Here is a 72,089-nt window from a genome sequence, read left to right on the forward strand (position 1 = left end):
GTCTTTGCAACAGCTGATGAAATAAAAAAGAAAAAAAATAAGATCCACACATTTTTATAAAGTCTCCTACTGGAAATAAACATATAACAAACACCTTATTTTAGCACTCATACCTCAAATATATATGAAAGGTTAAAAGGTTATAGGGTCATAGGTTAAAAGCTTTGCTTTTAGCTTTTCTATAATCCTATCCTCCATCTTCCAATTTTGTCTTTTTACCTAATGACTTACAGTCCTGTCAGTCATTTCAACTAATGCCTAGGCATATTTTCTCTTCTTTTACTTGTAGAGCTGTCATTGCTGGAAGAATGATGCTTTGGTGAATACAGGTGGTTTGGGGTTATCTTTCTGTTCCAGGGCTCCTTTTTGATCTGTGGTATCTCACTTAACCAACCTCTGGCTTGTAAAGACAACCATCTGCCCATCCCTTCATCTCTCAGCATTTGGTTGCCTTTACTATTTACACTATAAGGTCTTATAAGGTCTGCGTGGCAGGACAGGTTTCTTACAATTGCCTGTAGTGTCTAACAGAGCAAGGCCAGTCTGGGTCAGAACATTTAGATTCGACCCTACCTAAGTATAGCAATTGCACATTATTTGCTAGCGGTAAGAGGAAGCATGTTTAATATTTTAACCAAATTAGCATCTGAAAGAAGAACATTACTAGGTTTCTGTTTCAGTACATTCCTATTCGTTAACTACGTTATAAAGGGTAAGAATATTGTACATGTAAATATGTGTGTGCGGTTTTTTGTATAGAAAATGTTGTGGGGTTTTTTTACTTTTCATATTTTTTCATATTTTGAATCAGATATTCCCCCAGTAAATTGCCCTTTCATTAAGTAACTCCAGTGGTGTCCCAGCCGCAGCTGGGATAGAGTTAATTTTCTACTAGCAGCTGGCATAGTGGTGTGTTTTGGATTGAGGATGAGAATAATGTTGATGACACACTGACGTTTTAGTTGTTGTTAAGTAGTGCTTACACTAAGTCAAAGACTTCTCAGCTTCTCATGCCCTGCCAGCGAGAAGCTGGGAGGGGGCACAGCCGGGACAGCTGACCCAAACCGGCCAAAGGGATATTCCATACCATATGATGTCATGCTCAGTATATAAACTGGGGGGAGTTGGCCAGAGGGGTGGCAACCCCTGCTCAGGAACTGGCTGGGCATCAGTCAGCAGGTGGTGAGCGGCTGCGTTGTGCATCACTTTTGTGTATTATTTTATCATTATTATTACTATTATCATTATTCCCATTACGATTTTCCCTTCATTTTTTGTCCTATTAAACTGTCTTTATCTCAACCCATGAATTTTACCATTTTTTTTTCCCATTTCTCTCCCCCATCCCCCAGCTCCAGAGGGAGCGAGCAAATGGCTGCATGGTGTTTAGCTGCCTGCTGGGTTAAACCACAACAAGCACCTGGAGACTAAAGTGGAAAAAACATCAAGTATCATGAGATACAATAAGACTGCAAAATCTAGCACTTTCTTCATATTTTTACGTGCCATTTCATAATCAGGAACATATAACATCAAATCAAATCATTAAGGAGGAAAGTTTTGCCATGTGATTTTTTCTCTTCAGTTACATAGACTAAGTTAACATTAACTAAGTCAATAAGATAAATCAGGATTAGAAACTGAGAGCAGAGGAGTACAGAGATAAAAGGACAGAAATATTTTCAGATTTCAGGGAGTTTTTAATTCATGGCTATGACACTTTGCCATATCTAGTGAATAACAGGCTGCTGCTCCCCACTTGAGGTTCTGGGTGATATACAGCAACAATACTAACAGTCATTTAAAAAACATTGACATTACTAATTAGCTTGAGGCTAATTTTATGAAGCCTGTCAGATTTCTTAGATGGCTGTATGACATATCCAGCAGAACTGAATATTGGCAAGAGGCTATTAACCACATTTCTCTCCTCTGTGTCTGCCAAAATACATTGAAAAGTCAATGGATATTCCCTGCAGTAACTTCCAAAGAGCAGCAGTATTCAAATGCTTATAACCAGATGCAAACCAGCCTCCCATTGCAAGCTTTGCTGCTTCTGTAGTGAAACGGACGCTTTTGTAATGCACTCAGGTTAGATCTCAGAATTTGATCAACACAGATTTCCAGAAGCAACTATATAGTACATCCTTTGTATTGCTTTTAATGAAGCTGCAGTTTTCATTCTTAGCTGCATCTTGTTGCCTGAGCAACAATGGTTTGGATTTTACTTTCTCTGTTTTCCAATTCTACTCAATCAATTTAGATGGAAGAAAAAAAAAAAAACATCATGCAGCTCAGCAAAAAGTGCCGTGCTTTTCCAGCCCCACCTCCCTTTGATTCAATGCCGACCCTGTCCACAAGCTGTGCCCCAACTGAGATAAAAGAGAAATTAAACAGGTACTTGCTGCACAAGTTCACAAGCACAGAGCTTCATTAGCAGCATCCATAACTTATGACATACGTTGACTCCAATGATGAAAGTTCCTTGGCACGGAATATTAAAAAAAAAGGAGAGAGACAGGAAGGTAAAGAGGGGAAAGGGAAAGCGGCCACCAGGGAGGGCAGCCACAGTCTCCAGGAGGCTTAGGAGACTCTCTCCCATGCAGCAGTTGGCAATGACGATGATGCTTTTTCACCATTTTTTTCCTTTGGTACTATAGGCCAGTTCTTACTGGCCCAACACTCGTGACCAACAGTCACGTTGAGGGATCTGCAGTGGCTGGAAGAAGGGGCCTCTCTGGTGAGGTTACCTGGCCAGTGGGAACCGAAGTGGGAGGCATGAACAAGCTTCATGTAGGTTTCCAAGCAGTCTTCCAGTGGCACGAGTGCTAGCCTTTCATCTGCTTGGAAAGAAGTCAAACTGACAAGCTAAAGACAACCACAGTCTTATTTGTGGTTTTGCTTTGTAAATGTTATTTTTCAGGGCTTGTATACCAGAACCATGTTGTCATACCTGGGTTGCTCACAACGAAGAGAAGAGCTGAAATCTGAGCATAATACCTGTTTCTAGCTTTATGTTCGTGTATTGCCATTTTTTTAACTTTTTGTTTTTTATTTTTCCAGAGGAGAAAGTTCAAATGCAGATTTTCTGAAAGCCTCTGTTTTAAGATGAACATAACATGCTATTTGGAAATTAGGCACTTATATCCAAATGAAAATCTTTCAGAGAAGGCTTTCCACTGAGAAACATGTTAAGCTTGACGTTTCCTTTCCCTTCAGAATAAATTAATTGTACAGAACGAAAATCAGCCATACTCAAATGCACAGCTTGTTATATCCTATGAATTTCCACTGTGCCTTAAAAACAAGAAACAAACATAAAATGCATTTCCTACAGTGCTCATTGCTGGATAGAATTCTTGCCAATTACAGGGTTATGTTAACATCTCTGGGAAAGCATGCATAATATCAAAGCTGGGAAACGCTTTTTTTTTTTTGTTAAATATTATCTCATATGTTAGACATTTTTAGATAAAGGAAATAACAGTTTGACATCTAGTTGCTGTTATATTAACTTTAAATATCCAGCCCTATTCTAGTATTATGTAAGTGTTGACATTGTACTAAAGCAAAAATCACATAATAAAATTGGAAAACCACCTCAGGGAGTGCATATTATAAAAATATATACACACACATATAAAATTAAATATCTAACATAAATATACATAAATGTGTGTATATTACCTAAAATGAAAAAATAAACTGTATATCTAAAAAACATATTTTAAAAAAAGAATGAAGAATAGCAACTTTAGCAGAAACGGTCAGATAAGCAATCTTACTGCTTAACATTTCGATTTTAGTTTAAATTACTTTTACTAAATACATTTTTCCCTGTTGGTTTATTATTGATTCTTACCACAAGCCTCTGTCCAGTGATGTGCTCTTGAAATCTCACTCTTCTGAACATGCACATTCCCCATACATGAATCATCTCACAGCAGGACAAACCTAATCCTTATTCTTCTGCATGAAAGCGCAATGCCAAGCCAGTACATTCAGGGGACACAACGGAGAAGAAACCACCACCAATATCAGTGTACAATATATCGTTTATCTTCTTCCATACATTTTCTTGCTTCAGGCAACCCACTGACATACCGAAGTAGGGCTTTTTAGTGTAATATAACAGGACAACAATTTACATGTGTACAATGCATTTTATGAATAGCAATAGTGTTGTTTTAGGTCAAATAACAGTTGGGCTTACTCTAACTAAAGGGATCAGTGGGGCTAGTCCTAAGAGTCAGGGCAAGTGGCTCTGAAAGCCCACATGTTCCCCTTGGTCCCCTAGAGCTCCATGCCATGCGAGCCACTTTCCAGCCGCTAAAAGACAAAAAAGCAAAACATGAGTTTTCCATCCACCACAGCAGCAGCCAGAGAGTCTGGGAAAGGTAAATAAGCACACTTTTACAGGAGACTCTGCCACCAGAGGGCATTCAAAACCCCTTGGCCCATGCCAGCATGTTCCCCGACACCTCCCCCACCCTGGCCTATGCCACTGGTGTCCCCTCCTGCCCGCGGCTGTGGGTGCACAGGAGCCCAACTCACCTGCCTGATGCCTTCCTGCCACTCCTGGCACCCCCAAAAACCTCATGATCAACAAGCCAGAAAGAACATGAGATTGCCAGGTACCAACCTATACACATACTGCTAAGAAAGAGAAGGCAAGGGTCCAGTCCCTGGACTACCGCTTGTCCACCTTGATTCCTTTTTATAGCAGAGTTCTCCTGGAGACACCAACTGGAGAATCCAAAATAGCCCTAGGGAGTAAGCTTCCTCCCCACCCCAGGCAATCAGAGATCCAATGCTCAAGCTCATTCCTCTTTTTCTTAGAAGTACACATGTACCCCAGGCTGCATGGGGGAAGCCATCATCCTTCCTTCCGGTCCCACACTGATTCCTTGTGGATGACCACTTTGCTTCTTTCCACAAATAATAATAATAATGTGCTACAGGAGGCAAGAAGGCAGCTTTGCTTGGATAGTGCTCTCGGTAGCGCGGATTTAAGAGTATGCGCAGCCAGGGGCATAGGCTGTCTGGACTGCCATAGGCTGGCCACACTGCACCAGAAGTATAGAGAGGGTGTTAGTTGCTTACATGCTCCCTTCGTCCTCTGTGTGCAGTAAGTATACCTCCTGCATCCTTGAACAAGGTGTTCCGCTGACCTCTGAGCCCAGGTGTCCACTATGACAGACCACAGAACATCTAAGTATCTGCCAGCAGTACAGTCAAGCCACTCACTTGTGATGAAGGCCTAGACTATGAGCTTCTTGGCATACAAGAGTCAATAGGATTCAGAAATTAGGGGATTGCCACTGCAAGCATATGGTAAAAAAAAATCATATTCATTACCAAATAAACTGTTAAAATCTTACTGAGATAATTAAAAATTTCTTTCTTACATGCCTCAAAACTTTTAGAAGTACAGAATAAATTATTACAAGTTTCTCCTCTTCTCTTCAGCTGTGTAGAAAAGTACGTGTGGCTCTTTGTACTATAAATACAAATTTTTATATGTTAGCATTTCCGTTGTTTATTACCGTATAAACTAGGCCAACAGCAGCTCTGCAGAGATTCTGCACAACAGGCATTAGGATTTCTACTGTGACATCAAGTCAGACCCATTGCTTACCACACCTTTACTTTACAAAGGTGCTTCCCAACAGAACCTTCCCTTCTGGATCTAGGTGGAGCAGCTGAAGATATTGCCTACCCACCAGCTCCTTTTTGCTGCCAGATAGTTCTGCTGGCACTGTAGAAATGGCACACACACACCCCCCAAATTTACTCCAGCAAAAGCCTACCCAAGCTAATTTAATCCATCCTCATTAGCTTATTGCACTAAAGCCAAAGCAGAGGCCCTAGAATGAAAAACAACCATCAGACCATCAACACTGCTCATTGAAACACAACACTGCGAGATGACAGAAGACTCCTCTTGCTTTAAGAAAAGAAAAAAAAAAGCCAAGGAAGAAATAAAAAAAAGCCTTGAGCAAAGTGTAAGACACCTGCTATGTCCTAGGAAAATAACCGCCCAACCTCCCTGGCTTTCTGCAGCACCTAGTCTGGGGCAAGCGACCCAGGGCTAGGAACTGCCCAGAAACTCAAACTTCTTATAAAAGGCTAAGATTTTTATTTGAAGGAGAAGCAGAAGGGCAGAGAAAAAAGCCCCCCACCTCCGCTCCAGTTTCTCTGCCCAAGAGCTCTCAAGCCACTGCGTGCTCACCTCCGGGACTAAAACTGCCCAGGATGGCAGGCAGCACTGCTAACTACAGGGCATCGGGTCTGTGGTTTGGAATTACATGCTCACAGCTAATCCAGGGTAGGATTGCTATGGACCAACGCTGTGCATACATAGTGATGATGACTGGCAATGCTTATTGTTAAAGACAGTCAGCGTAGAAACTTTTGCTCTAAGGTTTGAAACTAGCCCGGCTTCTTCTAAGCACTCCCATCATGAAACTGTCTAGTCCCCAATTTGAATTATAAAAAAATACATCAAAATTTGGATTTGAAAGTATAAGACTTCTCTGTCTGTCATAGGACAGGCTTTGGTGCGTTAGTACTCTCCTTCCCAGTTTCAGCAACTCATGTATAGCTTTCTTTGAGAGAGTCCTGCAAGGCTTACCCGCACTTTGTTTCCAAGTTAGTGTATGATGTGAGTCTTATTAGCATTACCACCCTCTTTTCTGTTAACCTCAGGAGCAGGACTACCAGAGCCTTTGGAAAAGTTTGTTTTCTGATAAGAGGACCGCATGGAAAAAAGTTCAAAGCCGAGAAGAACATACGTGAAGGGAACATGATTTTTCCAAGGACAGCAAATTCTGTCTGAGAACAGAGACAACAGACGTTGGGAAGCGAGACACTCAGAGATGGTAAAATGCAGCATGAGCCAGTGTTAATGTGGAAGGCAATAATTCGTTTGTTTGGGTTTTTTTTGTCAGCCAAAACTTTCATGGCTTGTGTTGTGATAATTGTAATTAATGCCACCTACTTTGTAACTGGGGAATTACTTATAAAAAACACAGTACCTACAGCGCACTGTAAACATTTTTGCATATTCAGTATCAGCTCAGGCTACTGCTCACATCTAGCTGCTTCCTGAATGTTAATGCAGCCGGCATTATATTATATAAGCAAGCAATTCAAAATAAATTACTTGAAATTCTTCACATCTCACATTTTCCTGTAAACAATGAAAATCACATGAGGAATACAAATTAACTGGAATGAACCACACTAAAGTCGTAGCTACGTCATGTAACAGTCATGTTAAAATGTAGCGAGCCGGGCCTCGGGTATGTGGATTTCAGCAAGCTTCGAACATGGCATCAAATTGCAGTGGAAGATGCTGGGGTTTCCTTTAAGTAACGGCTTTCCTCTTTACCTTCTGTATGTTACTGCAGTTGAGATTGAAGCAAGCTATTCCTCTTCATTTATATTTGATCCACTTACATTTTGAAAGTAACACAGAAGACCTGGAGCCTGCAAAGAGAATTGCAATACCAGTGACACATCTACAGATGGCCATTGAAGCCAAAGGTGATTTGCCCACATGAAATGTTTCACAAGATGCCTTAGGGAGAGACCTGGAACTACTTCAGTGTCACATAAAATAACTGCATACGTTTTTGCAAGCTCATAGTTGAGGACATCATCAGCATTATCAACTACCGTCTCCATTAAGTATTAAAAACAGCAACTGCTGCCGGTGTGCTTTGCCCCAACACTGACTGGAGCAGAACGCCCTGAGAGCACACTCTGGATACCTATGGACACTCACGGAGTGTGGCAGCCATTGGCATGCACGTGCAATACAACACAAGCTGTGCATCCTATTCAGGCAAAAGGGTTTCTGAGCAGGATAGGAGGCTAGAGGTGCCTGTAACCTCCAGCACCTTCAACTTTCCATGGCAGCTGAGGATCACCATTTTTTGATGCAGAGAGAATTTGGGTATGTGCATCTTTTTCAAAGGCCTCACAGAAAGGCTGAAGTTGGAAAGCACCTCTGGAGTTTACCTGGTCCAACCCCCTACTCAGAGCAGGGCACTCAAGGGCCTTGAGCCCTTTTAGCACTGCTGCTGAAAGCAGTTGTCCACCTTTTTCTTGTCTTTTGGACCTTGTTTCCACTTTCACACTGCCTCTTTCCCCTGCTGTCAGCACAAATATTGGTGTGGCCGCCTGCTGAACTGCAACAATGAACGTACCTGAGTTAAAACTTGTTGACAGTTTCTGGTGATAACTCCAGGTGGAAAATTTGTTGGTGACATTTGTGGAGACAGCTGACATTGTTTCCCACAGCATCCTTCTAAAGAAGCAGGCGGCTCATGGCTTGGACGGCTGTACTCTTCGCTAGGTAAAAAACTGGCTGGATAGATGAGCCCAAAGTGTCGCGGTGAATGGAGCTAAATGCAGTCGGTGGCTGGTCATGAGCGGGGTTCCCCAGGGCTCAGTTTTGGGGCCAGTCTTGTTTAATATCTTTATCAATGGACCTGGGTGAGGGGATCGAGTGCACCCTGAGTAAGTCTGCAGGAGACACCATATTGGGTGGGAGTGTTGATCTGCTCAAGAGTAGGAAGGCTCTGCAGAGGGACCTGGACAGGCTGGATCCATGGGCTGAGATCAATTTTATGAAGGCCAACAAGCCCAAGTGCTGGGTCTTGCTGGGTCACAACCACCCCATGCAATGCTACAGGCTTGGGGAGGAGTGGCTGGAGAGCTGCCTGGAGGAAAAGGACCTGGGGGTGTTGGTTGGCAGCTGGCTGAACATGAGCTGGCAGTTTGCCCAGGTGGCCAAGGTGGCCAATGGCATCCTGGCTTGTATCAGGAATAGCACGACCAGCAGGAGCAGAGAGGTGATCGTGCCCCTGTACTTGGCACTGGTGAGGCCACACCTGGAGTACTGTGTGCAGGTTTGGTCCCCTCACTACAAGAAGGACACTGAGTTGCTGAAGCATGTCTGGAGAAGTGCAGCGAAGCTGGTGAAGGGTCCGGAGAGCAAGTCTAATGAGGAGCGGCTGAGGGAGCTGGGGTGGTTTAGCCTGGAGAAGAGGAGGCTGAGGGGAGACCTTATCACTCTCTACAACTACCTGAAAGGAGGTTGTAGCGAGGTGGGTGTTCGTCTCTTCTCCCCAGTTACTAGTGACAGAACAAGAGGAAATGGCCTCAAGCTGCATCAGGGGAGGTTTAGATTGAATATTAGAAAACAATTCTTTACCGAAAGAGTGGTCAGGCATTGGAACAGGCTGCCCAGAGAGGTGGTGGAGTCACCATCCCTAGAGGTGTTCAAAAAATGTGTAGAAGTGGCACTTCAGGACATGGTTTAGGAGGCATGGTGGTGTTGGGCTGACGGTTAGATTTGATGATCTTAGAGGTCTTTTCCAACCTTAATGATTCTATGGTTCTAAAACTACACTACACCATATGTAAGCAATTTTAAACTGTATCATGTCTCTGATGTGGCTCATGTCAGATGCACTAGTGCTTACGCTTGCAAGACAGGAGGTAGCCTAAGGCCAGGAAAGAAAAGCCAAGAGCCAGACAGGCTGGGACAATTCTTTCTGTAGCATGAACTACCTCATTCAAAACACTTATGCTAGAGTCACAGTTTGAGGTTTCTCAATTACTTACAATGATATAAGCTCAGGCATGGATATGGCTGTAGCAATGTGAAATTGCCTTTTACTGGCATAGATTTTCCCATTTCTGAGCCTGTTGCAGCCATATTGCCTGTAGGGCAAAGTTCAAATCCAAATCAGCCCCTAGACCATGGGAAAGTTCACCTGGTGAAATACCCGTCTCGCCCTAAACCCTAGACAGTGTGCGAGACACCACCAAGGTAGTCTGAACCCACATAACCAACCTTAGTAACAGCTAGCAACATACATTTTCCAAATCGTATATCAAATTTAAAGGTCTACATGACTGCAAGGCTTGGTGACCACGAAGAAGATGCCAGCAAGCGTGAGAATTGATGAACAGTGTTAGTCTTCAGACATCTGTAATTATACTGGCTTCTGGAGAAATGAAACTGAAGCAGTCTGAATTAAATGGAGCCAAGGATCAGCTCGATCTAACAATTCCCATTTGATAGAACGTAGTATGCAGAGATGGTGGGAAAGCACTGCAAGTTAGTTTATCTGCTTTGCAGCAAAGATGCAGGCTACCAAGTATATGCAACATTTAGGCTTCGTCTGGCTCTCCAGGTCCAGGCCAGTTAGCTTGCATATAAAACACCAGATGAGATATTTTTGGGTGTGGACAAGCGCACAATAACCAAAGTAGCACCTGACTGAAGTTTCCTGTGAAAAGCAAGTCCTGGCAAGAAGCTGAGGTATGTGAAATGCACCATTTCTTCTCATTTAATAGTGCTGGGACGAGAGCCAGGGTGTTTTCCACCCATTGACCATGCAAGACCAAGCTACTCTGCCTATTAGATACAAAGGATAAACAGTTGAAAAGTTCATTTATAACCAAGTAAAAATGCCTCCTGACATCTACAATCAGTCCTAAACAGCCACCTGGTCACAATAATCTATACAGGCATGACCTCCAGGCTTCATTATTAGATCATCCATTTCTGAGAAAGGTGGCAGAAAGCAGACAGAGTCAGATTCAATCTTCAGAGTTTGTGTGTGGTATCACACAAGCTTGCGAACTCGTACCCTGCTTACACCACAGCAACATAAAGTTAACAACACTGAATTGGTGACCTCATGGGGTCTGGACTAAATACCCAACACACAGTACCTTTCAAAAGACTCAATATCTGGCTATTTGGTAAGAACATGTGGATTAGCCAAGCAACTCATTTGACAGATGACAAAGCAGTTGTGCAGCTATTAGCTCCCTGAAGAAAAACTAAATGGAAATTTCTTGCGAAATGGACACACATTTAGCTTCAATGACAGTATTTGTTACACACTACTTCTTTCCCTAAAATGTATACATATTAAAAGTTAATTTATGTAGGAATTTGAGTACAAAACATAGTTTATTTCACTTATTCCTTTAAGAACATTCTTTACAAAACTCAGTTTTTAAACAACACTATACCCTTGCACGGTAATCCCTACCTTTCTCCTCCTTCCCTAGAACACCAGCAACGAAGCACTTAGATAATGATGATCATTGAGGGGAGGGGGAAAGAGGACACTTATTCGCCTTTTATGAAGCACACCGTAGCAAAAAAAATAAGTTATATCTATAAATCACTACCTTATGGAACATACACTAAAGAGGCAGTTGCTGCTTCTTGACCAGGCAACTTTCACACCGATCCCAACAGAATTTTACCCTGATTATTTGCCAGATTCACTCACAGGCAAGTTTAGGCAGCATGGAGTCAAAGGAGAGAATGAGGAATGTAATGTTTTGGCATAAAAACAAGTGCTTCTTAAAGGCAAAGTATCTTTTTTTTTTTTCCTGTAATTATAATACTGACCTTAAATTTGGATTTTTTTTTAAATTGGCTACTTAAACCTGTGAAATTTAAAAACCCTCCTGTCATTTTTCTCATGAAGTTATTACTGTTTTCTTAGATGGTTTTACTTGGTTTTCCATGTGCAGTGATAAAACCAATTATATGGATCTTTTGGTTAAAAGCATCTGAGTTTGAGTTTATTTTAGAATTAGCTGTGCTCCTCTCAACAACAGAAGCAGAAATGATTTAATAAATTATATTTTTTCAGCATTAAAACCACCAGCTTCACCAATGGATTATAGGGTTGCCTTCAGACCACAGCATAACAGATACCACTGGATTAAGGTTTAAATTAGTATCCACGTATTTACAGTAGTAAAAAACCAGCACATGCACATACACCCAGTATTTCTCAAGAGCACAGGAAGATGTAGCTGATCAAAGACAGGTTTAAGTATGTACATGCTCACTGTTACTTCTTAAATGCTGGGGTGTCCTTCAGTGTGCTCTGATTTATGTGGACTGTGACAGACAACACGTTATCAAAAATGCCTGAGTACCAGCAGGGTACCAGGCTCCGAAAATTAATTACTACGCTCCCATCCACGGGATCATTCTACAGTGGTTTCATCCTTACACGGTTAGGTAGATTAATATTTTCATTATGAAGTTGATACCCAAAGTCTCCACATCGCAGGAGGCAACAAGGACCCCATAATTAGCCTGGTTTAAAGAGCACGTTCTTCTTCCCTCTGGTCTTCTGCAGGGTAAATTGGGGAGCAGAAGGAACGAGGCAGTGCACAGACATGAATTACCACACCACCTGCATTAACAGATTATGCTGAAGCATGTGTTAACTGTGTTGTTCAAGTACCTTTTATTAAGTGTTATAAAATATATACAATCTTAACATACAGCGCTTTTCACACACAGGTTGTAAGACCTCGTTGGTATCAACTGCAGCATTGAATAGATGATACACTTCCTATCAAATCAGCAGACCAGAAAGCTGGGGAAAACCAAAACTACTCTATTTCAGATTACAATCTCTCTCAACGCCCCACTGATTAAGGCTATATTTTCTACTACCTGAGCTGATTTTTTTTTTTAACCTCACAAGCTTTTGAATCTCTGTGGTGGTGGAGCAGAGGAGGCATTGTGCACGCTTTTCAAAATACAGAACTAGCAAGAAAAATGTTGGTAGTCACTTTGTAAACTTTGCATTAAAAACACATAAAAGAAAAAATTTGGTACTTACAAAACTGAGTACAGCCTACTTAACAATCTTGAATCTAAAGTCAGATCAAGTAAAAAAACAGCACTTCATCTCATAATGTACTTCAGTTTCACCACACTTGAAAGTCATGCAAAAAATGATGCCTGTTTCTTCATGTTTATACCACTGTTATGTCACCAATCTTGTGTGCGATGTCATGCTATAAAAAGAAAGAATATCATTAATCTATATTAACAAGAGGCTAGATACTGTAATATACAGTAAATAAATGCACGATTCCAATCACCACCCAAGTTATGGTCATTCAGAGTAGGGTTTATACCAGTGTCTTGGGGAAAGACAGCACAGTGGTGTAGCAAGTTGACTCCATTTGTCAGCGGCATACCTACTGCCATCAATTTTTAAAGTATCTGTCCAAGTCTGCTTAGATGTCTCTCTCCTCAGTTTCATACCAGTAACTTGAATTTCAAAGAACCACAAATTTTTGTTGTTTACTGCTATAACACTCAGTTTTCTCAAAGAATCCAGTGACTCATCCCAGCCTGCATACTCAGTTGTTTCACCATTTCCTTAGAAGTCAGTTCTAGTTCCTTAAATAATTTCATTGATTTTTTTCTGGGGATACTTTTTTGCACAAAGATGGTAAAATGTAATTCTTTGTTCCAGTTAGAGTTCTTTATCAGCTGTGTATTCTTTGACTTGATTTTCCAAGACTGATATTGTAAGAAAAGTGATAACTAAGCATTTTTGCTATCGCTCCATGCTGCAAAACTGCCTTTTCTATATGCTGCCTGTACTCAGACTCTGCTGACAGTCACCAATTAATCTTCCAAACATGATATTCTAACAGAAAACTCCTCTTCTTAATTAATAATGCACAAATATATATGGATATATTGCGTTTACTGTAAACACCTCATTTTCTTACTCCACCATTTCAGCTTATTACAGGCTTTTGTATTATTATACCAGTCCTCGCAGATTTTTAAAACATGCCTCAATGCCACAACAGTTTCTCCGTAAGACCAGTAATTTAAAAAAACTGACTCAGGTTACCTTGTAACATCTCACTTTCTTCCTTGCACGCTGTCACATTGCAATTACAATCACACATCACACAAAATCTTCCAGTTGCACATGGCAGTAAAAATAATCGAGTACCTTCACAAAACTTTGCTTGGAAGCGTAACTCAAATCAGTACCAAGTACTGCTTGGCATTATATCACTACATTTGCCTTCTTTCTATTTAAGGCTGTTATCTAGCATGAGAACCTGTTTTACATCTTCATTCTGGCTATTGTTTATATACTTATTCTTTTAAGGAATGTAACAGTGTAAAAGTGTATTTTCAGGATCATTTACCTAACATTTTCTCCTTTTTGAAAGATTTGGGCAGCATTTTTTTTCTTCTTGGAACTTGTTTTCCACCCTAAGCTAATACATTTATCCTCAGGTCTATTATGACAGGAACAAGAACCCTACTATCAGCCTGAAATTGTATTTGATCAAATTAGCTGATACTCTGTAAGAGGCATATTAATTGGGACTGAACACTGAGGCAAGAAGCGTCCTTTCTGTCTGTATTCCTGTCTTTGCACCACAGCTAACACAACATGCCTATATCTGACCTCTTGCGTTAATAGCTCTCGAACAGATAACTAGTTAAGAGTTCGTAAACATATGCCTTCTAAACAGAGATTAAGCTGCCCCCCCCACAGTTCATCCTAGGCCACTCTATTGGAAAAGCCTGAAGAAACAGAGCTCTTACATGCCTGCCTTGTCTACGAGAATAGCTAGATTTATAAACATTTTTGGCATGTGAGTAGGGGCTCATGTAACAATGTCTCTCCATCAAGCACATCCTGTTTGCTCCCTTTCACAAACCAGTCATGAGACAACTAACACAGCCTGCTTATGAAGAAAACAATTTGCTCTATGGCACACACAGAAGAGCTGGGCTGGAGTGAGAGCTTTTGATCCCCCAGTTGTTTGGAAAAGCGAAAGTTTTTAAAAACCTGATGCTTAACTGAGCTACAAGGGCAAAAGGGAACAAATACAACGTAATCTGTTCTCCTTTGCCTGCACTGTCCTGATACTTTCAGTCTTGATTTTCTTTCCTTCTTATCTAAGCAAATCCCTACCAAAAAAAAGAACTAAAAAAAAAAAAGGTAAAGAAAAACGCAGCCTGGCAAGTGAACCCTAGCATGCAGCTAGAAGCTATTCACCCAGCTGCGATAAAGCAAACAAGGAAAAAAAAAAAATCCACCCACTAGTGTTGTAACTTACAAACAAGATGTGGTAACTCTTCTGAATGTTGCAAGGAAAAACATCAATTAATGAGAAACTGCTGTCTGCCCAGGTACTTGCAATCATAACCTTATTAAATTTAAACTAGAAAAACAGGGGCCAGACTAAAATTAAACTAAATACACCATATATTTTAAGTGCCTAATGCTTACGCCACAAATGAGTGAAACTGGTTAGGAACAAAAACTATGACAGAAAAGATCAGTAAAAGGAATGACCCTCCACAAAAGCGTGTTCAATATCAACGTACTATACTCAGAAAAGAGAAAAACCTTCTAAAAATCCATCCTGCTTCAGTAGTGAAATAAATCCAGCAATCAGAAAAAAAGGCGGCGTGTAATAGAAAGAGGAAGGTCGGCCACCAATGTCAGTGGGAAGCTGTAGGCAGAGGAAAGTGGTATAAAAAGGCAAACACAAGGAGTAATTTGTTGCGGACAGGGCCAAGGCAATGACGACAAGGAGCTTTATGTCTCTAGGTATCTCAGCCTGGCAGTATAAGTATACACAGCTAGATACCTCCAATATCAGTAACGATCAACACATCTTGGTTCTGTATTTGCAAAATAAATAGGATGAACTGCCTTATCCTGAGAATACTTTCCAACACGCTACTAAGTGAGCAGCAGGAAAAGGGTGGTGAGGGAGTGTCAAGTCACCCAGCTGAGTGAGGAGGGACACCAGCCCAGAGGAATATGCTCTTCTACCTACTATAGAGCAGAAAGAGGGAGAAGCTGCCTTCTCCCGAGGTGATGCCAAGCAGGCATCGAAGCAGGGATCTCTGACAAAGCCTTGGGAGGAAACACATTTCCCTTTGCACTGGCAATGGGCTTTGAGGGGTCTTTCACCCTCAGGAAGCTGCCTGATGGGATCTGCCCTCTTACTACAACTCAAAAATACCCAGGCAGCGTTAGAAGTACTGCAAGGGTGACTATTGTCAGGACAGAATTAAAACCAACAAATAGCAGGAGACAGAGACAGCCACAAATGTTCTAACCAAGGTAATTATCTTTAAATACATACATTTGAAAATTGTATGTGATTATGAAAGACGTGAAAATAAGCACTGGAGGGGCAGCTAGTGAAGACTGAAAAGCTTAATCAAGGATAACTTTAAAAAAAAGATCGGTGTGATGGGAAACTCCAGTCCCTAAAAGTCAACAGAACTATCTCCATTCTAACAGATGTGGAAGCCAAGGAAGATGTCAACGTTAAAAAAAAAAAGTTAAAAAAACCCCACCACCAAAAAAACCCAAACACCCAAAAAAACCCCACCCACATGGCTAGTCATGACAAAGCCAGGACATCAGCCCTAATCCTCCACTTCGTTAATCAGGTTCCCTTGCCTTGGAATTCTTTTATTATTATTGCAGGTGAATGAGCTTGTTAGCTATGTCGAGCATTAAGGATGTCCTAAGCCTCCTTGCACGTTCAGCAATTCCCCCGCCATGTTCAAAGCATAAAGCCAGCAGCAAGTTACTATTTAATATGGTTGGCACAGTCACGGGGTGTTGTCAGAATAAAATTCATATGTGTAATATAATGACACAATTTTCACTGTCAGTTGGATACCCCACTAAGAGCACTGATTAAAACCCTAGCTTGCCCAGGTAACACCAGAGGCGTGGAAATTACGCTAATGTAGGCAACAGAAAGTACTGTTGAGCATAAAGGCTTTAACACTCCTTCCAGCTCTTTCATCTAGGAATAAAGGATTTTAGTGGGTTGTCTGAGATTCCTGCCTGCCCACCCAGTTCATGCACTATTAAAAAATAATAAAAATCACACTGATACACATATATATTTAAATAATACACCTAATATACTTCCAAGTAGCAACATGCCCTTGATTTTAAAAACGTGTAATTGACTTTTAAAACTTCAATGCCTTTCACGTATGCAAGTCTAGCATGATCAGAACTGTACATTATCTATACAGGGATCACAATTTTCATTGTCTTACTCCTAAAAGTAAACCAACAGATATGATTATAATGCGTCTGAGGAATTTCTTTTTCCTGAATGAGCTGCAAATGAAGAAACATCATTGGTGACCTTAACTTCAGTCTGAGTCATTAAAATGTCTATTTTCCTAACTCTAAGCTCTGGTCCATACTAGTCAATCAGGCTTCAGTTACACTTTTTTTGTTGTTGTTGTTAAATAAAAGGCATGTAAAAGTACGTATTTCTGGTGTAGAAATACAGCATGTATAAAGGTAAAATAGAGTTTCTCACCACAACTGTTAAAACCTACCAAGAACTACATCCATGCCTCAGCTGTACGTTTCCTTTAATGATCTCTGTAGTTTACAGCTCTTTGTCAGAGCTTATATAGAAAAAACAAAATGCCTTAACTAATGCAGATTACAATAACCCTTTTCTTACCTAAACTCTGTTCCTGAGTAAGCAATAAGAAAATAAGCTTCCAGCACCTAAGAAGGTTATTTTGCTTTCTGCTGGGAAACATAACATTTCTTAGCAAGTCACTGCAAAGCACCAGCAAAGCCATAAGGTCGTGTTTAGCTGCAGAGAGGAAGAGATGCAGGCTGCCCAAGGGTCAGCAGAGAGAGGGTGTTCCATATTCCCAAATACAACATGTAATTACTTTGTTCCAATAGAAAGCGCTCTTATTTAGCCATAAAATGTTGGTTTTGTGGTTTTTTTTTTGTGTCCCCCCCCCCCCCCCCCCCCCCCCCCAATGGGCTGGAGACCATACGGGAGTACCATGGCATTTTTTTTTTTTTTAAAGTTCTGTGTTTTAAACACAGTGAATTTTCTCATCGTAAGTAGGTATACAAGGTAATTAAATTAAATAGGTTACATAAACAGATCACCCAAACCACAACCCAAGTCTGAAGTGAGAGAAAAAGACACTGCAATTCTTAAGCAATTCCATATTGAATTACAGAATACAAGGACTAAACCGGGGCAAGACCAAACAGGTCATTTGAAGCTGTGCCCTTCCAGTAAGTTATAATTTTTCTTGAGTGACAACAAGAAACAGTGAAAGATACAGTAATCACAAGGTTTCTTTTGTATTTTACAGCTCTTACAGCTTAGATGAACTGTTTCTGCTCTTGACAGTTACAGGAATGGAAGTGACATAGAAGGGCATTTTATTTATCCGGATAAGAAGTTCGGTGCTGGCAGCCACAACATAAGCTTTTTGACATGTTCCACAAACCACCAGCTGTGCCCTAGAGTTGTAGTCTTTAGCAGTCACAAGCAATTCAGTAGCTTTATGTATTACCACCAGATGTCTCTATTTCTGGTCTAAGGGTAGCAGTATCCCTCCCACCTGAGCTATCCTACTAGTACATGTAAATCTTAAGTAACAATTTTATTGTGATCTCATACAGCCAGGTAAGGGGCAGCACAAGTGCTTTGACTTCAGCAACTATTTTCTCAGAACTACCACCCATTCAGACAACTAGTGAGAGATGCTGTGAGCTGGTGCTGCTGCTGGTTGCAATCGGAGACCTTAAACACCGAGAACAGATGCTCTGCTGCACACTTTTACTTCTGTGAAATTTGACTAATCCTGATTGCTGTTTGACAAGTAAAGTATTACCAAGTGATATGAGATAAGGAGATTCAGATTCCCGTATGGGAGAATAGTTTCGCTTACAAATCATGGAACAGACCAAATCATAAGCTATGAAAAGGCGTTACTTCATTTGTACAGCAGTAACTGGCCGCAAGGAACAAAGTCGCAGTTTTCCTATTCACACAAAACATAATTTGCAAAACTGACATAACTGGAAATTATTACACCAATGGTAGTAGATTAAATTACTTCTAGAGCTCTTTACCATCTGATTTACTACTCCTTGATACCACATTCTGAATGAGTTGCTACCTAACCTCAGAGACCACTGCAGCCCTGGAGATGTTTGTTTGGGCCCAGAGCACCATGAAGCTGTGCTGTCACTGTTTGCCCTGTGGGGGGTGTTCAGGAGACTTCACTCTACAGTTTGTTTCTTTATACAGTATTGTTAGAACATAACCAAAACCATCACATACAGAAGTTACTTCATGAGAGTGCAAGACCCTGCAAATTAAGCAATGACGATATGCTGGCTATATAAGCAACTCTAAATGCAGAAAGGTTTTGCAGATTATCTGAAAAGCCCTGAATCAGACGCTGCTGGAAACCAGAGTAGGGAAAGGCTTCCAGAAGTTGGACAGGCCCATTTGTGTTTCCAGAATTCAGGTCTTTCCTACAAAATTCCCCACAAACTGATCAGACTTCACTGCTTTCCTCTCCCCATATTGCAATTAGGAAAAGTACGCTGGGGAAAGAGCCCAGTACCCTTCAGGTACAGCACCCAATTTTCATCCTGCCTGCCTGCAGCTCACAGCCTTGAGAAATGGGACAACTGTCACTGCATCACACAGCTTTCTGCGCTTCCCAGCAGACATACTGCCTCCACAGGTTTTTCCCCCGAAGAAAAAATTAGATTACTGAAGGTAAAAGTGATGTGCTTTCAGATGTTAATGTCTCTTCTAGTATTGCCATGTTTTTAAATTGTTACATAATCAAGTTGTGTAACCAACACGCTCAACTTCTTTATAACGCTACTCCCCTCCCGCCATCTAGCAATCCTGACATCATACAAGGTTCCTGTACAGGAGTTGCACAACCTTCTTAATGTTCCCTGAATAATATGCTACAATTGACCCAGCTAGCAGCTGCTGCTGCTAAATGCTATTGACTTTGCATATTCAAAGAACCGTAGCCAGTACTCAACATCTGAATGTTGAAGACTTCAAAACTCCAACTTAGGAGGGTGACACTGACATTGACTTACAACAATGTGAAAATCAAAGGGTCCTTAGAGGATCCCTATTTTCAGAAACTTGGCTTTGAATGTAAGTGTGAAACAGGGACAGTGCAATCTTCCGGGCCATTTTCCTGCCAGAGTGGTTATTTTATTAAAGGCTCACATTCTTCTCCTGACAGCTGAGCCTGTACCATTCGGCAAAAAGCCTGAAGCAAGTTAAAAAAGCAACAGAATCTTCATAACTCAAGTACACATATTTTTATATTAAGATGCAAGCCTTCATGCTGTGAGCAATCACCTACAGTCATCCCACAGGTGAAAGGTAATTTTAGAGATCTGGAAAGGTAGGCAACGTTCATAGCTTCTTTCACTCTACTCTTGCTTTTGCTCCTTGATCAGATGTTACCTTCACAAGCTCTTTTGGGTTTGTTTTATGGATTTTACACACAAGAAAGCAAGGCTAAGTCACTGGCATTAACTGTTTTCTAAAACAGTCTAACAATTAATTGCCCATCAACATTATCATAGAGCTTGAAAGAACTCAAGCTTCTCCATCTGAGAAGTAGATGTGAAATAGTAAGCAGTCACTCTAAGATGTTCAGAGAAAAATACCCAGAAAGACAGACCTTTTAAAAAACTATATCCAAGGCATTGTCTAATACGTATGTCAGGACCACAAAGGTTTTGTGGAACTGCCACATGATGAGTGCCCTCTATTCTTCCAGGGAACTCTTGGGAAAACGCTATCTGCTTTGCTGGAGCTCCCACAGACAAGCTGGAGGGACTTGAGTTTCTCTGACTCACAATCATCTCATCTCTAAATGAATGACCTGGAGCAGCTGAGACATGCGAGTGCCATCTGTGACAAAACTGCAACCTTAGGAAAGGACAGAAGTCTTGAACTTATGTCCCAACATTAACATTAGAAGGGTGTAGAAACATTTCTCAGAGCTCTACAAATAGAGACAAATGTGAACCTTCATTTTTTATGAGGTTTCCTTTTGTATTTAAGCACAAATCTTAATCTGAAACAGAAAAAATCCTAAAGGTTTTTTCATCGTTATTCTACTTAACTTCATACGCTTGTGCACACATGTATCAGACAGGGTTTTTTTAATATGCAATGCACAAAGAAGTGACTGAAACATCGGGCATAGCGCAGATACATATTTACATACGAAGATATGCATATGTTATGAACAAATGTAAGCTAATTAGGCCTCCAACGATAGAAACATAAAACACGCCATTAATGCAAACAGAGCCCATGCCAGACTTTGTTTCCTAAAACTAAACATGTGCCCAAGACAACACTGGAGAAATTGCATTAATCTTAGGTAAAATTACAAGGACAGCAATCAGTTGGTTTGAAAGGCCAAGGGCTGGGGAGTATCCCAAGTCAACTTCACTTGAATCAAAAAAAGATGCACGTTAACTGACAATATAAAACCAGGCATTTTACCAACATGCTTTGAGTGCTGTAAACCTGCTTGTCTGAATTTTAAAAGACAAGAACTTATCAGTTTCAGGAATTTTCAGTTCTATCTAAGATAAAGAGGGATGACATTTAATATACAGTTCCTTTCCAGCCTTCTGTTTCAGATTAACTGTTGAGATCGCTCTGGTGTGTTTTTAAAATTGATCACTACATCTATGTATCTTCAATTGGAAGCGACAAATAAGTGCATGTTTTAAAATATCTGAAGTTTTACTTCCCTTAGACATTAATGGGGGGGGAGCAAAAACAAAATATAAAATCATAAATGCCAGCATGGTATACACAGCCATATTTATTAGTTCATTTCCAACTGCTTAAAGAGAAAGCTGAAGCTATACACAAGTTCTGCTTTAAAATAAAGACAGACTACTGTTTTCTCCAACAGTTTTATTTCAAAAAGTACACAAGTCTGTCACAGAACTACAGCATTTTAAAATTTTGGATTTTGTTTTTACAAATTCACTCACAATACTTGTATTTTAAAATACCATTCCCCCAAAAGTGTGGATATAAAATGTCATACTGAAATTCATATTAATATTCAAAGTCCATGCTTTATGCATGAGAAGCATAACATAACATCATAACATTTTGGATTCCAGGAAATATTATTGCTCCAATTTCAATTGAGCTGTGCCTCAATGCTAGAGGACCAATAACCGAAAGGTCCCATAAAGCACCTATCAAGTGTATAAAACAGGGTTTAAGTGACAATAAGTATTATGTCTTTAGACTGGAACAAAGATCTAAAGTGATCCAGAATATACACTGTTAAGAACAAACCCAAAAGCCTATCATGGAAAGCAGTAATATACAATATTCAGCATTACAGAAAAACTTGCAATTAAGAAGTCTTACTTGCACTATTAAGCAGGAAGCATACATCTAACATGAATGCGACTATCAGTTGAGAAAGATGTATGCATTGTACATTTCTTTCAAAAGTCATTTCTTACCCCTCCAACAAGGCAGTTCTGGGCACTACACAGTTTTGGAAGAAGTATTCATTTTTAGGTAAGGAAGTTTCACACAAATATCTTTAAATATCCATTTTAGAAAGTTTATGAAAACGCTTGTAATGTATGGACAAGTGTTACATAACCTCTACAGTATTACAAGTCTAACACTTTATTCACACCATGCTAAAATGGAGGTGGTTCTTCTATATATAGTAGTCCTCAACAGGCAAGTTTACAGTCATGACGTTAACTAGAGGGATCTTGAGTTCACTGAGAGTATTTACATAATGGTACCACCCCACCCACCCCCCTTTTTTTTTTTTTTTTTAATAAAATTAGACATTTAAAATGCCACCTTCTAACTGGTATATCAGCTGCCATTACTTCCTAGAAGAGTTCTGTTAGCAGAATTATCTGCAAGATCAGACACCTCACGTGTTTAAACAGTTCATCTACACAGCTACAAGTCTTTGCTAAACTATAGCAGCTGCTTTTGAGGATCACAATTCAGTGTAAGTGAACAATCTGTTGACTAAAGAAATAATTCATAATAGCAGTGTTATATTTTCATAGTAGTCTTGGATCCATCGAAAACGGCACGATGATACCAACTTGAGGCAAAGCTTACCCCAAGTCAGAGGTTCTTTATTTCAGATAAGGACTATGTCAGATTCCATTTCTTTTTTTTCCATGCAATTACATAAATAGACAGACACTGTCAAGGCTGCTAAGCCTAACAGCTAGGCTCTGAGGGCACGTCACGCTGTCCTTCTGTTGTTCTGTCCATTTATTATTTTGTACAAACTGACAGAGCATTAAGCATGCGTAAACTCTGCTCTGTATGCTTAAGTGAGATAAGTTTCTGTTCTGCAGTGTCCTAGGGCTTACCTGACTGAAAGCACAGGGTCTCAGGCCAAACCAAAAAAAAACCCAAACCAAACAAACAGAACACAACCAACCAAAAACAAAACCCAAAAGCAAACAAACAAAAAACTAAACCACACATCTGATCTCACATATGTCCACAGATGGCTAAGAGCCAAATTCAGTAGGTTTGTTGCCTTGTTGCTTAGGTTTATAGCTATCTCTCAGTCTGTGATTCAGTTTAGTTTTGTACTCAACTTGTATTCAAAATAACTATACCCTTTTAATTAAGGAAGGCCTTAGTTTCAACGTAAACAATCAGTGTATGATTAAAATCTCGGAAGTCTCTTCTATCACAATAATTGGATGCAAGATGTCGTCTCCTCAGCTATTGTTCTTCATAAGCATGTGTTTGGCACAGTTACTAAACCTATTATTTACCACACAAGTAAAAGTCAATCATCCATCACACTGGTACAACAACTGAACAGTTTTCAGGAATATAAACACTTAGATGATAATTAGCAGCTGAAGGAGTAACTGACATTTTGAAATACAGAACAATACAGAGAGAGCCACTGAAGTCACATCCAAAAATAGGCATGAAGAGATATGAATAGTACACAAGAATCAAGAAATCAGCTCACAGTGTCATGTTTTAAGAACTGTACCATCATCTAAGCACCTGTCCAAGCAGTAAATTTAGGCACCAGAAATTTTATAAAATCAGAAGTTACAATCAGATAAAGTTTATTGAAAAGGCACACATGAAAGATAAAAAAACCTGGTCTCTAACAGTATCAGTTTACAATATAAAAAAGTCCCAAATGTGTAAAACTAAGTCTAGAATACTTAATAGCCATTCAAGTTTCTAAATTCAGTATGAAGGGTATGTTCTTTACATCAGTAGCGCTAGCCAAAAATTGTGCACCTAACTACAGATAGGACAAACATTTAGTAGTAAGCCAAAGAATTTATCACAGATCTATAAGCAGCTACAAAAAAGCAGGCACTAAACCTAGAAGTTTGGGGAAATATTTTTTTCCTCACACTCTTGCTACATACAAATAATCCTACATCTTTCAGCAGGCTATTCAGAGATTTCCTTCAACATCAGTGCCACATACTAATTGCCTGTAGAGTTTTTCAAAATACCTTGCAGTTTTTAACATCTGTAGCTAGAACAAGCTGAAGGGACTTCCCCTCCCCACCCCCCAGCACAGGATGAGTTTAAGTTTGCAAAACCGGGAATAAAGGGTTTTAGTCTTTAAACATGAGATTTGTATCAACAATTCTGGATAACTATTTCCTCTCAGATTCTGGTTGCATGAAACTCTTGCTCTTAAAAGTCTAAATGTCTGTTAATAAGAATATTTAGGGCTATTGAAGAAGCAAGAAGAAAGGAGCTTTAAACTTGCAAATTCATACAGAAAGACATTAGCATCTTAACTAAAGGATAACAACTGCTTACGTGTATATGGGAAAAGATTTTTCCAAAGTGATGTTAGAGCAAGAGGACAGATAGCAAATACCAGTTATTTGACAGCTTTCATTAAAACCCCATGGAGCTTCTAGGTAACTGGTTTGGAAATAAGTAAGAGCACTGCCTTAGAATCTAAACAGGCTTTGGAAAATACATGGTAAAATTAACTTAAGACCTGTATATGTCTAGAGATGCATATTCGTTCTTCCTGTGACAGCAAAAGTTGGATCTATAGCTTTCAAAGCTTAGATACCATTACCAACAACCCAATAGGACCTCTTGTTATCTGACATAACTAAAACTAGTTATTACAGAAAAATTTATGTTTCAAAGAGCTTGCAAGGTCTTCTGTCACGTTTCTACTCACAGAAATTTTAAATTCAGAATAGATTCATTAAATTAAGTGAACCAATCCAATAACTGGCAGCCCCTGAAATAAGAGCTCAAGAAGTGCTCCAAACAAACATTACCAGGTTAAAGAACTGCATAAATATTCGGAGTCTGAACAGAATTCAAAGTCATCCTCAGTATTTCAGCCTTCTACAACCAGAGAGTGGCCAAGCTAAAATACTTCTGCTATTCCAAAATTGAGGATAAAGTTTCAGGAACTCTGAGAAACTTCATGGCCTACATATGAAATGCTTTTGTTACTTCTCACTTGTGTCTCGCTGTTACATATTCAGAACGGCACATCAGCTGACAGTGTCTCTTCAGCAACCTATCAGAGGTCCAAATACCTTCAGTGTCTGATATTTATTTAGGAACTTCAATGCTTTTATCAAATAGTTCAACTATCATATACTCATAAGTTTCAAATTAAAAGAATTCATGGCTTTTCAAACTAACTTGTTAATTTTCTTCAAGGAAAGTTGCATGCCATTATTTAAATGAGGGATGGACATGGTAATTTCTCTAATACTTACAACGAACACTTTAAAAAGAGCATTTAAATTAGTAATATTTTATACTATGGACCCATCTTTGCTTTGTGCCGGAATCATCACTGGAACAGCTCCCATTCTACTTAAATTAGGTGCAGCTACCTTTGAAGATGCAAAGGTTGGGTTTTGACCAGGAGCGCGTTCAAAGTCTTCACTTGGGACTTGGCTATATGGAGTTTTGGTATATCCTTCCATATTTGAGGGAGACATTGAACCCAGAGAAGAACGATTGCTGCCTATGTAGCTGCGGGCTGTTGAACTGCGACTTTTTGGAGGTGGAACATCTTCTCTGAAATAAACAAAAAACAGTTGCAGAACACGAGTCAGTCACTATTGCTATGTGGGAGCTTACAAAACAAATTTTCAGATTGCTTCTTTCTATTCTGAGACAGTAGCCAAGAGACTCACATATTAGTTTAAGCTAAAAAAAAAAACAAAAAAAAAATCAAGTATTCATTGCCTTTAAAATCTTTACTGAAATTAGACATGACTATACCATATTCAAAACAAAAAGTTCTCTGACAAGCTGTTAGTACATTAATAAGCGTTCCAGATTAAGACAGAAGTCTCAACTGTTAAGAATCTTACTTGCAGAAATAAACATTTAAAAGTTAATCCTCAAATACTGCTCAGAAGGTAGAGGTATGGTGTTACCTGATTTCGTGGTGTACTTCTTTCTCATATTTCTTCTCTCTATGTTTCTTACAGCAACAGAAGATGAGAAAAGCCAGTACAAAAAGACCCAGCAGAGTTCCTATAATAGCTCCAGCAATTATACCAGCTGTATTTATAGCTAGAATAGATAAATAACAATACTGTTTGTTAAGTATCAAATTTATATGACCAACTTCTTTTCTCTCAACGTTAAAACCAGTATGTTTTCACATGATCCAGGTTAAGAGTATATCACTGAATCACAGAGGGTATGCTTCAATCACATGCATTTAAAATAATAAGAGTTACAACTTTCTGCATAAAAAGCAACATTTGGGGAAGTAAAGACTTGAAGTGGAAACCATCAGTTACACAACAGGGTTGGTTTTTTAACCTTTTCGGAGTTTAGAAAAACAAGATTATTCAGTTTTAATACACAAAACACTATGTGACCGTTACACAGCAAACACTTACGAGGGGTGACATTCAGCTGAACAGAACATTCATCCGTGCCAACTCTGTTTGAGGCCACACAACTGTATGTACCAGAATAGTCTTGAGAGGCATTTTTCAAGAGAAGTTCCCCTGTATTTTTATCTACAAACAACAAAAGGTAAAGGTTTACAGTTTTCCAAAGTTTAATTTCATATTCAATACTACAGAATTATTAATACAGCACATAGATGAGAGATCTTAACTGAAAATGCAGTGTTAAAAATACCCCAAAAGTCTATTGCGCTGCAAAATATTATTTGTAAAAGCCTTCTACCTCGTTAGAAATTTATTCCTCAGCATTTTACTTTATTAAGCCTACAGACTAATTGCTCTGTCAACTGAAAGGAACAGATGCTTAAAGTAGGAAGTTCTCTCATCCTAACATAGAATTCTAAAATACAGAAGATTAACTGCATCCCAGAAGTACCTCCTTCTCTTCTCTCTGTCTAAACTGATTCTGTACAACCAGCCTAGATGCCTGCAGAACCCATGCTCTACATGAGGTCTAACCAACCTAAACGCTGCACTCCAATGGGTCACCAATTAAGTCTAGCTATGCTGACAGAGTAGGAGATGTAAATCAGTGAAAACAAAAAGAGTACTTATTTCCCCAGGGCTTCTAAAGCCATTGACAACTACCTTTGTGAGATTCTCCTATATGAACTTCAAATGGTTGGCATGCTTTAATTGCTAACAGATTTGTCACCAGCACTGCAAGACACTACATCAAAGGAACAAAGCACCACACAGGTACTTTGCTCTTCCTGCTGAAGAACAAGTTAGGTAGCATCTAGATTCTTGAGAACAAGTTCAGTGTCCCCAAACCTGAAGCCCAAAGCAAACATTGTTTTACTGAGTTACATGCCCCTTTTGCGTACTTCCTCAGTCATTCTTGTCCAGCACTGGTACTGTCAAATGATTTTTTTTGTTACCACGAGACAAAGCTGGGATGTGAAGAAAGGGGAGTAACAACAGCTTAAGATCTTGGTTGTTACAGAGAAGGACACTAGTGATCAACTGTTCACTGCCAAAACAATAAAGAAGAGATCAAACAGCACTACCAGGAGGCAAGGTCAAAACAAAAAACAGTACAAGGTTTGTCATATGTAGCTGGTTTTGAGATACCTGCTTTCTAAGATCTTAGAGGTTCTAATCAACAACAGAAGTTTAAAGAAGACTGGAGAAGTTCACAGAAGTCAATGTTGTGGGTTGGTTTTGGGGGTTTTTTTTTGCTTTAAATCAATTAAACTGAAACCATACCTGAATTTTCTAAGGCATCAGTTAAGGGAGGATAGAAGACCCACAGAACCACAGAAGTTCTTAACTCCCTCTCACCTAGCAAATCACTTTGGCTACTTTTAGACACATGATACCACTTTGTCCTATATGTCCTGCACAACCTGAGTTAAAATATGCTTATTTGTAAGCTGATTCTTAACTTGCTTCATCTGCAAGGAAAACGCACCATCAAAGTTTTCATAACTATAAAAAAGGTCAAAAAATATTGGTACTGAGCAGTACTTTAAAAAAAAATATTCTGAAATAACTTTCATGAAGTCAAAATCACAAATTAACCTTCTACAATTACATTCTTACAATAAAAATCCAATACACCACCACTATAATAATTTGTGATCCATTAGTCAAAATTCATAAGGTATAACTCTCTCCTGGATGTCAGCTCTTGTAAAGGAGAAGAGAAGGTTTACCTCTTCTTACTCAGGAGAGCTTTTCTTCTAAAGACTTCTTAAAGAACTTAAGTTCTGTCACTTGATCAGAAAGTGAAGATCTCAGTTCAGTTTAAGCTTATCTCCACTTCCCTAAAGGCAGCTCTAACCACCAGTCTAAACTCTGGTCTCACTCTTCCCCACTGCTCACCTGAGCACAAACGCACCCAACATCACCAAGAAAGAGAACTCACACACTCATACACAGATGAGCATGATTCTGCAGCCTAATGGTAAGAATCTCAACTTAAAGCCTGAAACATTTCCCACTAAGAATTTTTAAAAAACCACACAACCAATCCAAAAAACACCACCAAAACACCCCCCAACTTGTTTCAAAGTCAGTTTTATTATCCAGTGAGAAGGTAGAAGCGACACTTATTTTGACTGCTTGATACTAAAATTAAGCATGGGATGCTCACAGTCAAGATAAGCCAAAAACACAAATGCAATCTTAAAGTATTTTAGAATAATAAGTGAAGTTTGACAGTACTCAGCATGGAAGTGGCAGGAAGTTCCTGTGTGCCAGATACTCTTCTCCAGTCATAAGACAAAAGTGGGGATCCTTCTTGTGATGCACATTTCAAGATAACATCTTTTCCAATCTCGTGTGATCCTTCAATGGAACATTTAGTCCTTGCTGGCTTTACTAAAAAACAAAGTATTATTGAATTACTAATAGTCACAATAAAAATGCTTACTAGTTGTGTTCTAGTAGGTGAGTCAATTTTGCTAAACACAAAGCTTGTGCAACAAACCACTTCTACGCGTGGGAAGATTTTCTACAAAATACAAGCCATGTATAGAATTTTTTTTAATGCTCATTATTCCGAATATTATTCCCTTCATCCCCCAGAACAGAACAAAGTTAACCCCCTTGCAAAGTCTCAACAGTGGATGCATCATCACATATTCAGTTTGACTTTGCCTGACAGAAGTTTTCATTTTATATATTAAATATATGATGGAATAAACACATAAAAAGTGTCACTGAAAATTCAAGAAAAACATTATCTTACCAAGTACAGTCAACTGTATTTTTTGGCTTTGAACTCCAGGAGCCTTCTTCACTTTGCACTGGTACGTGCCAGTGTCTGATGACTTTAAATTCAGTATATCCAATGAACCATCACCAGATCTGGGATCCGGATTAGTAAACTGCATCCGCTCATTCATAGCAGCATAATAATGATTATAAATCCTGTCTACGGCATACATAATTATCTACCAAAAAAAAAGAAATAAGATTCAGAAATCCACTTGGCATTTAAACATTCAAAATAATTTGGTATCTTCAGATTGACAGTTTCTTTCTACTGTTTTAAATAATCCCAGAGGCATGACATAGCCAAATATCTCAATCTTCAAAATATCACGCACAGTACTACAATGAACACTCCAACCAAACAGCTGCTCAAGTAGCAGCATGTCAGAGTTGACTTTAACTGAAAGAAAACAGTCTAAAATTTCTCTATTCTTCATTCTATCAAACCTCTCTACTAAAGGAATAATCTTTTTGATAAGGCTTCTGAATAAAGGAAAGAGTTCATAACTAATGAAGAGTCAATATGTTTAAAATCAAATTCCCATAAAACAGCTTTCAATCAGGAAAATAATGCAGGTATAAAAGCATAGTGTGTTTTCTGTAATTGAAGCATTTTTAATTTTAGAGTTCTCCTTTAGAAAACAAGTTTATAGTAAGAAATTTCTTCTCATTTCACACTTAATCTGATATTCCAAAATTTCCACTGTATTTCATATGGCTGATGCTTCAAAGTAATTTAAGATCACAAGAACCCCAAAACCTGTAAAGGTAGAAGTTTAAGAAGTCAGTAATAAAGTTCATACATTGATGTACTCGAACGACTGAATTAACACTGTCCAAAAAAGTGTCTACTTACTATTTGTTCCTTCTTTTGATTATCTGCTGGTATCAACACCCATTCAATATCTAGCGGGCCTTCATCTTCTTCTGAGAGTACAAAAGTACACGGCAACGTAACTTTCTCTCCTTGTGCTTTTTCAAACATTGATTGGTCAGTGGAAGTTATGCTTAAGCTTCTTGTTAGACCTATAAAAATATATTCTTGTTTTAAAACCACTTCACATGTAGTTTTCACTGTAAGTGTTCTATTACATATTGGTATATATTAAAATCCATCATCTACTTTTCCTGTATAGAAACCATGTCATTAGCCAGACTTGTCACCATTTAAGAGATCCTGTGCAGTATGTTACTGAACACAAAGCAAAGTCGTGTACTATTCATTTAGAATCATATCCAACAGGTAGTTGTATCTTTCAAACCATAGAATTTTTTTGTACAATCCAAGTCCCATATGAAACTAAATAAATAAAAACTTTCTGCAGCAGGTTTTTCAAGTTATTAGAAAATCACCCTACCACTACTCCCTCCCTCACTGGTAAAATGAGACCATGGAACAGTGATGAAGTCTGCCAGGATGGACAGGATTTTTGTGAAGTCTTGGGTTAGAACAAGTAAAGTTACTCTACCTTGGGGTATAAGGGCTGTTCTATCTACAGGGAGTGAACAAACAAATCCTTTCCAAAAGTCTCAATGAAAGGACAAACAAATCTAAAAACTCTTCTTGTTTTACTCCTCAGAGAGAGACCGTACTCCTTATTGGCATACCTCTAAGCAAAACGTGTTTCCAAACACGTTTCCAAAATTTTCCTCAATTCAACCCTAAAAAAGAACCTATACAGTGACACAGACTTACTCAAAAGGCCTGAAGGAAGATTCCTCTTTTGTTACAATAAACATAGGCTTCCCTCATCAAGTGTATAGGCCTGTACATCAAGATCAGAAGTGGAAAGCTTCGTTTACTTGTTATAGAAACAGGTTAGGCATTTGTACATCCACTGTTTTGTCCACCTTACTGGGTACCAAGCTCAGATTTCCAGTCATTTTATGTATGTAGGTTGCTGCCCATTATAGCTAGACAGTCACACAAACGTTACCACAGCCACAACAGTTGCAAGGCCACAAGAAGAGTAGCCAGTGTGAAGATGATAGATTGTTTTGATGGATCTGCAGAATCATTGCCTCAGGTTAAATAAAATAAAAAAAAAAATACTATAAACAGTGCATCTATGCTCTAACTTGCACTTCTATGCTAGCTCAAGTTATTATCTAACTTGCACTCCTCCATATAGTAGAGAAGCTCTAGTGCATTTCTGCAGTAGGTCAGACTGCAACAGCTATCCTTCCACCTTGCTAAAATTGTGCATCAAGTCTTTGGATTCTCTTCCTGATGTCAAAACAAAGGGATCTTTAACAGATATTTTTGAAAAAAAAAAAATCAGAAATAGAAAGCACCTGACATACTAAATTCCAGACAAAAGTCTCCAAGAAAAGACCTTCGCAATTGTTAATAACAAAAACACAGTTACAAATTAGGTAGGATTATTTCACTTCCTGCTATTCATGGTAAACTTTGCATGGTAATACCTCAATTCCAGAAAAAAAGCAAGGAACATCAGTCTGAGGTACAAAACAGATTTAGGTGCAATGTTTCTTACCAACCGATGTACATCTTTCCAAAGACAATTCTAACAGGTTCGTATCACCTATTTTTTGACCACAGTAGACATATCTGAGGAACTCGCTGCTACTATGTTGAATTAATACTGTCTCCTAAACGATACTGGTCTCTGTGAATACTGGTTGACTTGCCACAGATACTATCTCCTTCTGAGGTATCTTTTCAGATTTCCACGTGTAAAACTAGCCACTTTAAATATCTTAAAATGGTCATTTGGCAGTGACATATATTACAGTATAATCCTTAAGTTTGGTCAGTTTTGCATAAACAAAGATGGTATTACTACTAACCATCATCTCTGGAAATGTAGATTCAGAGGACATTTGTGTTTCCATAAAGCACAGCAGCAAAGAATGCAAATTCCTGATCTGGTCATCAGTGACTTCCCTACTCTTCTGTTCCCCTCCCCGCCACTGCCTCATTAAGGCACTCTAATACAATATTCTCGATTTCATCTCCAAATTGCATTTCTGCATTTTCATTTTACTATATTAAAGGAGCAAAATGGGATGTCAAGTACAGGTTTGTGACTGATGATGAAATACATTATGTTACTTCCCTAAAAGCCTCAAATCTGTAACCTGGAAAATGAAAAGCTTTCGTTCTGAAGGAAGAGTTAATCAATGAGGCAGTATTTCCGCTTTATGACAGCATCTCCAAAAACAGTTACTTTGTCATTTGAAGTTCCAAAACAGATGACCAGAGAACATATATTGCTTCCCCCTCCCTGCAAGGGGACCTGCTGAGGATTTCAGAAAGTGATCAGTAATTCAGGTAAGAGGAACAAAACAACATCTGCCCCTCTGCAGTGGATACTAGCTAACAGAATCGTACTTTGGAGATGCTACAACACATCTGTACTACTAAAAAGTATAAAACCTTTGATTTTTAGGTGATGCCTGATGAAACGCACAACATAGCCAAAACAAACTGGACAGAGGAGTATTCATATGTTGATTTTTTTGACTAATTTTCTAAACAAACAGGACTTGTAGAATCAATGTTTTATTTCTCTCCCTCTTCTACCACTAATTGTTCATCTCTGACAATTTCACCCAAATACAAAATGAGAAATAACAGTCCAGTGTAACCAGAAGTCCCTGAAGTCATACATTTGTTCTGATGTAACTAAGAAGTGTTAGATTCTTCAATTATCTGTAGCATCTTTGTTACCAGACAACTCCACGTGAGTATAATTTCGAAGTGGGCATTAGACAACCTGTTTCTCCTTCAGATGGCAGAACACTAAGAAACAAGTACACTGGGAATGAGAAAGGACAATGTCAAAACCTGGAAGTAATACATTTCACAAACACACTCCTAGGAAATTAGGCTCCTGTAGTTCTGCCGATCACATGGCAGCTTACTTAAAGTGCTTTAAAAGCCACAAATAGCGAACAGTTTAGTCTGAGCTTCTACTACAGCACTCATTTCTCTGATCCAAAGCATATGAAACAACATAGTGACCATAAGCCAAATAAAAGCAGAACCCAACAGCCTAAAGTGACCTGCTGAAAATTTATCTCACATAGAAGATCGTTACAAAAATTGAAACTCAAAGGGTGAGTAGTATGTTCACACACATTGACTGCATGTAAACGTGTCAGTGGAGGATGAAGGACATAAACCTTCTGATAGCTCTCAACAATCATTCCTGCATGTGAAGCTTGCAGCACACATTAGCTGATATGAGAGATACCCAAACATCAGTCTGAGCCTCCTAAGTCTCAGAGACTTTTCATAAATCTTAATTCCTTTCTTACTGCGTATCTCCCAACACCTCATTTTTATTATGTGTTCCACAGTCTCCTTCTTACCTTAAGAACACGAGCATATAAAGTTATTTTCCACTTTCTCTTTTTTTTTCTTTGAATTATTTGAATGACAGGCAAAAACAGCAAACATCTCAAGGCAGATGTCAGAGGTAGCTGTGTTTGAACTAAGTACTAGAAATACAAGGGAGTGGCAGGTAATACTAGTTGGAGATTCCCTTCTACTGAGCAGACACACACATCTGCTGCAAGACGTGCTGGTGAAGGAGGTTTCGCCAGATTCCATACATTAGAGAGATTGCCAAGGGTCCTCTGACCCTTGGACTATTAACTACTAAACTACTACCCCTTATTATTATTACTAATATTGCCTTTTTCTCCCCCTCCCCCCATGCTATTAACAAAGGAGACCTGGAGCAAATCAAAAGCTATCAAAAAACTCCACATGCAAAGAAGGATAGGGGACTCCAGCTGATGTTTCTTCTCCTTGCTCTTTCATGTGAATGGGAAAAGGCTTATGGAGACATCCTAGAAGTTAACAACTTGCTGCACGACTGGCACTGCAGGCAATGTTTTAATTTTTATGGCCACAAATACCCCTGAGAAATGAGGACCGCTAAGTCCTCTAGACAAAGTGGGTAAGGAACATCCCCATCAAATCTGGTGACAAGCACTTTAAATGAGAGGTCCGTCAGTGAATGGTGATAGTCTGCAGGTAAGGGAGGAAACAGAGATTCAGACATGTTAAATACACAGGTCAGGTTGCTGGGAGGAAGAGAGACCTTAGCAAGGGTAAAACATACTGAAATGGGAAAGGGGAACTACAGCAAATGCCTGTACACAGAACTATGATACCACAGTAACTGAGACATGTGGGATAGCTCACGTGACTGGAGCTTTGTCATAGATGGATACAGGCTTTTTAAAACAGCCAGGAAGGAAAGACCAGCAGGTGAATTGCCCTCTACCTGAAGGAGCAGCTGGAACTCAAAAATGCTGTTCTACAGGACAGCAGGCTGGTTAAGAGCTTTTGGGTCAGGATTAAAGGAGAGGTCTGTATGGCAACATCACAGTCAAAGTTTGTTACAAATCACCTCATGGGGTAAGAAAGCAGATGAACTCTATTTCAGCAATTCCAGAAAGTCTTTAAAATCACAGAGACTGGTTATTGTGGGACACTTTAACCTCCCTGACATCCACTGGAAGAGCAACACAGCAAGACACAAACAATCTAGGAGGCTTCTGGAAGATTTCAGGGAAAAACAGATCCTAAATAGGTCGACCCTTTTGAGACTTCATTGGGATTGCTTTCAACAAAAAAAAACAACTTGCTGGGGATGGCATCAACAGCACAACAGCAGCCTTGACTGTAGTGACCATGAAACAGCGGAGCTTAAAATCCTGAGTGTGGTGAGGAAGGCACATCCAGTGCACTTCATAAGGGCAGGATGACTTAGTAGGTAGAATTCTGTGGGACCCAGTTCTGAAAGGTAAAAGAGCTCAAGAAAGCTGGCAGGTATTTAAGGACAACTGCTTCTAACCACACAAGAAGTACAGCCCAACACTCAGGAAAATATGCAGATCAATCAGCAGCTTGGCCTAAGGAGGAGGAAGCAAGAACAATCTACCATGGGAGGAATACAGAAATATTGCCCAGGCACGCAGCATCCCTGCTAGGGAAGTCAAAACCCAACAAAGCCGAAAGAAGCAAGGGACTTAAGTGCAACGTGAAATGAAAAGCTTCTACTAGTACATGAAAAGTAAAGAATCAAAAAGGAAAATAGGACAGGTGATTTAGTGACAGTTGACACGTACAAGACCAAAGTACTCAGCGTTAACTCTGCTTGGAGCAGAAGGTGGGATGACTGAGGTCATGTCCAACACAAACAATTCTGTAACTGCCTTACAGACCTGCATGAAGCCAACACAAATAGTGACAAGATGGCCTTTTCTCCAAGCTTTCCCAAGCCCCACCTCCTTCAGTTTCCACTCAAATCAGGAAGATCCAATTTCTTTTCACTCCCCTAATATGCTCCTCAAAACGTGAGTGGATTAACTGTGGCATCTAACTGCTAGTACGCGACAGGCAGACATTTTATCAAGCTGAGTGAATATCTGTATCTGTTTTGGTTAGCAGGGTTTCATGGAAAAAATTTCAGACCTTTTTCAGACTTGTTTTAACACACAAGAAAGGTGAGGACTCCTCAAGTCAGTTACCCCACTTATTCAAAGACACTTAGCATTAAAATATCTGATTTTTAATTGCCGCAAACAAGTCACTGCAGAAGCATGTGACACAGAAGCATGCAACAGATTCTCAAAAAAAACAACTGAAAACTCTCACAGAAGTGCAATTGGTCCAAATGCATGTATATTGTTCTCCAGATATTTTGCAAGACAAACATGTGCCACATTCAGCTGGGGCAAACAGAAGAATGAACCTTTGACTGGGTGAGAAGAGACAAGTACCATTCCTTGACGTAGAATAATAAGTAATATCCCTTACGTAAGTTTATATCAGAAGGTGGTAAGAAGTCAGTACACATTTTGGACTCTGACCATTCAGATTTAAGTTTCTTAATGTGGAATAAAATACTTTTTCTCTAGGAATTGACATTCAAGAGCATTGCAAACTACACCTGCGTCACCGAACAAGTTTTTGCACAATTTCTGAAGGGGTGCAAACCAGTATACCATCTTTATAGAAACTATATTTCCTTCTGAATATCTGGACATACCTTCAAATACCACTCAAGTGGAACACAGCTAAGCAAACTACATTATTAATATTTCTAAGAATAATATAGGGAAAGTCAAAGTGAAACGTTTGATAGAATTTGATGGAAACCATTTTCTAATATAAAAGAATCTCCAACACAGAGCAAACAAAAAATTAAAATGGAGCAAAGCTTTCTCCATTCCAACAGAGACACAAACAGAGCTGTGATATATACTAACAAATAACAGAAAGCAAATTTTCATGAGATTATTTATACTTTCAGTATTTTCTGATTTAAATTTTAAAAAATTAAAAATTCAGGATACCCTGAAATTCTGGATTGCTGGCTTACACAAATATAACTGTAAATTTAAACTTGGCATGACTGCGTTACAGCAGCTTTACATAAGCCAACAGACACAGTCCCTCCCTTAATGGGTGATGGGAGAGGAACACTATCAGCTGGAACAGCAGAGGGTATGGCAGCTGTCATACACTGAGGGGGCAGGAGTAGGGGAGATGCACCATGAAGGCAGCAGGACTGCCACCAAGTTCTGACTGAAACAGCAATCACTAAGGAACACAACTGCAAAGACACACAGACTGCTTCTACATGGGGTAAGAGTTGAGTGCGGAGATGTTGCTGTACTTAAAGCCATACGTGATCCATCTGCAATCTGCATTTGTACAGTACTTAAGTTTTTTTGAGAGTCTGCTAGTAAAATTATCTTGTTTGACAATAGCTGCTTCTAAACAAGGAATGGCTGTAAATACACAAATGCTTTTCTTCACAGAATGAGGCCTTATAACAATGACAAAGTAAATAATGACAACCAGAAATGCATGTTAGTGCTTTGAGAGATATGAGCTATAAGATTCACTTAAGAGATGCTTCAGCTTAGACTCTTCTTTCAAATACAGATTATGGGTATAGCTGTGATTAAATCTTTTCACTTGACAGACTTCAGTCTCAAGAACCAATTCTCCACCATCCTCATTTTACTTCTGAATGTGCCTCTCATCAACAGTTACTTTCCTCAGCTAGCTCTAATGATATTAGAAAGCAAAGTTTCCCAACTGTCTCCTTCCACCCCCGCACTCAGACAGAAGTTCTACAACATCTTATTTCAAAACCGTATTTCTGAAATAAGGCCCTGTAGAACTGAGGGAGTCAACTTTTACACCCTTGGCAAGTAGGGAACACGCACCAAGGCAGGTACACACTGAGAAGTGCCTAGCTGAGGGAAACTTCCCAGTGTTTACTGGCACAATCTAAGACAAACTAAGTCTCCTTCACGGCTGAAATCCCCGCAAGAACCCACCATCTCACAATCTTCTCCTGCTTCCTCACAACACAAAACTTCAGTATCCTCAAGTGATGCCAAAACAAGCCTCTGCAAGGCACCATGCTCCTAATGACATAAGCGGATTAAAAGTTGCCTTTGCAAAAGTAAAGGGAAAAGAATATTTTACATTACTCATTTTAGTGATTTTTACAGTACCCAGGAGCTGAATGACATCAACACAGCCAAGACAGCCACAAGCTGCAGAGTTTGCTTATGCTGTTTTGCCACCGTTTACCATAACTGACTGCACCACAACCCAGATCCTAGCTTTCCCAGTGGGACCCTCAAAGGCCAGAAAGCCTAGCTTCAGAGCTGGGTTCTCACATTTTCCAGCATCTTACCTCCAACAGCAAGAGTAAGGCCCTGTTGCAGTCATAGCTTTCTGGAATTTGGGCCAAATGCTATGAAGCTTTGGTGCATCTAACTGTTCATGTGTCACAAACCCTACAACTTCTGGCAAATTCCGATAACATTGTATTGCTGGTCCTGATGAGGTCTGACACAGGTTAAGGCAGGGCTAACCCCTCTTGAGTTTCTGTAGGCGTTATATCAGCGTTCAGAAATTCAGGCTAAGCAACTTGGGGGGACAGGGAATCAATTCTGATTTTTCAACCAGCTCTAGTCCTGATTATTTTTCTCAACTTCACTGTTTTTCCACGGGATACACGACACAGAACACAGTTTCTAAGGACTCTTCTTTAACTTAGTAAACATTAAAGGAAAAATGGCAAGAAAGAAGAAAAACAGATGTTTAACAGAAAGACCAAAAAAATTGTCTTCCCTTTAGAAAGCAAATTCAACAGATTTGGGGACTTTCAATATCAGAATGAAATACTAAAATTCTCTTTTACAGCCAAAATACACAGAAATTATCACCAAATGTTTCAGGACAGAATCCTGAAATACTTATTAGTTCAACACACATCCTATTAATTTAGCCAGGCACCTAGGTACCAAAGAATGCTTAACCTTCAAAGCAACCTCACTTCAGGTAAGAATAAGCAAGAGATGAGGGAAAGGAACAAGCAAGCAACAGGCAATGAACTACCAAAAACAAGATAATCATGTAGCAGTGAATAAAACAAGAAAAAATGGCAGAGCATTACTGCACCTGAATCTATGGTGGATATGCATCCAAACAGCAGGTTTGGCTTTAGTATGTAATAACTGTAGAACTTGGCAGGGAATTCAGATTTTTAGGACAACCCACTGCTGATAAAGGCAAATTGCAAAGTGTTTCCTAACAAACTAACTACTATCTGGCTAGTATCAAAAGTGTTAAACCATTGATGTTTAATATGCTCCTCAGATCACATTTTTCCCATGCTTGACACTCTGTGGTTATCATACAATGCTACAATACAAATTTCATAGAAAAACACAGTTCACAGTAAGTACTAAAAAAAACAAACCACACCATCTCAGCAAAAGCATCAAGCACTTCTTAATCTAACATTTCCAAAACTATTGCCATTAACGTACTACATATCCCTCTACTTAAACCTCAGAAAGGCCCAATCCAAAAAGGTTAGAGAGAAGATAAAAAACTTGCCTTTCTATACTAGCCAAAATCCACTAGACAGAATGCTGATTAATCCCTGAAGACAGACATTTAACATTCAGACAAAAGATGTTCACACCTGCATTTCATACTTCCCAGGATAGTGCTCTCTAAGCTAATCAGAGTCACGTATCTTAGTGAAGCCCTTCTACTGTGCAGAAAAGGTATAGTTTATGGAGCCAGAGAAAGTAAAGACAACCCAGGAATAAAAGTACTCACCTAAAAAAGAAGAGATTTGGCTCCCAGTCCTTGCTCCAAACAGTCCCCTCCTTCCTAGTCCATTCAGTCCCAGACTAAACATAACAACAGTCAGAAAACTAAATCCACAAAGCAATTTATGGAGAAAAGAGTTTGGGGTTTATATGGACACTTAGTGTTAACAGAGGCAAGATTTTAAATCCCTCTCGCATTTTACCTCAGCTCCTTACTGATAGCAGAATGAAGCTGAGTGACCCAACTCCCAGAGCTCTGGTTAAGCTTTCAAAACTTTTTCTACAGCTGGTGCAGCTAAAACACCTATGTGCACAGGGGAAGGTTCTGCCATAAGCTCAAAGAGAAGGCTGATGAAACAGCAGAAGCACTTAAAACAAAATACAGGAAAAAAACCTGCATGTCAGAATAAGCCTGGTGAAGTTCTATCATCTGGATAGTCAGCTCTGCTGCTGCTGGGTCTCAGTGGGTTTGTACTTCCAAACTTCACTACCTCTGAGCAACTGGAGGGTGACTGGTAGAGAGGTAGGTGAGGGGAAGCACCACTTTTTGAGACACATTTACTGAGTAAAGCCTCCCAGTTCTCCTTACCCTTAAAGTAACCAGTGTGACATTACTTCTTAGAATCATGGATTTACTTTCTCCCTGCCTATTTCTGACTTTCCTCTTTTCATCTGCTTCACAATTGAAGAGGACGCCACTACTAAGTCTTATATTTGTTTCTACTGTCTGATCCCCAGGCTCACAGAAGAAACATGGTGTTCAGCAACCACTGAAATGGGACCAGTTCCAAAAATTGAAGTTTTGCTACTAGAGCTTAGAAGCTCACAATTTCTGCACAACAGCTCAAAAAGACCTATTCCCCTTTTGGAATACCACAAACACCACCTTAAGGTGATCTGCTCTGAACAGAAGCCAAAGCTGAAGCAATCCTGCATTGGTCTAGCCTGAAAAATCTGACAAAATACATCAAATCAACAACAACCACTAAGTTACTGAATATCTACCAGAGTTCACCTCAATCCACAAATCCTCTGTCAAATCACACAAGGAAAAAAACCAAACCAAAACAAACCCCTAAACCAACAGGAAACAGGCTAAGCATACTTCTTCAAAGACAGAAGAAAAAAAAAATTGCTCCTTCAGTCTGGATGTCCTGAGACAGCATCAAATTAATAACTAGCTCTAATTCATGTAGTGTTGCATACCCATGCCCATTTAAAGATGTACTGCACAATTAAGTTAGAAGCTACTCATCCTCCTAGTAAAAAAATTATTTTACTTTAAGACTCATATAAACAGATCTACAAATAACTCCAACGCTGCAAATACATAGCATAAACTTAATTTCATTCCCAACCGCAATTCCCTGAGGTCAGCTGGAATAGTTATGCAACTAAAAAAAAAAAAAACATAAAAAATCAGGGGCTAAAGCTTTACTGATCTTTTACTCACACAAACACCCCCAACTTCTTTTGCTTCTTCCCTGACATCTGCTTTGCCTTTAGATTCTATCCAACATCCCTTTTCTTTTACAACTGTCCTTGTGCTCCTCACTGGTTCAGCACATTTTTCAAGCTTTTTTGTTACTAAACCCAAAGTCACCAGCTGAGTATCCTAGCAACTACAGTGGTTGATGACCTTACTCAAGAGGGACATGCTCATCAAGTCAAGAGGGAGCATGCGTATTTCATTACTGAAAGGATATGCTTTTGGGGGAGGACAAAATAAAGGAGGAGGGGATACTTTAACAAAAGTCATGATTAATTTTAAGCACAGGAGTACTGTTTAGCCCAACATCACAGAAGATCGCTATGAGTTCTGAGTTTTAATGCTTGGTCATGTTTAAACAATCCAGTGTGACCTAATTCAACCTGCAGTATTAAGGGAATGACAACTAGAATACTTTGGATTTGCCATGGTCCTGCCCTCTCATCCTCAGGTTTGGTCCCGTCACCTCCCTTTACACCAGTATAACACTTCATGCAAAAAGGCAGAAAGCCAGAACAAAGAGTTGACGTCACTAGTAACTGACACCGCACTCCAATTTTTTGCTTTCTCTCTCCTAGTAGGGTTCTCCAAACAAGACTCCCCCAAGCAGAAGGTAGGGGGTGGGTGTGACAGCTTGAACAAAAGCTAAAAGGCAGAAGGTTCCACTGTGCCTTTTGCAGTGGGCAGGATGTGCTTCATTTATGCCTGGCCAACACACCGGAATTGTTGCCTCTAATGTGTATATATATTCTTCTTGGATGAAATGGAATAATGCAGGAGTTACTAGTAATTAAGGATCACAGTTAGGAGTGGAAACTAACACCTGACAATTTTAATAATGCTTGGGCCAGATAGGAGGGTATTAGCAATGAATGTCTCATTGACAAGAGCCTCCTAAAAAGAATACAAATCAGTGGAACTTCAAGGACTAACATTGGAAACATCCTGCTACAAAGAAGGGTGTGAAGATAAGGGAAGGCCACAAATCAGTCAGCAGTGATAAAAGGGAACATCTTGGCTCAGAAGACACCGAAGCATGGAAACTGGGGGAAAGATAATTCTGGCAGGGGGAGATTGCGACCATGACTCAACTGAGGGACAAAGGGACTACCCCACACACTCCTCTTGAGCGTGCACAGTGAATTAATATCACACTTTGCTTTAAATTTAAGCAAAGAAGATACAGACCAATGGAAGAAGAGGACACTCAGTCAGGTCAATGATTATGTATTAGATAAGCGTGGTGTGTTAACTTTCATGTATAAACATCAAAAGTGAACCCCAGTAGCTGTGCATGCTTGGAGCAATTATCCCCCGTGCACCCAGTGCTGTAATAAAGGAATGCCTGCTTTCTAAAAGTCCAAAAGTGAGTCTCTGAAGAGAGTTCTTTTAACCGGCTTTTATGGTATCAGGTGCACAAAGCCAGAGAGAGCAAAGCTGTGAGACTAGCCTGGCCCTGCAGAGGGTTTGCTGACACTGCCAGGGAGGCCTCACCCTGGGAGAGCCATTTCACATCACACCTGCACCAGCCACACTGCTGCCAGATCTCTCAGCCAGCGGCACTGTGCAGCCCCAGCTCACCTGGCCACCAAGTGCTTTGAACTCCTGAACTCGGCCAACAGCAAAGCCACACACAAAAAAAAAAAGTTCTTTTCTATCAGCTGAATACACTCACAAAGGAGCTCAGTGAGGTTGCTCTGGCACAAGGGAGGGAAGAGGGACCCGGCACCACCGCAATGACCTCGATGGACACATGAAGTTACCCCAGATGTAACTGCATAACATCTGTAATGCAGCTAGGTGTAACGTGAAACTGTACCTTCAGACAGCACTTAAGAGCCATTAAGGAACCTTCTAGAATAGTATTAAGAAGTGTAAAATGAAATGAGGGCTATCCATTAAAGACTTTTTCAGCCAAAGGAAAACAAAAATCGGAACCAATATCCTGGCGCGACTTACACAAAAGCCTGCCTCTCCTTTATGGAGTCTACATCAACGTCACAAGTTGTTTTTGCCTTTAGCCCTTCAAGTCACTTATTTTCCAATTACAAACTGATACTGAAGGCTTATACAGTCACTACCAATCAACATGACGCGATTTTTCTTTCCTGCCAGCTTGATGGCATTTAGAAAGAAACTGAATGAAGCAGCCCTCTTGCAGCGTGAAGATGTTAGGCGCATTTGCCAGTTGATGCAGCAGGGAATTAAGTACAATCAAACACTTAACTGAGCAGCTGTATTATTTTCACTTGAGTAAATGGGTTTTGGCTCTTCCAAGCTACTGAACCAGCAATGTTTTTCCCAGCACGTGCAAGTTTTGCATTAAAATTGAAAATTACTTCATTCAGTAGTATAGGACTGGTTTTTTGGTGGGTTTGGGGTTTTGTTGTTGCTTTTTTTTTTTTTTTTAAATAAAAAGGTAAATCATCACAATGACAGAAGGAAATGACTGGCTGCCCACTTTTGCTTCCCTCCCTGCCACTGCCCCCCCCATAAGAAACAGCCAGAAACAAATAAGCTCAACGAATTAGAAATCTGCCCCTCCCAAATAATCACAAAGTTCACTAGTAATTTAAAAATTTAGCAAGGCTTTAAAATATACACACACAATATTTTACACACCTTAAAACAACTGAGATGAAACATTCCTTGTAGCTTGTGCTGCCAATACATCTAAAAGCAAGAGCTGAAAATGCAGGCTCAGTGAACATATGACATTTCAATTCCCTATACAAACTTACTCTGCATAAGTTAAAACAGTTGTGAGTTTATGAAATTCTCATCCTTCCTTCTACACACACCAAATATTTCTTGTTGATTAATCATCCTTCAACATTCTAAGTGTAGGTTTTAGCTATAGGGCATAAAACCAAATCTATTAAAAAAATGTAGCAGCAAGTGGAACTGTAAAACTTGTGACCATCAAGCACCTCAGATGCTTCCTAACAGCAGCTAAAGGACATCACAGCACTGGTGAATGGCTCCAGCCTACAGCCAATAAAGCTCCAAATCTTGCCTCTCTATCACACCACAAGTTTTGATTCTATGATCTAGTAAATAGGTGACAAAAAAAACCAACAACAAAAAAAATCAATATACTCCACCCACATGGGTTCTAGCTGACTCTCTTTTGTTCCAACTCAGACTCGATCTCATTGAGTTGGATCAGGAAACAAAACAGGTAGAAAACTGACCTTACAAAAATTTAGTAATTTTTTGACTTTGAAACTCCCTGAACTGGTTCACCATGGAGCCAGATGAATGCCAGGTACAACATGAAATGGGATGCAAAAATGATCTTTTAAGGTAACATCTAGCCATTCAGCTGATTGCCTGATTTAGTGATGTAGTCACACTCCCCAACTAAGCTCCCCACAGGCCAAGGTTATACAGACAATTCTCTCCTATGCAAGAATACTGATCAGCAGAATGGATTTCCCTCCCAATGCTCTTCTGCCATCCTTCCTGTCACTCATTCCTGCCCCGCGCCAGGGCGAGTTGTTGGCAAAACTCTTATTTCAAATCCTGAAATCCTACCAGTTAAAAAAAGTTAATCAAAGTTTTAAGCAGCCTCAACTCAGACCCATTCACCAATGAAGGCAGTTGTGCTGTAAAAGCAAATGACCAGCAAGGGTGCAGGGGCTGCTTATGTTCAAGCTGCTACTGAGAACGGGTTTCCACGAACTATAGCTTCACTGCCACTTACTCCCATGGCAACACACTGAAGTGGCTCTTCTTATTACCATCCCCTGAAAGATGCAAACTAGTAAAAAGAGGAAATCCCTAAAAAGAATTTTTAAAAAAAAAGAAAAGGAAGAGCCAGCATAAGCTAATGTATATTTAGCTCGCAGTAATTAAGTTGCGGGGGGGAGCATTCTTACAAACTGGTGAGCCACAAAATTTTTTTTAACATCTCCTTATTTATAACGTTTCACAGAGCAGCTAAAAGCTCCATGAAATGAACCAGAGGTTACAACTAGAGAATCCCTTCCATTAAAAGCTTATGAATGCATGCAACCAACGAATGATTAAATTAGTTAGGAAGTATGATGAAACAATACTGGCCCCCAAAACAAGTTCCCTAGTCTGTACAAATCTCTGTGCACTGTGGCAAATGAGTTTTAACACACTCTGATACTGAGGCAAATTCAAAGATATTTACAAGGAATTTCTCAAAGCATGAATGGAATCAGTAGCAAAGCATACTAGTACTTGTATGCAAGTATATTTTTTGTAAAGCAGCAACAGAAGCTAAACCAGCCATTTAGGAGATGTAGTTTCATCTCTATATTAAGCAGCCTTGGCTTTGGAAGAGGCTGTGACAAGCACTGGAAGTGAAGACAGACAGGCAGCTAAGTTTGATGCAACACAGAGGAAGCCAGCAGTCAGAGGAGACAAGAGTGACAAGCTGTAATAAATAATCTTTGCAGCAGCATTCTGAATGCATAAAATACCTCCTGATAAACACAAGATCAGTTAAAGCAAACTGACTGTAATTCAGATCCCATGGTCAATGTCACAGCAGTAGCTAGTTGATTAAATCATCGCTGGTTAAAGTTTTTCATACTTCTTGAAACACTGAGACCTGGGAAACCTAGGAAAGGAGTCCTAAGTTCAGATAACTCTTAATATCAATGGACACTTAAGAAGAACTTGAACCCTGCAAATTGTTACAATTACTCTGCAAAAGCTGAAGCATACCAAGTTCAGCAATTAAGAAACTGGGATAGGAATGATCATTTAACTCCTGTGGTAGTCAAATTTCTCCTAATTTAAGCTTCTCTAAGATCCTGTTGCAGGCCATAAAAACATGACCAGGCTTAAGTTCCTTATTATACATATCTGACAAAGTGTACCAGCCACCAAATGCTGACTCACCACATCTGCATTAGCTTCTGCTCCTGCACGCATGCCATTGGAAATACTTTTTCAAGTTGTATGAATACCACTTAATGACAGGGCAATAACTTTTCCTAAAGCTTACCTGAATTTTGTTTTTATTTAAAACTTAACATTCTATTAATAAAGCATAACACATTGCAGAATTTCAATATAGTACAAAAGTACCCCCCTGGTTAAAAAACCCAAAAACCCCACCACCACAAGAGCAGCAATAAGATATCACTAGACTGAAGAAAATCCTGCCTAGTTATTTGCGTTAAAACTCTACTCAAACTCTCATCCTCAATCTGAGCATTTACGTGCACAGCATTTCTATTTTGTATAACATATCGTCTGAAGGCTAAATGGATCACCACAGATGCCATCACTTTTTTACACCTATACAAAGACTGACACAAATCTAGCTACATTAATGATTCATAGTTACTGCAAGTTTGCGTTCTGCCATTAGACATTTTTAAAAGTTTAACAGCCATAGGTCACTATCTTATTTGTCAAATCAGGATCACAAGTTAGGCACCTATATTTATTCTCAGCCTTCTAAAGCCCTGCACAAACTTGAATTTGCTCCAAATTGAATGAGATGATTTCCCCAACACTGTGTAGCCAGGAAAAGGTTACCAGTATGTACACAGTCCCTCTGAAGTCACAGCATAGGCAAACACGTGCTCAGTGCCGCCGACAATGAGAAACAACAGACTTTCTTTATATTAGCTCTTGAGATGACCGTGCAGTCTGCAAAGCTTAGAATTAATTAAAAAAAAAGAAAAAAAGAAAAAATCCCATACAGCAGTTTACACGTCCATAAGACCTAACAAAATGATCTGGCAGCACTTAACATCACAACTGAGCTTTCCCCTTCAAATCAGATTTCTGTATTGCCCTTTACAAAACAGTTTGATATCAATTATCTCAACAAAACATTTCAAGACCTGAAGAGGTACATCATTTCTATTACCCTGTTCCAGGATTTACTGATGACAGCTATACAGCGTTCACGTAAGTTAAACAGAATTTGCACATTTTGGGAATCCCCAACCATTTGAAACGACTGATCACACTTAACTACAATACACACCAAACAGCCATCAAATTCTCACTCACCACAGACTTGGAGTGCATTTTTACATAGATAAGAATTAGTACAGTCAGAAAAACTGTTATGAATGCAGAAATAACCATCCAAATGTAAACTCATACCAGAAGTCTGCAAGACAGCAGAAGACAATTTCACTACACTAACCTGTTTTGTGGTCATCTTCCAGAAGCACCAATGCAAGGAGAAACTGCCACAAGTTATTTATCAGCTGCACAGCCATGTAATACCAAGGCAGTCACTAGAATTCATTCATTACTAATTACAAAGTTAGAGCAGAAAAGAACAGTTCTCCTCTAGTACCCTGAAACGCTCAAGGATGAACTCTTCCCTTCCTGCAAGGGAAAGGAAGTTCCCAATTCAGTTATTTATGGCCATGAAATTGACCTCAACTGAGGAACTAAACCCCTGAGCAGGGTTCAGGGACAGCTTAAATGCAGCCACTTTGCTATTTCAACACACAATGGTATACCCCATTGCCTCCTGAGGATGTATTTTGTACAGTCAAGATAAGCCTCCTTATTTATACAATAACAGTTATTTTGAATCCTCTACTTTCCATGATAGTGAAACAAGGAAAGTGAGGCAGCGAGGCTGGGGGGGGGGGGGGGGAAGCTGTGGAAACAGTACATAGTGCAAAATCCTAACACACCATGACGCACTATTCCAGTACCATAAATCCAAGTAAACACTTCAGCACCTACACAATACTCCACTGCCAACAGCTTTCACTCAACTGCACTGAAATTAACTTCCTTCCTCTAAGTTTGGTCCATACAGAGAACAAGTTAGTGACATCCATTCCCTCAGTGAATGAGGTCATATCTACCTGGAACACAGACCCAGAAATAATTAACTCAGTCTGATGGAGAAAAAAAAACACAAGCAAGCTCAGATGATGTACAGACACCTATGATGTACAGACTATTAAATTATTTTCCCTTCAGAGGACTGTGACATGTGTGTGTCTTTCAGGGTAGTGTCATGCAAATAACCGTGCAAAACATAGTCTTAATCACAACAAAAATATATGACTTTCTTTACAAAATCACCCAATGTCACAGTGAAGTCTAAAGACACCTGTATACTTCAGTAAAGACAAAGTGTAAAATTTTGTTCTGGTTTTACATGTTATATTATTCCTAGCTTTATAGTATCATTGTCTTTGGTATCCTAGCAGTGATCCAGCTCATTCGTGGTACATAAAATAATTCTACTCACAACAAGCCTTTGCAGCTTTAGTTGTGTGAAGTGTTTCAATATAAACCTTAATTGCTACCCCGGGTCAACTAAACACTAGTAAGTCATAATCCTTACACAGCTTCTATGTTGTTTCTAACGCTACTTAGAGAAACAGAGCTAATGCACAACTACCGATATCCTTTCATCCTATTCGTTCCATTACAGACACGGAATTTTGATCCCAGGAGTAGTTTCCCAAAACAGCAGTGACATCAACAAAGGCATTAACATTTCAACAGGAACAGAAACTGGCCTCCTGACACGGCAGACATAGATTTTACTGTGAACCTGAACCTCCACAGGCGTTTTGTCATCTTTTGAAGTTTCACATAACTTTGGGTCAACTGTAGCAGAAACTCAATTTTTTTTAAGAGAGATTTTTAGGAAACATTAATGCAGCACTCCAGCCGGGTTCATTAGAGGAACGTAATAACATCTCACGTTTGAGATGAAAAAAGTTTGCCTATTTTTTAGTAGCCCGGGCAGATTTGGTTTGGGTTTTGTTTGGGTTTCTGTTTGTTTGAGAATACTTAACTCCTTTGTTTTCTCTCAGCAAGAAAAACGAACGAGCGCAGATGCATCTACTTCAGCTCCTTCCCCCACCCCCTCAAATTCCCTCACGTTTTCTCCCCAGCGTTCAATCACAGCCACCGGGTCTGGTACAACTGGGTTGCGAGGGCTCGCTGGAAGCCGCCCGGCCCCTTCCACCCTCCCAAAATAGAGCCAGCAGCTCGAGCCAGGTATTAGGGAGGTATTACAGGTGCGGCGCTGATTTGGTTTGGTTTTTTAATATTTAAATTTTTTGTTCTTTTTCACGCCGGTGCTCGCGCGTGGCGTTACCGCCCCGCCCCGGCCCCGCCATCCCGGGGCGCATCCCGAAGCGGGGCGCGGGGCCGACCCCGGGCGGGCACCGCCGCACCCAGCTGCCGCCGGCGGCCCCGCGGGAAGCCCCTCACGCACGGACCGCGCCGCCCCCGAGAAGAAAAGGCACACCGCGGGGTACCGAAAGCGCCCGCGGCGGGGCGGTCGCCCCCAGACACGCCCGGGAGTGGGGCGGGCAGAGGCGGCGGGGTGGGGGGGGAAGGTGTCGGAGGCGGGGAAGCCAAACGGCGGCAGCGGGGCGGCCGCTCCGCCGGCGAGCGGCGAACAAAGCCCAGGTCGGCCCCGCAGCCCGCCCGGGCACCGCGCCTCGGGCGCCGCTACCCGGCTGCACCCGCAGGCGAGCCGGGACCGGGGCCGGAACCAGAGCCCGGCGGCGACGCCGGCGCGTGAGGAGGGCTGGGGAAGACGCGAGCCCCCGCCCAGCCGCGCCCCCCTCACGCAGGGGCGGAGGTGTAGCGGGGCCGGCGCCCTCCGGCCGCTGGGGGAGAAACCAGGCGGGCAAGAGCAGCCTCCCCCCTTCCCCTCCCTTTCTCCCAACCCGACAAAGCCGGAGCCGCCTCCCGTCCCCCCGTCTCTCCCTCTCTGCCTCCCTCCCTCCCGCCCCGGCACCCTCCACCTGCGCCCGGCGCCCACCTGCGAAGCAGAGCAGCACGAGGAACACCGACACGACCAGCGGCGGCTCCATGGCGCGGCGGGCAACCCGCACCGGCAACTCCCTCCTCGCGACTCCCGGTGGGCCCCGCCCCGCCCGCACCGCCCAGCAGGTGAATCAGTCCAGCCCCGTCACTTCCGGCCGGTACCCGCCCTCCGGGGCCGCTTGGTGCAGCCCGCCCCCAGCAGCCGCACCTGCCGCCGCCACCCGCTCCGCCCCGCCCCCGGCGCGGCAGCACGTGCCCGCACACCTCCTCGGCGAGGGGGCCGCACACACACCCCTCCGCCGGGCCGAGCCCGCCGCCCGCCGAGGAGGGGCGGGGGCGCCGCCCGCGGCGGGAGGCACCGCTCCCGCCGGCGGGTCTGGCCCCGGCCATTGCCCCATGCGCCGAAGGAGGCTTGTCCGAGTCGGTCCCCATAGCAACGCTGTTGTAACGTCTCGTGCTGCCCTCGTGCAGCGCACACGCATTTTGACTGAAAGGTCTGGAATAGAAGAAAACGAGCGAGCACGAGAAAAGGGCGAAATAGGCCGTTTGCGAAGGGCCACAGTCAGGCTTTCTTGTCTAACGCCAGGCAGCTGCGCGACGCCCAAAATGGCAGCTGATGCCGGAAAGCCGGCGTTTGCGCTCCTCGTCCAGCAACAACCGCCGGTTGCGTTTGTCAGAAGATCGGCAGGCTTGACGATACTCGGGCTCCACAATTAGGCGCGTTCCATGAATTTATTGCTATGCGCATATTACTATATAGTGCAATAGCAAAGCTGTGGACAGACACGAATGTCTTTCTGTCACTGGTGTATTCTTGTGAAGGGGTAAGTTGCGTTGCTACTGTCTCCTTTGTTAGGTCCGCAGTTCTGTCTACGTTAAGTAAACCAAACTGTGTATTTAGACAAACATTTACATAACCATAACCAAATATGTACACAAACGCAAAAGCTATGCAGTCCAGATTTTGGAGTCCAAACAAATTTCAGCTGCGATCGCATTACTCTTCATTATTTTCTTTGATGTCCATAATAAATAAAGTTCAAATACATTTTTATATGGTTATGTTCTGTACGTATGAGATGAGAGTTTAAAAAACAAAGTTATTTCTGCCCGTGTTAAAAAATTTGGATCAAACGGGTAACTGCTCACAAAGGTATTCTCACAAACACCTAGCTAAAAAGGAGGTGTTGCCCTTTACATTCGATAAAGGATTCCTAGTGATGAAATCAGCAGTGTCTCCACTTCTGCTGGAATAATGAATACAGGAAGGTGCACTGACATCTTTCAAAGTGGTTGGTTAGTCTTAAGTAAAGCAGCAGCTTTTACCTGCCAGCTCAGAATTAGTTTTTTGATGAGTAGGTAAAGGCATCGTCATTCTTCCATGAAGGTACAGGTAAGTACTGCTTACATCTTGTAAGGACATGACAATTCACAGTGTCTGTTAGATCTCCTTCTAAAAACAAATCTGCCCAGTAAGATGCTGGATACTATATGTGAAGCACTGAATTTTAAATTGGGAGATTTCAAACATTTTATTTAACGACAGACCAGAATTGTCTTTCCCTTCTATGAAGGAAAGAAAATAGCAGTCATGTAATATTAAGCTAGAGGAACCAGAACCTCAAAGTGGGGATATTCAGATTTTGGTTTCTTCTGTTGTTTTATATGTGCTGCAGCCTTGTGCTTTAAAGGGTAATCTGGCTCGAGTATCCTAGGCTGACTGGATGAGCGAGGTTTTTTGCTGTACATCCACTTGTGTCAACACAGAAATTATATACCATGGAAAGTATAATGAGGCAATCACAGCCCTTACAGAAAAAGAAAATGATTCGTCATTAGAATGGAGATGCACACCGTGTGAAATAAATCCTAGCTAGTAATTAAAATAAATATGGTGCTGCATTTAGGAAGCATGAGGTCCACACTTTGTCTAGCCTAGACAGACCTATTCCTGGTCTCATTTAAATCAAAAGCAACACGGATGCAGCCATGTTCACGCTCCTGAAAATTGTTCACGCTCCTGCAAATTAAGAGTGCATCAGAATACAATGTTTAAATAATAATTATTTTTAAAAAGCAAAAACTCTCCATTTCCCCACTGCAAATGTTGGTCAGGCTGATAACGGCATAAAGCTACCAGATTTATTAGAGGATATGACATTCTGTATATTTTGAGTGGCCTATGCTTCCTGGAACGCTAAACACAACGAGGGAAGAAGAACTGTGAAAATGACCAAACCTATTCCACTCACAAAGGAAAAGGCCAGGTTCCAAACCTTTTTGAACAGATTGCTACTAATGCCAGCAATTTGGATCAAGCCCAAAAAAGGCTCCAGGGTGAAGGCAGAATCCAGTCAACAAGGAAGAGAGATCCATCCGCTGGAGCAGAGGCCTGCAGTCTAGACCCACATTTTGCAAACAAGTAGGTGTTTAGCCTTTCTTTCGTGGAGAATGCTGTCCAATGCTCAGGGATCTTAAGAGTTACGTTAAACAGAAAAAATTCATTTAATGTGTTTGAAGTTAAAAAAAACTTCAGTATGAGAACCCCTATATCAGTATCCACCTAAATGTGTAGTGATCTTGAAATAAAACAATAATATCAACACAATCCTTTTTTAAATCAGGTTTTTACACAAACAGTACAAATTCAGAAGAAATTTTACAATAATTTATTAAAACGATATGGTGGGATTGTTCGGTGTATCCAAAACCAAACTTTTCAGAACTTAAATAAAATGGTTTGCGTATTTCTTCAACTTGTCTCTACTTTTTGAAGGAAAACTATCCACCAATTTCAACTTCAGGTTGTGAATAATTCATGTTCCTTGCTTTGGAAACACTTTCTTATCTGGCTGACCATCCACAAAGTGAAATTACTATTGGTTTTGTTTTTTGAGGGGAAGGGTGGAAGAGTACCACCTGAAGTTACCCATAGGCTTGACCTACAGAAGCAATGCAATGGAAATGATCCATGCTTGCCTTATACACATCACACAGGGCATGATCATGCCGTACAAGGAAAACAGGGTTATCTTCTGTTTCAGCTTCCATTCTGCACTGGAGGAGCTGCTGTGGTCAGCCACCGCAGTTCTTGAGGGAAAATTCCCCATAGGGCTGTACATTTCCTAAGATGGATAACAACATGTCTCAAGAAGGGTAAGAGAAAGAAATGGGGAAGAAAGATAAAGGGAAGGAGCAAACAGTACCCTTGGGATTTTGGGTTTGGATTCCTACTTGCAGGAGGGAGCCATTGTATTTTTTTCTGGGACACATTTTCTTCTGGATCAGCAGACCCATCAGTTTATAATTCAGGCCAGACTCAACACGAGGGAGGACACAAGGGAGCCTGAGGGAGACACCTGGGTGTGTTCAGCCTGGAGAAGACTGAGGGGGATTTTCATGAATACCTATAAATATCTAAAGGGAGGGTGCCAGGATGATGGGACCAGGCTCTTTCCAGTGGTGCCCAACGACAGGCCAAGGGGCAATGGGCACAAGGTGAAACACAGGAAGTTCCACCTGAATATGAGGAAAAAGCTTCTTTCCTGTGCGGGTGCCAGAGCAGGGGCACAGGCTGCCCAGGGAGGGTGTGGAGTCACCTTCCCTCGAGACATTCAAAACCCACCTGGACGCGGTCCTGTGCCCCCTGCCCTGGGTGTGCCTGCTCAAGCAGGGGGGTTGGACGAGATGATCTCCAGAGGTCCCTTCCAACCCCTACCATTCTGTGATTTGGCCAGGAGAGGGGAGACGGAGTAAGAGGATGGGACCATTTCTCTTGAGCAGTTGCAGGCGGCTGCCCTTAGGCACAAATCTGCCTGAAGGTTGGTCGTTTAAATTGGAGGTGCCACAGTCCTGCTCTCCCCCCAACCCCAGTATCCCCACCTGTGCTTGCACTGGAGATCATGACACTAGCTGGTAAATTAGTTTGGAGGCCAGGCTGGCCAAAGATTAACACCTATTATTCTCAGCCAGCAGAGCTCCCTGAGCTGTTTTCCCGCTTATTTGCCTGACAGAAAAGAGGGGGCTGGGTGGCAGGCAGGGGAAGGGTGGGGCTGTGAGTCAGCTGAGATGTGTTTAAGCTGCTGTGGCACCACAACTAGAGCTCTGAGAAGGCGAAGGTCTAGCTTGTGCAACCATTTTTTCCAGAATAATTTTTTGCATTGCTTATGCTCATGTCTGTACCCTGATGTGGGGAATAAGCACTTTTGCACTGCTAAGCTTTTTGGCACTAGCTGTCCTTATCAGTATTAGTTAAACTCGCCCAGGGCAAATCAGGCTGATAGGCTGAAAATAGCTGCCAGAGTCAAGAGATAGTCTACATTAAGGTCTCATCAACATGGGGAGATTACAGCAAAGGATTTTAGAAGGCAAGGTTACAGACTGCTAAGTATTTTGTAAAAAAGCTTTGAGCACAGGCTCCCACCTGGCAGAGCTCAGAGCAGTGTTGAGTTCCTGAGGCTGGGGTGCAACCCTCCAGCTGGGATGGGTCTACCGAGGTATCACACCCCCTTCTTCACCTCAGCTTCCACAGGGAGAGCACCCCAGTGATGCCTTGGAGCATGCAGTGGTCTGCACATGTGGGGTGACCAGATGACTGGGTTCTGCCTTTAACAACCTTGGGCTGTTTCAAATTAAACTTTCATGTGCCTGCTAGCTTTTTATTATGATAACTAAATGCAACTATAATGATAACTAAATGCAAACTGAGGAAAAGAAGAAGAAATAAAGGAGAAAAGAAATAGCTAACAAAAGCTGGGTTTAATTATCTTTAATTCAGGTTAATGTTTTTCACAGACTGTCTTGTTCAGAGTTAAAATAACAGCTTTCACATTTATCGCCTCAATCAAGTGACAGTTGATATCAGGGTAAAATTCACATCTTGCTGTGCTCCTCTTTTGGAGAGACAGTTTTTAGCAAAGACATTTTAAGAGGGCAGCAATTTACACCTTTGTGTCCCTGTGATATTGAAGTTTAGAAATATAATTTACCTCAAATCATTTTCTCTCAGAGGTTGCTTGAATGTTTGCATCATTTAGACACAAAAACAGCAGGTAGAAGAAAGAAGGAACTCTAGTTCCCTACTAGCTGACCCTAACTTAAACTACATATTTACACTGTAAAAGAGAAGCAAAATCTGTGTAATATAAGATAGACTTGGTTTGTGTAAAGTCCAGAAGACGAATGCATCATGTAACGTCCTTATAAAAATATTAATGCTACACATCTTTCATTAGTTATATATTTGAGGTTTATTTATATTAAAACTTTCATTGTATATGCACATAGCAGTAAAAGTGCCATGTCCGTTGGCTGGAACATTAATACAATTGACAATACAGAGCTGTCCTGTAGCAAACTATTTTTCTGAGCTAGTATTCACCGGAGTGACGCCTTGATTGAAGAAAACTGCCCTTAAGGGGAAAAATAGATGTGATTTCCTGAAATGATGAGGAAATGCTTCTTTAGCAGCTGATCTGAAGATTGTCTCCAAAAGAGGTGACATTCACATTCTTCTCTTCTTTTTAATTTCTGTCTCACTCTTTGCATTGAATTTCAGCTGTGATATTTGCTGATGCCTGTATGACCCAGCAACAGCATTTCACAGAAGCACGATCCCAGTCCCCTCTCCCCACTTTCAGCTTTGCAGTCACCAGGCTTGCCCTCGCGCCAGCATTGATAGTCATCTGGTGACTTAGTGAGCTGATTTAGCTCACCAGACTAGCAAATAATTACTCCCCTCCACTTTTTTATCAGCTTGGTTTAGCTGCAGAATATATTACTAACCATTGCTGATGCCACAAAAGCAGCAAAGGCACAAGCATAAGCTAGGTGGAGGTGAAGTTGTGAGAAAGGATTGGAAGACCAGGCCCATGCTTGTTGCTTGTAACAATAACTAGATCTTCTCAGCTGCCTCATGAAATTTGGCCTTTAGAGTGAAATTAGCTGTATCATGGGGTGGTTGTGTTGAAGCAGAGCTACACTTGTAAAGAAGTGCTGCATTCCCACTCCTACAACTGGGTCCTTGTGGAGGCAACTCGGCATGGACACCCAGCATCCATCCAGGGGTTTTACCCCTAACACAGATCTTTAAACTTACAGCCAGAGAAAGAGAGCAGTTACATGCTTCCTGGCAGGGTTAGCATGGGTTATGCTTCGTTTGGGTTGTACTCTCCAACTGGAGCTGCTTCACACTGGGTGGGATTCTTACATGGCCAGGCTGGAAGTGATTATTACAGAGCTAAAAGGACAAGGGAAATAGGGAAACAACCCATAGATAGCCTGAACCGTGCACTATAGAAGCTGGCATCTGCGGATAGAAGGACGGTGTCTTCAGTATGTTTTTCTAGTGCCCATAAAAAAAGGATTGCTTTGTGAGAATCGAACAGGCAAGACTAGGAACAGGATTCATACTTGCAAAGAAGGGAGAGGAGAAACAATATCTGAAAACCAAAAGCATTCATGAGCATAGAGTAGTGGAAAGGAGTTTCTCCAACCCTTCAGGGAGTACAGTTGAACAGGAGGATAATCACAGACATGCCAGAGGCAATGGCATTTCATACCTAATCCCAGAATTAACTTGGATCAGCGCAGAACTAGTAGCTGCTGGTGGCTCAGGCTGCATCATGAACTTTCAGACCATTTTGTTTGTGCAAGGCTTTTATAAATGGTGCTTTAGCACTTAGCCTTTTTGGTGTCTGTATCTACCACTTAAGGCACCAGTGACATTTTCTGAACTGCTACTCAGCCGCCACTGTCCTACTAGGCAGCCCAGTTTCTTCTGGTTGTCACTGCTGACATTGCCTGGTCACTAGCAAGCTGCTCAAAGACTTTTCCTGAGGTGAAATCCCCTGAGGCAAGATCCTCCAGAATCAGGGGAAAATACCCTTTCATCCTGCGCTTGAGGCATACATGTTAAGTGGTATGAGGGTGACCTGGAGTGCACAAGCCTGCTATGCAGTATTTCTAGTGACTGCCTTAACAACTATGTTGTGATACAACCGTTAGCCAGTGGAAGAAGCAAGAAGGTACATTAAGACAGGAGCCAACTGCATGTAACACTCACTTCATCTGACATTCATTTGCTTATCCCGTCAGTGAGACCAGATCCCACGGGCATACCCAGATCACTCCTAATGTCTGTGGCCTGCCAGCTCACGTGCCTGAAGGTCTGGGTGCAAGCCAATGGTGGATGGAAGAACAGAGTGTCAGCACAAAAGACAGCGGGAGGAATAAAACAACAAGACAAAAATAAGAGAGAGGGTGTGCAAGTACAGAATGGGAAAACAAAGTGCTTCATCTCATACTGGCAAACCCATCTTTGATGATGATGTGAGGGAGGTGTTCATAGCTGAAGATCTCAAGAACAGGTAGGTAGGTAGGTAGGTAGGTAGGTAAGTGCCGTTTCAGGTCCATCAGCTAGTTATACAGAGTCAGTTGCTTAGATGCTGCACACTACTCATTGTCCCACACTTCACCTTTCACTCTTTACTTGTGTGAGACACACTGTGCCCAGCTGGCTGCTTTCTGAAATATTTCTTGGATAGGTGTCTGATATTCCCTTAACCAGCCTGACTGGTTAGCTCAGGGATGTAAATCTGCTTCTCACAGGAGTTTAGGTGTTTCAGGGTAATTGCAACAGTTCTTATAGCCAAGCTTCTCAAACATATCTCAGTGTTAACTGCCACTGTTTCCAACAGAATAGTTAAATAACACCAAGGATCCCTGTGTTGGGGCCCACAGTTATGAAGATCTTGATGGTACCTCCATCTAATACCTACTGTCGCTATACCTGATATCATCGAAGAATGGCAGTTATCTCCAATTTGTTTGAAGTGTTGTGCTTCTTGGTCTTTTCTTTCAAGGCATCAGCTTCTACTGTCATGATAAACAGAACTTTCATTAAAAATAAACAAATACCAGAACCTGTTTACACCTGATAGACTGGAAAGAAGACCTGCAGAAATCACAAAAACAAAACAAAACAAAACAAAACCCAATAAAAAAACCGCTACTTTTTTGAAGAAGGTTTTTTCTTTTTTTTTTTTAATGCACTCTCAGTATTTGGGAGTGTGGGGAGAAGGGATTTACTCACAAGTTTTTGGTTGGCAGTACTACGTAATAAGGTTTCCTATCCCTTTCTGAGATGGATGCCGCCTCCTCCTCAACATCATCATTTCCACAAACCCCTATCTTTTCTGGTGAACCCCCAACCTTGCCTCTTCAGGTTCCCTTCCTTAAATTCCATTTTTTCTCAGGTGGACATGTATCCAGGATACATTTAACTATGGCAATCCCTAAAATCCTGAAATTTTGTCTGGCAGTGTCTAGGAGCTTGAGAATGCTGAAACTGCTGTTGTGAGTCACTTATAGATGTCCCTGCTCTAAATTATGCTGTGTATCAAGGGCGTTCTGCACAAGCAGAAAATGGATGTGACTGCCTAAATAGTAAACTGTGAGTGAAATAGTCATACTGTTGGCCCCGTGTTTCTTCCACTTCCATTATGTTGCCCTCCATTTCCCTTACCTTGGGTACTGATCGCGTACACTGTCATACATTGGCAAGCGCTGCAGAAACCACACTTTGCCCTTCATTGCTTTCCTCACCACAGCCACACCCACTGGGTACAGCACGGACTTTGGCCCAGGAAATCCAGAGTTTTTTTCCAGAGTAAAAGTTTCTCATTGTCCAAGTTGGAAATGCTGGAAGAGCCTTTCTCCATGGAGGCAAAAATAAAGAACTAACAACATTCCATGCAGAACTTCACCAGCTTCTGGAAGGGAGCCTATGAATTGGCTGCTTGAGATAGCAATGGACGTTGCTCATTGACCCAAAGAGAAGCGCTTTTAAAGGTGCAGGTGCCCTTCACTGAGATTTTTCTTCCCTGCCCAGTGCATTTAAACAGTGTCCTGTTGTAAGAAAGAGTTCCAGTTTGTGTTCCAGGTTGACTTGGATGCATTTCTATGTTGCTGGATCATTTAACACCACACTGTACAAATCTCATATGGTGAAGGAGGTTTTTTGTGGTAGGGTCTTTTTTAAGGTAGGGTTATGTAATTTTCCTGCCTACTGTATAAACAGGTTGGGTTGGTTTCAATAGTGCTTTGTAATTACAATAGCTCAGGAAAAAATGCTGACAGTGTAAGGAATACATATTTTTAGTGATAACAAGCTTTGTAATGTCTTGCATAACTGTTTACAGTGAAACCTGTTTTAAATGGCCTCCCAGTGAAAAGTGTTTGCCTAGCAGAAGTAGCCCCTAACTGGAAGTATGGCACTGTTAACCTAATGGCAAACTATAATAAAGCCATTGCTTATTGAACGTGACGGTTATTGCAGAATTGTGGTGTACTTGGGGACATCTGCAAGTAGTCCTCTACAAAGAAATGAAACTACTTTTAAAATTCTGTAATTCATTTTTTCTGGAAGGATTTTTTCCCTTTCTTCCATGGTTTCAGCTTATTGCCTCTTGTTAAGGCAGATTTCTGTGGTGAATGTCATCCTGAATTATATTTTAATCTTTCATCAATTAGTAAAATGCTCCAGGAGGATGAGAAAAATGAATTCAGGAGTTCAAAGCCAAACGGCATACTATGGAGAGGAGAGTGGGGAGGCAGGACAGCCAGATTCTTAGCTTTGCCGTTTGTTGAAATCTCTGGGCAATTTGCTTCATCTGCCTGTTCCTCAGTTGTTGCATGTGAATAACTGTATAATTAAATATTTGCTTGTCTGGAAGGGACAATATGAAAAACAAAAATAAATAACTTATACTTGGCAAAACACCTTGTCCTACCCCTTCATACAGCAAATACTGGAAGTGCAAGAAATGTTATAGATGCTGTAATGTCCATTTCATAGGACAGTTTAATGCATTTTATGACCTCGCACTGCAAGTTCAAAGATCTGTTTACAGTACAGGGTGGCAAAGGCTGATGCTTGGTCCGCAGTGCTATCAAAAGAAGTAGTCCTGGCCCTTCCCTTCCCCCATGCTCTCGGTGTGGCTCCTTTGTGCTTGGGCTGTGTTTATTGCCTTGCAGCTGCTGGAGAGATGGGACCAGGCAAATCCAACAGTTTAGGAGGAGGGAAGGAAGCACCAAGCCAGGATAGATGAGGGTTGGGGCCTGCTTCTTTCAGCAGCAGCAGCAAACTTTTAGATCAGCCCAGCTGTCTTGTGAAACCCTATCTTGGGATGGCAGGTATTGATACTTCACCTAAGTAAAGGCTGCAAGAGAAGTCTTGGCACAACTGGAATGAAAGGCCCAGCTCCCACCATGACAGCTTCCCCATGCAAGGGGTGGTTTCCTATCAGCCCCCAGCAGCACCTTGGGATGGCTTAGGCAGCTGCCGACAGCTCCGCTGGTGGTAGCAGCCGTCCTTACCCGCCTGCTGAGTCAGTTCCTGAATTACACAATGCTGGTTATGAGTACGCATAGGAGGACCTTATTGCTCTCTACAGCTATCTGACAGGAGGTTCTAGCGAGGTGGATGTTGGTCTCTTCTCCCAAGTAACAAGTGACAGCACCAGAGGAAGTGGCCTCAAGTTGCCCCAGGGGAGGTTTAGATTAGATATGAGGAAAAAGTACTTCACCAAAAGGGCTATCAAGCATTGGAACAGGCTGCCCAGAAAAGTGATTGAGTCACCATCCCTGAAGGTATTTAAAAGACGTGTAGGTGTGGCACTTAGGGACATGGTTTAGTGGTGGACTTGGCAGTGTTAGGTTTACAGTTGGACTTCATCATCTTAGAGGTCTTTTCCAACCTAAATGATTCTAAGAGTATGTGATCAACATATACGTTCATGGCATCATCGCAGGATGATCATTTTTGCAAAAAGACAAGAATGACCATGTGGCTGGGATTATTACATCAGCTAAAGTGATCGTCATTTTAACTAAATCTGCTGCTGAAAGACTCAAAACTATGAATGCTATTGTCTGTTTGTGCTACAGCAGTGTCTAAAGGCTCTGCTTAAAAATTGTGGCTCTTTTTCACTAAGTATGCATAACAAAATGTTGATCCATATTCTCAGTAGTGTGCCTACTCTGTTCTCTGAAACTAGTGTTTTTTCAGTGCTCCTAAAGGTGCGCAATTAAACTGTCATAATGACCCCAGCTATTTCAGGATGCAGTCTCAGTGAAAAGAAGGAACTTCAATTTTACAACAAAGTAATATTACTCAGATGATAATTGACGCAGCATTGTAACCTCATGCCAGGTCAAACATGATTGATTTTCAGTGTGACTTTATTTCATAATAGACCCTTCTTCTTATGGCTGCAGCATCATTTAAGATGGTACTATTCTGAATGTTTTTCTTTTCCCTCTGTTGGAGATTACTACTCCAACAGCAGAAGCAGCAAAACAGCAAGTGTATCCACACCTCAGCTTCTCCAGTTTACTATCTGGAAATCCATCAATCGAAGAGCTTTCAGCTCATCAGCTTCCAGATGAACTGCAGAGACCAGAAAAGGGAAGGAAGGAGAACAACCTTTCTGTTTGTTCCTGATGTCACTGCCTGACATAACTTTTGGCGGCTGGAGGCTGGGGTCGGCGTATCTTAGTGGAGGAGTGGGACAGGACACTCTATCCTTTTTTTTCTTTTTTAAGCAAACATTTATCATTTGCTTTAGCTGGCCTGAAGCTAAGTATTTTATGCATGGCACCCCTTAGGAGTGCAGACAAATCAGAACTAAACCCAAGTATTTATAGTCTTGACCAAAACTATGGAGAGTACACTTGTCCCCGCAAATATACTTAATACCATAAATTAATTGACCATATTTGGAAAAGAACTCAAGAAAACAAAAAAACCAACCCAAGATATAACATAGACTTGTAATTTAGTCAATGTATGCAAAAAATTAGAATATGTCTAGTGAGGAAAAATACGAAGTGCCTCTAAGGTAAGTATGAAATGGACAGAAGGAGATGGTTATGATATAAGTAATAACACCTAACTGCCCACTTACTAGTAAACTACTCATGTTTCCTGGGAGAGAGAGGCTTTGAGCAAAAACGTGGAATAAAGTAACTTAGTGGCCTTACCTTTTTTTTTTTTTCAGGGGATGGGTCCTTTGATGCCATTGAGGATCGAAAGAGAAAGCAGAAAGGTTTTATGGGCAATAAAGGATGATGCCATCTGACAAAGTAGAGGCCAGAAAGGCAAGCAGATTGAAAGGATGTAAGAAAATATAGATAAGAGTAGATCAAATCAATTGGTATTTGTGACATGGTGGAAAAAAGGAAATAATGCAGAGACACAAAAGCAGAGGTGGTATGGTCAGTGATCTTAGCCTGGAAGAAAGATGTGTTTATACTAGAATTTAGAAAACAAGATTGTATCTGCTAAACTGGGGGAAAAGCGATGGCAGCAGCTTATCTACATGACCCTGCTATAACATAAGAAGCAAACACTTTGCAAGTTAAGAAAATCTTCCCATGAAGTTGCACAGCAATTATTTATAATGCAGATACAATTTGCCACTAGCTGAAGACAGAGAATGAACTGAGCCTCAAGTGTGTCTTGGGCAATGAAGACTTCTGTGGTGCCCTCAGGAACAGGATAAGGCTTTGTGCCACCTCTGCCTCATCAGATCCTTTCCAGATGCCATATACTTTCTTCTAATAAAATCTATTGCCTTTCTCTGTAGGTGCATATCTTTTAGAGCATATTAGAAGTGGCTAGTATCTCTCCCGATAGTCAAAATGATCCTGATGTTTTGATGGGCTTAGCTTTTGCTTCATAGATTTAAAGTGAAGACGACACAGTCTTCCCCTCACCAATTAGTATTCAGGTGTCTGCCCCTGTCATGTTCTGCTCTCTCCTTGCTCACATACAAATGTGAGCTGGGAGGCCTGTTTTGAACATTACAGTATCTGCGTATTTCCCAGTGCACAGCAATTACTCTCACCAACCTTCAGGACCTCCACTGCCACTGGTAACAACCTGTTGCAGGCACAGGGACTGTTACCTTTATGCAGAAGAAAGAATTTTCGCAGGTCCAAATCCAAGACTCATTCCACCAGAAATACTTCAAGCCTCCCCATGTTGGCATAAATATAAACCTCATTCTTTTCAGTTCTTTCTTTCTTCAGTATCACAGCTAAGTTATATATTAAAAAAGCAAAGATATATATGAAGGACCAAACCAAATAAAACCCCTCAAATGGTATTCTTTCTTGCCAGAGAGGAAAGAGGTTGAGCCAGATGCTGATCTTTATGTTTCCTCTGCTTATCTCTTATATTTGTTCCCTCTTGTATTTGTTAATGGTTATAAAGTGATCAAGTACATTGGACCTGAGCAGACCACAGCTATGTTAGAATCATCAAAGTCTCATCAGGTTGGGAACAGGGATTGGGAGATTTTGACACTTGTTTTAAATGTGTTGGAAGCACACTATGACCCTATGAAACTTCCTGGATGGAAAGAGCTGCCCGTGTAGCAGTTGTGCCACCGGCTGAGGATCGCCCTGAATGAGGGCAGGCTCTTGAACGCTGCTGACTCAGTGCAAAGGCTTGTCCTGGGATTTCCAGCACACTCAATGATGGTTATCCCACCCATTCTCCCTCTCTGGCCACTATCACTACAGGTATAGGATTCAAGAAGATATTTTAGAAGAGACAGACTTCTCTCTCTGGAGGTTAGGCTACTGACGTTTGACAGGAGAAGGCGCAGTTTAGTAATGTTGTACAAATGCTCCCAGCCCCTCTGGTCTTATGCTGCACCACGTCTCCCTCTCCTCTAGCTCTTGTCTTTGCAGGCAATTCGCTTACAAAATAACCCCTCAAAAATCTGCCTTAGCACCACCGCGGGGACAGTGAGCTGCAGGACAGCCAGGAGACGCAAACAGCAAGAGGGAAGGGGGCAGATGAATGAGGAGCTTCTTAGGGCTTGGCTGGGGAACGTAGCGTGTCCTTCAGTTGCACCAAAGGAAGAGTATGCTGGCCTAAGCATGGGAGAAACCAGAAAGAAGAGGGGAGATGCAGCCTGAGAGGTGGGTTTGTCCCTGATAAAGAAAGTGTCAAAGACATTTTTAAATAGAAGCAGAGGTAAGGTACCCAGTTATAATCTCTTGTATTTGAAAATGTTGACCACAGGCAATACAAATGAGGGATGTATTAATAGGAGTAAATAAAGCTAGACAAATAATGTTTGACACTTCCCTACATGCTATGCTCAGATAACTCGGTAGGTTTCTACATTCAGAGAGCTTCTTGTTAGAGATACATGGGGAACAATCACAGCAAAGAGTGCTTCAGGTAAAATAGGGTGGTAAAGGCAAACTGGACCGAGTTCAACAATTTAAGTGCATTTTAAGCACTAATAAATTCATAAGCACTGGGAAAGACATAATCTTTAAACAAAGTGAGGCAAGTAAACAAATACAAGAGCTAGGTTTGTAGTTACCCTACGGGAAGAAATAAGAAACAACCAAATGAATAAAATAACTCTTTGAGTTAAAGAGCCTGCAGGGACCATTTAAATTCAAGCCAGCACAGATGCCAGCTTCAGTTTTTAAAGACCAGGAGGGATGCTTAGAAATGCAAACCTTTTTTTAAAAAATATGATAATATTGAGAATAATTCATTTAAATATCTCCTTTTCTGAGGGTCTTCAGGTTCTTAATTATGTCTCTGAAGTGAGTGAGGCTATTTAAGGAAAAAATAAGTTACAGAAGCAGAGAAAAAGATATTGTTCAAAAAGATAATAAAAAAAGATAGCCTTTAAAAATGTAAAAGAAGCTGAACCTTCCAAGAAAGGAAGAAAAGCTCATGCAAATATTCAGTTGCATGCGAAACAAAACAAAGCAATTCTGTAATATATGACTCAAACTGTGATGCTGCTTAATTTGTAAATGTAATTTTCAAAACAAAGGGAAGCTCTAATGATTTTTTTTTTGTTGTTGTTGTTATCATCATCATTATCATGGGCAGAAGGGATTTTTTTGTTTAAAATGTGCCTGTTTCTTCACATTAGGAATTCACTGTCTACAAAAAAGGCCATTCAGATTTTCAAATATATGTTAGGAGTTCACAGCAAATATTATTTTCAAGTCCATTTTCTTCTAAGTATTAGTGAACTTTTTTGTCACTTCATAGTGGCACCCTACTTTAATTATACTATTTTGTGCCAGTGTAACTGCATCCACACAAAAAGCTATAGTGATGCAAATGCTCTTCCTCCCCCTCCTCAAGTGCCTACATTCAAAAACTACCTTCCAGACAAGACAATTACAGGGCAGACCAAAGGCAGGAAAAAAGGAACATTTAAAGATACATCTAAAAACGCAGGCCGTAGCTACACATATAAAATAAACAAACCCAAATAATTATATATAAAAATCCAGAGTGCTTTTAAGATTCTGAAATGACTCAAGCAGCATTGCCAGCATGAGCTAGTTCTGTCATGAACTACAGCAAGAAGCAAAAGGTGAGAAAGTTACAGCTGTCTTCCAAAGTAACTTCTTTTTAATACAAAAAAAATTTTTTTTTGTGAATTTCAGAGATCTAGAGAAGTGCTTTCGTCAGCTAAACCAGAAGTCAAGAAGTAGAATCCAATCTGAAGTAAATCAAAGGTAGAAAAAAATGAATGTAGGGCAGCAACAACAAGAAAAAAAAGAATGAAAATTAATACAATGGACAGAAAAGTGGAATTAAGTATGAAAAAAAATTAGCTGAATTTTTTTTCTCCTGTTTTTTTTTTTTTTCTTTCTCTTCTTCTGAATGGGATTAGTCTTTCTAAGTATTCCATTTAGTTCACCAGGCAAAATCAAACAAAAAGAGAATGCAGGGCAGTCAGGAATGTAGCACTTTCACACTGAAATCTGATACCACCAAGTTGGATGTAGCCTCCGTAAAGCACTTTTTGGTCAAAGGAGGACTGATTAGCAGAATGAACTCTGAATCACATTTCATTGTGTACGATTCGGGGGGGGGGGGGGGGGGGAAGAGAGAGAAAACCACAAAAACCCCCAACACTAGACCGAAAAGGCTACTAGCTAACAGCTTGGTGGAGAAGAACAACAGAATGAAGATGAAATATTCAAGAGATATCACTGGAACAGCGCGTTGACCATGTGAACTTACTAAGCAATTTCCCAGATTTTTCTCAGACTTTTTTTTGCACATAAACAGAACCAGCTCGTTGAGGGCTCAGGGTGCAGTGGCTGTACGGGGCTCTATATACAGAGAGAAAGCCGACCAGACAAAACTGCAACAGCCTGCCAAAACGCTATCATCTTCTAGGAAAACAAATGGCACCGCCTGAAACCAAAGAACTTCGGGCAAATCCTTCCCCCCTCCTCTCTCCCCCCCTCCCTCGGTGACCCTGCACGCCCAGACACAGCCCCGGGCTGGCGATTCAGCCATCGGAGAGGTGCAATCCATAGAATAACAATGCGGCGATTTTCCTTTGGTGCCGATAATGAGATGGGAGGCTTTCTGGGAATTTTTATTCCCGCCCAGGGAAAACAATGGTATTCCTACCTCAGCAATTAATTAACGAACTAGCGTGCTTTAACGAAAATGCCTGTCTCTGCTGTGTGTGCCTTTATAAATCTGCGTGGACTGAAAATAAAAATAATCTGTCACACACGCGTGGAGTAACTACCCCAACACGCGTCGCGGTAAAGCGGACCAGAATAACGCCATTCGTGGTAACCCAGCATCTAACCACCGCACACCCAGCTATCTGCTCCTCCTGCAGATGCTTAAGAAAAAGGTCAGTGCTGTGACTTGGGGGTTAACGAATGCAACCTGCGTCTGCCGCCAAGTGAAATATGCGCGTGCCTGCCATGCATTATTTACCGTGCATTAACTGTGAGAGCCGTGTTTACAGGCTGTCACTCAAGGTTTGCCTGTACTAACGCATTTTTGGCCTCGCGCTGTCATTGGTAGCAGCGTTATCGGCTGTGCCACTCGGGTACCCTCTCTTGCGATTCAGCTATAATAAGCATCAGGAGAGGGGCTGCTCCTATCAGCCTCTTCCACGCAGCTGTCTGGCAGCAGTAGGGCTGTTTGCAATAACAGGAACTTGAAGCATTTGCTCTTTACAGCATCATTAGCACCAGATAACGGGAGCTGGGCCAGGGTTTGGCTGGCTTTTTCCTGTCTTTTTTTGGGGGGTGGTTTGTTGGTTTTGTTTTTTTTTTCTTCCCATTTCTTTCTAGCAGTACTGCCCAGAACGGCCAAAAAAAAGAGCGGAAAGAAGCAAAGCATAGAAAAGTAAAGAGAGATCGGCAATCAAAAAGTGCAGGAAGAAAACAAAAGAGGAAAGAGAGAGGAGGAGGTGCTGTAAGGAGTTAAAATGAAAAAGTAAAATCACACTTCATTCCTACTGTATGGGGTGTTTCTCTATAAAGCTTAAATATGTTGCATACACGCGCCCATGTCTCCCAGTGTCTGGTAAACTGCTGCAGTAGGAAATACTCCTGTCTCAAATAGAACATGAAATGCTCTTCCTAGCCAGATTAATATTTCACAGTGCTTTAAAGCCATTTAAAAATTTAGGTTATACATTACCATATAAACGCTGAAAGTGACCCAGGACTGGGTGTGTATACTTTCATTTCATTTAACTGGTTCATCATACGTCGCTGCTGATTTGCTGCCTTTGTCTGGGTGGAGTCCTGTGAGAACTGGTTCTTTCACAAACTTCTCAGTTCTGCTTGTGCAATGTGTGTAACTCATCATACAGACGCTTCTACTTTCTAAATATACCTCTATGCCCTTTGTTATTCATCCTAACCCAGCAAGAACTTCCTTGATTTGTAAGACTGATAATATGATCGTTATATTTAATGGCGATTTCTCATGTTTACAAACTTTCCCAGACAACCTTTATGAGTCAGAACCAGAGATGAAACACACTGAGTACAGTTCTGCTGAGCTACTGCTGCCAGCCCTGCCAGCCAAAGTCACTAGCTGAGCCAAAGAAATTAGAAAAGATAAGACAGATCAAGAGGAATGTAGGCTTTTATTGCATAGTGTCAACATCCTGGGGGCTGTCTATTAAGAGAGAAAGTGTTCTTGAGTGATCACGTAGTTCTGCATAAATACATTTTATTCAGCAAGGAGTATTTGACCTCTTTATGCGGTATATTTGCAAATACTGGAAAACTAGTGTTCAGATTAGAGGAAAATGTGGGCCGTCTACTATCTAATGGGTAAGAACAGGAATAGACATTGGGAGGAGTAGAAAACACCATGCCCAGCCACTGGTGGGAGGAAAGCACAGTGCCTGTTTAAGGCATAGGGTCTCGAGGAGCGCAGCAGGGACACAGGTAAAAAGTTGCAGCATGAGAGGTGGCACTGCCGTTCTGCTGTCAGTCCTGCATGCAGGGGTAAGGGCTGGCGGCTCCCCTGGACCCTTGCATACATCCTCTCTGGGCTATAGGTGCTATGGACCACAGCGAATGTCAGCGCTCCTGGAGCAGAAGCTGCCCCTCTGCAATCGCCGGTGCTGCCTGGCCTCCTGCGTGAGCTCTCTGACCTGTGGGCACCTGGGCTGGGCTCCTACACGTTTTGCACATAGAGGTTTGGAAAGCAGGCACATACTCCTGCAGCCGGAGACTCCTGAAGTCTCCAGTCATTGCCTGGGCAGAGCGGCCTTACCAAGTTTTGATCCTGCATGAGCAGGCACGCACAGATGTTTAACCTGGAGACCTTAGAGTCTACAGATTCTGTACACTGAAGCAGTAGTACAAAGGCACTAGGTGAGGAGATGGCACATAATCTTACAGGTTTGTTTTCTTGGTGCTACAAAACAATCTTTTAATGTTGGCAGAAAATGCCAGAGGAGAGATTACTGCTGGTGGTATATCACAGCTCATCATTTGTTGTGGTTTATTTGGTCACTAGATCAACAAGGAACCTTGCTTCCAGTCTGTCAAAATAACTTCAATTACAAAAGGACTTGCTATGAGGAAACAAGCACTAGTGTTTGGGCACAGATTGCTGAAACATCCAGTTGGCTACACAGCCATTAAAATAATCTTTGTTCAAAAGCTCGTGTATAAGAGTTCCAAGACCTGGATTTCCCACTCATCAGAAGGCTAACAATTTTGCTTAAATTAGGAAATGTATGAACCTATTGGCTGACAGTCAGACATGCCCAGTGTAGCTTCTGTACCATGTCAGAAAAGTGGGCATAACTTAAAACTGAACTTCAGGTGCAAAGGAAAGGAATGTGTCTCACTGAGTTGACAGTACAACTTGAAGTTGTCCAACTTTCAGTTTAGTTTATCCAATATACTTGTTGATACAGAGAGCTTTAATAGATGGCTGAACATGAGCCAGCAGTGTGCCCAGGTGGCCAAGAAGGCCAACAGCATCCTGGCTTGTATCAGGAATAGCACGACCAGCAGGAGCAGGGAAGTGATTGTGCCCCTGTGCTCAGCACTGGTGAGGCCACACCTGGAGTACTGTGTGCAGGTTTGGTCCCCTCACTACAAGAAGGACACTGAGTTGCTGAAGCATGTCTGGAGAAGTGCAGCGAAGCTGGTGAAGGGTCCGGAGAGCAAGTCTAATGAGGAGCGGCTGAGGGAGCTGGGGTGGTTTAGCCTGGAGAAGAGGAGGCTGAGGGGAGACCTTACTGCTCTCTACAACTACCTGAAACGAGGTTGTAGCGAGGTGGGTGTTCGTCTCTTCTCCCAAGTTACTAGTGACAGAACAAGAGGAAATGGCCTCAAGCTGCATCAGGGGAGGTTTAGATTGAATATTAGAAAAAAATTCTTTACCGAAAGAGAGGTCAGGCACTGGAACAGGCTGCCCAGAGAGGTGGTGGAGTCACCATCCCTGGAGGTGTTCAAAAAAATGTGTAGAAGTGGCTCTTCAGGACATGGTTTAGGAGGCATGGTGGTGTTGGGTTGACGGTTAGACTTGATGATCTTAGAGGTCTTTTCCAACCTTAATGATTCTATGATAAGACACTTGGCTGGAACTTTCAACATATTTTAACAGTTTTGTCAATCAGTTTCCAATTAATTAGAAATCTTTATTAGATGAAACAATTTAGTATTTCAGGTGGTGGTGGAGTATTTTCAAGTAGAATCAGGAGATCAGCAAATCTGGGCAATAGCAGCTGGTATTGATGGGACTGGGGAAAAAATGGAAACTTAGAAAACGTCTTATTTGGGGAAACTGCTCCAGAAGACTTAACTACTTTGATAACTTTCAGTTAAATACCTCTTATCATTCATCTACTGAAATATAGTCTTACTCCATTCAACAAAACATCTGAATAATAAATTAATATATTGTTGTCATTTCAGACTTCTTTGGATTTTACAAGTCTGATAATTTTTTGTCATTAATTTGCTTATTATTCTGACTAGGAATTTTTGGCTATTTGTGATCACCTATACTTCCTCCTTTTGTTCACTACTGAGGTAATATTGCAGTATATGTACCCACACCCATGCTTTCAACATGTTTAATTTCTTGCATCAGCTGCACAATGACTTTTCAGGAGAGTTCAGCTGTAGGCCATAATTTTCTATCATAATAAAGTTCAGGGTCAGAAAGTTAGATGTGTCTGGAGTACAGGACTTGGCATTTTCAGTGCTGAACACCAAAGTACAAAGCCAGGGAAGGAAACCTGTGACAGATTTGAAACCTCATGTGTTGTGAAACACCAGGAATGCAAATAAACATTTTGTATCAGCAGAGAGCATACGTTCCTAGACAGTCTGCTGCAGATGCCTATGGCTCAGAAGCTGTCTGATATTAGTATCACGACCTCCTGATTTTCATCATTTCTTTTGTTTCCCAATTAACATTTAGATGTATTTTAGTCCATTGATTCTTTAGAAGGGCTGATTTGGGATGGCAGTTCTTTGCAAGAGCTAAGTCTCTTAGCTGAGCTGGTTAAAGCAGTAATTCTCGGTGTGGACAGTTCACAAGGGGGAGAGAGTTAAATTAATCATGCAGCAAAATGTATAACACTGCAGAAGTCAATGGAGGCACTTTGCATGTAAACCAGTGCTGCTGAGAGCACATCTCTCACCATTATTTATAAATGATGTGGAAGATTCCCCTCCAGCAGCATATTGATTTAACAGCCTATGCACACATACAGTATAATACCTTCTGTCGTTCTCAGTCCACAGTCAGAGCAAGTTCAAGGACGTAAACCCCAGGTACTATCAGCTAGGTTACTCCAGTGAATTTACACTACATCTGCTAGTGAACGCTTTTCTACTCAGCTTTGTGCAAGAGCAAAGCATCACTTGGAGTAGTTCAGTACAGAATTACATAGAAAGGAAGTGCCATAACTGAGTTATGGCCTAGAAATGTGATCACTGCCCGTAGCCACCAAAGAGCAGCCAAAGGCAGATCAGAGGGTCCAGTATTTAATCTTGTTTGATAGGCCCTGGTTTCTAGACAGTGATACTGGGAGAAGAAAGAGCAGCATGTACACCTACAGGCCGCTCAAGGAGCACCAGAACCAGGGGAACTTGATTTCCTGCATACTTGTCATATGCAGCATGACTGACTTGGGTGCTTTTCCTGCTGCTGGAGGGTCCTGCTCTTCATGTCTCTGCTTCGTCTTGGCTTTCCCAGGTAAACTCAAGTGTATTGTAAGGTATGAGCTCACACAGCAGTTTCAGAAGGTAATTACTGGGGTCTCTATATGTGGTAATGACAATTAAAGCACATGAATTATTTTTGAGACCTCTGTATGTATCTATGAAGTTAAACTGGCCAGCATGTCCTGAGCTACTGAGGACCGGGGAGGACCCACAGGTAGAGATACAGAGAAATTGGAAGCATGACCACAAAAGACTTGTTTCTATAGTAAACCAGCTAGAAATGGGAAACTTCAGTCAGTAAGTCCCTGAACCTAGGTCTTTTTTAATGGTAAAAAGATACCTAATTCACAGAACTGTCACAGTGTAAATGTTGGTCTAGTAGAGCAAATGATGTTTTCGGAAATCTGAGAACATCCCATGGCACTGATACAACAGCAAATAAATACTCATTCTGAAATTACACTAGAATAACTTGGACCAAAATCAGAATAAAAAGAAGAAAAAAGCACAAATGCATGTGAAATAATATAATTTTATATTTTGGTTATCAATTTAAAAGCATGGGAAGTACAAAATCTTTTAGTATCATTCAGTTTATCAAATAGATTTACAGAATACTTTAACTCAAACCCATTTTTCCTGGACAAACCCATCTCTTTTGTTGATTAAAATAGTGTTTCTTATTTCTTTTTTAGAAGAACAGGGTTTTGAAAGGTAAAGATGGTGTTACTTCAGCTGTCAATATTAAAATTGTAGAGTCT

At 41.1% G+C, this 72,089-nt stretch overlaps 1 protein-coding gene across 2 annotated transcripts; it reads right to left on the reverse strand.

Annotated features, from left to right (window-relative positions):
* Nucleotides 1-12,281: 12,281 nt before the first annotated feature.
* CXADR (CXADR cell adhesion molecule) lies at nucleotides 12,282-49,939 on the reverse strand. Of its 2 annotated transcripts, XM_075101732.1 has the most exons (8): nucleotides 49,796-49,939; nucleotides 30,277-30,446; nucleotides 29,395-29,599; nucleotides 28,869-29,024; nucleotides 26,628-26,750; nucleotides 26,154-26,292; nucleotides 25,602-25,788; nucleotides 12,282-12,864 (listed from the first exon to the last, which is right to left on the reverse strand). In XM_075101732.1, exons 1-8 carry the CDS (start codon nucleotides 49,845-49,847, stop codon nucleotides 12,823-12,825), a joined length of 1,074 nt encoding a protein of 357 aa, XP_074957833.1. In that variant the 5' UTR covers nucleotides 49,848-49,939; the 3' UTR covers nucleotides 12,282-12,822. The 2 variants fall into 2 exon arrangements, with proteins under 2 accessions (XP_074957833.1, XP_074957823.1); XM_075101722.1 differs by lacking the exon at nucleotides 12,282-12,864 and having other exon boundaries at nucleotides 21,527-25,788; nucleotides 49,796-49,932.
* Between the last annotated feature and the right edge of the window lie 22,150 nt (nucleotides 49,940-72,089).

This window comes from Phalacrocorax aristotelis, chromosome 1 (assembly GCF_949628215.1).
Source record: "Phalacrocorax aristotelis chromosome 1, bGulAri2.1, whole genome shotgun sequence".
Lineage (NCBI taxonomy): Eukaryota > Metazoa > Chordata > Aves > Suliformes > Phalacrocoracidae > Phalacrocorax > Phalacrocorax aristotelis.

Coding starts and splice junctions, on each gene's coding strand:
- CXADR (XM_075101722.1), bottom strand. CDS start 49,847: ATGGAGCCGCCGCTGGTCGTGTCGGTGTTCCTCGTGCTGCTCTGCTTC. Junction 29,600..30,276: donor ATCAAAAGAAGGAACAAATA/GTAAGTAGACAC, acceptor TTTTTTTGGTAG/ATAATTATGTATGCCGTAGA. Junction 29,025..29,394: donor AATACAGTTGACTGTACTTG/GTAAGATAATGT, acceptor TTTGTTTTTTAG/TAAAGCCAGCAAGGACTAAA.